Source organism: Cryptomeria japonica, chromosome 5 (genome assembly GCF_030272615.1).
Source record: "Cryptomeria japonica chromosome 5, Sugi_1.0, whole genome shotgun sequence".
NCBI lineage: Eukaryota > Viridiplantae > Streptophyta > Pinopsida > Cupressales > Cupressaceae > Cryptomeria > Cryptomeria japonica.
Window position 1 is genome coordinate 176,010,365 of NC_081409.1, and position 72,089 is coordinate 176,082,453.

At 36.4% G+C, this 72,089-nt stretch overlaps 1 protein-coding gene across 1 annotated transcript; it reads right to left on the reverse strand.

The window, feature by feature from the left end:
• Positions 1 to 21,465: 21,465 nt before the first annotated feature.
• On the reverse strand, positions 21,466 to 26,986 carry LOC131043441 (F-box/WD-40 repeat-containing protein At5g21040). Its single transcript, XM_057976637.2, has 2 exons — positions 25,418 to 26,986; positions 21,466 to 22,389 (listed from the first exon to the last, which is right to left on the reverse strand). Exons 1-2 carry the CDS (start codon positions 26,584 to 26,586, stop codon positions 21,975 to 21,977), a joined length of 1,584 nt encoding a protein of 527 aa, XP_057832620.2. The 5' UTR covers positions 26,587 to 26,986; the 3' UTR covers positions 21,466 to 21,974.
• Between the last annotated feature and the right edge of the window lie 45,103 nt (positions 26,987 to 72,089).

A 72,089-nucleotide genomic window follows, 5' to 3' on the forward strand; every position in this document is an offset into this window, starting at 1 on the left:
GGAACATAGTTGGCAATGGTGTAAACTTTATTGTTTATTTTTATCAGCTTAGATGATATACCAATAATCATTATGGAAATCCCAATGGTTGATGTTTGTTGATTATGATATTTGAGTTTTGAAATGTTCAAATACCAATGGTTAGTTACCAAGATAAAATCTTGATGGGTGGTTGCCGGTTGAGTTCTTCAAATAACAAACTTTTCAATTGCTCAATGAAGGTTTAAAAAGTGATGAAATCTTTCTCAATAGAGGTTAGTTGGAGTATGCATAGAATGTGAGAATAATTCTTCTGCAGACTGTATTTATGATAATAACATAGTGATGCTTTCTCTATAGATTGTGTAGAATGTTTTTATTGGGTGCAAAAAAGGAGACCATAAGAGTTTCAATGATCTTGACTAAAAAACCTAATGGAGGAACAATCTGATATGATAGGAGTGCAAATGATAGAGTTGTGTTATTTGTTACCAATGAATGCACAAATATATTGTTTATGTTTTATTTACTGCTACAGATTAAGAACAATAAAAATGGTGTTATGTAATGAAACAAAGTAATTCTTTGTAACTTGTTTATCTTTCTTCATAATTACCAGTGAGGCTTGAAGATTGTAACTAGTGAGGTTTCCAATGAAGCTTGCAAATTGTAACTAGTGAGGTTGCAAGTGAGGCATAATAAAGTTCTTATTCAAAGTGTTTTTTTCACCCTTTTAATGATTTTCCATTCATATATCTTTGTGTTATGGTGTACATGTGTAATTCAATTGGTTTATGGATTGACATATACTTCTATGTTGATTGAGCATTATGCAATGCTCAAATATATGTTTATTTTTATTACTTAATAAGCTTGTGCTTGCTATAGTACCTCCCCCCCCCCCCCCCCCCACTCCCTTAGTGGTTTGAGTATTCCAATAGACTAGGGGTATTTTCCTACCTCATTTGATCTTCTTAACATGCAATTTTCAAATGACACCACATTATTTTGGAGCTTAATGAAGAAAATGTTGGATTCCTTATGCAGAAATTAAACATATTATGTGCTGCTTTTGAAGAAAATATTTCTAATTCAAAATCCATTATGGTAGGATGGGATGAATCCCTTCCGAAGTGGCTTATTAAGTATTATTTTCAATGGGGTTCCCTCCAAGATAGCTAGATATCTTGGGATTCTATTTGCAATTATTCCAAATTTAGAAAATATGCGGTTATGGATCAAAAGTAAAATGGAGTGAAAGCTTGATAAATGAAATAAGAAATATTTATCTTTGGCTAGGAGGATTCAGATTTGTCAGAATATCCTATCCTCTTATAAGCTCTACTATTCTTATGTATGTCTTTTCAACAACTATCAACAACTATGTATGGTGCAGGAGCACCCTAGGGGCCTATGTATGGCCAACATGGTCAAAAATTGAAATTTTTGTTTGTTTTGTGTTATTTCATGTTAATAAGGCCATTTTGGGCCATTATGATGTATTTGGACCTATTTGTGCAAATTTGGGGTCCATTGGTCAAAATATGCAAAAGTTGTAAAAAGTTGTCTTTATTGTCATGACAACTTTTCTTGTCGTGTAGCAACTTTTTCAAAAGTTGGTTAAAGGCTATTATAGGAAGTTGTAGGATGGTAGAACAACATCATGGTATGGAAAAAATATATCTATATGTGTCTCCAAATCGAATGAGGGGCTGGTTGTGTATGGAAGACAACAAATTTTAAATGAAAACCTTGAATTTCTTGTAAATTACACATTCTACCTTATTCTTTCATTCAGTATGGCCTGTACGGATTTATTCATGACTTGAGACCCCTTGGATTTGTTAGGCACTTTAATCTACTTAATATTTCTTTTGGTCTCACTCGATTTCATTGTGTATTTTAAAATTTAAAGCCAATTTTCTAAAACTGGTCTGAAATCCTAGTTAAGGGTAGCCAGTGACCTTCAAAAAATGTATAAGTCTCCATTCCACAAATTGGAAATGCTAAAAAATCAGTGGAATGGTAGAATTTTGTATATAATTTCATATCCCTTGCTTGCAGGTGTGTAGAGTTTGGTTTGCACATGCAAACAAAGGATTGTGTGCCTAATATCCTCATGTATCAGGCTTAATGGTGGACAAAGGGCTGAATTTGTGAAGATTGTTGAATGAAGTGGACCCCATGAGGTTGGAAAGTTCTTGGGAAGGATGTGTAAGTGCCATATTGACTAAATTCCAACAAGTATTGGAGAAAACAACAAGTTTTTGGGCCAAGGTTTATGAATGCACTATTAGGACATAATTGGTAGTTCTAGTGAACCCGAGAACAATAATGGTTATTTATGTTTGGAGACTCCTTGAAACCTCCTTGATGTGTTTGGTTGTGAGTTAGGAGTGTTCCTAGGCCTGCATTGGGTGAAAAGACCTTTAGTTAGGGTGTCACATTGCTCAAGCATTGAAAACCCTCATACTCACTTAGTCTAAATAGTGCAGTCCTAAAAGTTTGAAATTTGGCATTGTAAGCCAATACATGGGAATGCCACATGGTTCTATAGATCATAGCACAAGCCCCTCTCAGACCTTCCCTTTGTCCAATCTCTATGTGTGAAGATCCAAGCCTTGTTTAATGGCCCATGGTGGGAACTAGTAAATGCGCCCAAATGAGTGGTTTTGAGTAATGTGTTGTAGAAGCCCTATAAGTTGTGATTGTCATTTTTGAGTCTAACCCCCGTGTTTGCATCAAGGTCCCTCCAAGATAGCTAGATATATTGGGATTCTATTTGTATTTATTCCAAATTTGGAAAATATGTGGTTATGGATCAAAAGTTAAATTGAGTGCAAGCTTGATAAATGGAATAAGAAATATTTATCTCTAGTTAAGAGGATTCAAATTTGTCAGAAGATCGTATCCTCTTACAGTCTCTACTATTCTTATGTATGGCTTTTCAACAACTATCAAGTTAATGAGATTCAAAAAAGGATTAGAAATTTTTTGTGGTTTGATGGCAAGGGGAAGAGAGAAACATTCAATTAAATGGGAGTATAGTTGTTTGGATAAGATTTATAGAGGTTTGGATTTGAAATGCCTAAAGCTTAATGGAATAGCACTTGTTGCTAAATGGATTGTTAAGGCCATTGAAAGAAATGAGCCATGAAAGGTGCTAGTTAAGAATAATATTTAGCTTCCTATCCCCTAGCTAGAAAAGTCCTAAAAGTTGCTCCCTTTCTATGACTTGATTATTGACAACTTCCCAATTGTTCCTACAAGGTCCATTATGTTTACAAGTATTTGGAAAACTTGGGAGTGTGTGAAATGTTATGTTATTAACAATGGTGTTTGGGAAGGCAACAATAAAATTCACTCTTATAGATCCATTTGGTGGAATCTTGAACATAGGAGTAAACCCTTAGCCTTGCTTCAAGGATGTTTTGCTAATGTATGGTCCTCTAAATGGATTAGATGTTTTTAGCATATTTTGGCTGAAGGACGACTAAAATATTGGGCTTCCTTAAGCTATGAATGTACACTTCCTCCATCAAATTGGAGAACTTATTCCATGATTAGGGAAACATGTAGAGTTCTTCAATTACCTAAGGCTTATATTTAGGATAAAAATAATGATAATAAGTTAAAATGGTTTGGTGGCACTAATATTCAAAAAATAACTACTGAGTTAATTTCTAGAACTTTATGTATCAAGGTTTCAATAATAGATTGCCTTAATTTAACATGGAACTTGTGTTTAAATGAAAATCAATAGAAAATTATATTCAAATAGCTTTGGTCTAATAGTCTAGAGCCTAAGAAAGAACACTTTAAATGGTTATTTATTCTTCAAAAGCTACCATATAAAGTTAATCACTTTGACAGTGAAATTTGTACAATCTACAAACAACCTGAAACTAAAGGACATATATTTTTTAATTGTTTATATGCAAAGGAAATTTGGAATCTATTTTGTTTTGATCTTAAAGGTTGGGAGTGCAAGATTAAATGGACTAAAATATTATTTGGTATGGTCCATGATTTGAACAAATAATGTAATATGTTTTGGTTAATTGTTTCTACTGAAATTTTGTGGACAATATGAATTGAAAGGAATGAGGAAAAGTTTCAAGGCATAAGGAGGTCACTTACTGAGTCTTGTAAAAGACCCAGGTTTTACAATGTGGCATTGCAAGTGATAGTGACTTTGGAGATCTCCAAACTCAAGTTCTTGAAGTTGTTGAAGGATGGCACGATCAAAATGAACAAAACTGAAATAAGATATGGGTTTACATGGCCCTTCATCAAAATTAAGAATTTCATTCTCAAGGGCCTTCCTAGAATTTCAAAATAACTACAATGACAAAGAACCTCCTCCAAAGCAGAGGAAAGGAGATGAAGAAAAAAAAAGCTATATTCCACATCAGTAAAACTAAAGACCTTGTTATTGAGGTGGTAAGATCCAATATTGAAGTGTTGAATGTAAATCCTGAGCAGGTTGGATGGGACTTGATCAATACAATGAAAGCAAAAGTGTATAAGCAGTTTATGTTGGCAACAACAATGAGGGAAAACTGAGGGGGGGGGGGGGGGTGAATCAGTTTTCACTGAATCTACAAACTTAATCACAAAACAGATTTGATAAACTACAACAATAACAAAAATAAGAAAGATGATAACACAAAACACAACACCAAGATTTTGACGTGGAAAACCCGGTTAAGGGAAAAACCACGGTGGGAACCTACCCACAATAAGATGATACCCTGTAGTAGTATGTGAAAATATCACAATGGGGAATGCACATGCATTCAGGCTCACTGCTCAAATACAATGACCCGGAAGGCTACAACCCTCAGGGAAGTCTCACTAACTTACAACAAGATTCGGACTACAATCCGGAAGGAATGAACTGCAATAATAGCATCTCCAAATGCCTGATGACAATTCCGATTAAGCACAATGACTTCTTTGCAACACCAAACTCGGCTCAATCATAATGTTGAAGGATGAATCACTCAAATCGCACATACACCACTCTCTGATAATGCAGACACAACCATGATACCTAAATTACATGACAATATCACTTATTTATACAATTCATCAACCTTGACAACAAGGTCGGCTAAACCCTCAACTCACAATCACAAAATTACATCACACGATACAAAGATCGACCATCAGACTAATATAACGATATACATGACATAGCATGGACCTAAACCAAATTACCAAACACACAATGACACCAGAAATCATGCCAAGATCAACCGCAACACGCTACACCACCAGGAAAACTGCATAACACGAAGAACATCACCGGTTCAATAAATTCATGAAAAACTCGCACAACGATCAATGCAGATCGTCAAGGCAAATAGGAAATGCTTAGGAAACACCAACAAGCACATTAGAATCATCAACAACAACTACACCAACACCACTTATTAAATCTTCATCGATCAACATTTGAACCTCAAGAATACAACCAATCAACAACTATCATGAAGAAAGATAACGTGCGGAGCACCAAGTCACAAACCATCTGAAGTGAAGATACACAAGACCATGCCAAAAACCCAAATCTTGAGTTGATCACACCAGAATATACTGAAGGAAATACTAAACTCTGCAAAGCATTGATCAGATAAACAAACTACAAAACTGAATCATCTGATATGATCGATTAAGCTTCCCGGATCACCAAGACCAATACCGAAGAATATGGTGATACAAGAAATCTCCATGCAACAAACCATAATCCCAAAGAACCAATCTACAATCACCGAAGCAAGAATATGTTGACACCAATGACAACAACATATCCTAGGAGCAACAATGTCTAGCAATTTAGACTTGTTGCAAAGTATTATTTTTTGTTGCTCTTATTAGTTACAGTTATGTCTAGATCTACTAAAAGATACCATATGTTTTATGCTATGTTTACACCTAGAAGACAATGTTTTTCTCTGGATAGCAACTATACCTTTTTGTAATATGTTATGTAACAACAATACCATTTTTAGTTAAGATATAGTCATGTAAGCCAGAATAGTTAAATCCTTAGATAAGGAAGCCTATGACCCCATGTGGTCCTCATATAGGCAAGTCTATTAGATTCAATTATCTGATCTAAAGCTTGAACTTTGATTTACTTAAATGGTTATTAGATACTATCATTGATATAAAAAAATTAAAGTTTTACTCCTAGTTTATGACATATTTTAAAATAGGACTTGATAAATACATTACTCTAAATATATACTTTGTTCCTTTAGTTGTATGCTTTATTTGGTGTTTTCTCTTTAGAGCATCCTACAATCATGACAAATTTATGGATTCAAAATTAGTCACTTTAAATCTAAATCAAATAAATTTAATCCATAAACCCAAGCCTTATTAAATAATGACATGATTGGAGGTTGGTAATGAAACTGAAAAGTATTTAGGCTAAAATTACGCATATGTAATCATGAGACATGATTCTATTGGTCCAATTCTTAGTGCTGAATTGTTCACTTCATAAACTTAAATGGGATTTGCACTTTACTGAATTAGAAGATAAACTAGATGCAAAGCATAGATGACAAAATCATCTCCTATAAAGGGAGTTCTAAGAGTTTAGTAGAGATAATAATGGAAGCAATATCCTTAGATCAAACTAAAGAAATAGTTAAAATGGAAGGAATGTCATTGAGGCCTATTAAGAGCCATGATAAAATTTGCAAATCCATGGATTTTAATAGTTACCTTTGAAATTTATATACTAAGTACTTCCTTAGAGAGACATAATCATATAAATTATAATTTTTTTTAGTATAACATAACAATTTAGAGATCTTGATTAATTGTCAAGGGGAAACATAAAGCCACTAAAACTAATAAATTAGCTCTCTATTATTAATTGTTGATACACAACTCTCCAATACATAGTTATATAACTAAATTCCCTTGATGAGAATTATATGGGCATTGGGCCATATAGTTCATAAAAATACATAAGCCTTTTAGTTAGACTTAAATGCAATTTTAATGATCTGAATAACTTTATGTCAAATAAAATAACAATCATATATAACACTGATGAATTTCTTAAAAACATAGATTGAATGAATGCAAGTACAACCAAATATTGAGGTATGATTCACCAAAAACTAAATGTGTGGGTGTAGATGGGAACATGGATTTTAATAGGGTCATAAAATTATATGATAGGCTAATGCTACTACTAGGTTAGTTAGAGTGCAAAGAAAAATAATCTAGTTAAGCAAAAGAAGCTCACTAAATTTTATCTACTTGAGAAAATAGGCATACACATATTAATGCAAAATTAAATATATAACATTCTACATTATATAACTAATGAGACAATCTAGGAACAAGTCTATATAACATGGTTAACATCAAGAGTTATTTCCTAACTTTTGGATTCCTCTCTAGATGGCTTACATTGGAGCTCATTCTAAGAATTACAAACTTTTGTAGAAAGTATTAGATGAAGAGTACTTACATAATTTACTAGACCTTAGGTTGTTCATAGTCATGTATGTTTGGCCTTACTTAGGTAGTCCATCATAAATATATGTGCATGTTCATGCAAATTTACATTTAGAACAATTTTTATTTTTGTGCAACACTGATATGGGTGGGCTTTGGACACATGGATACAAAGATTCATAGATTGAGATAGATGAGCCTTTGACCACTGGGGTGTATAAAACCAATTGTGAGATGATTTTATAGAGTTTAGTTCAAATTAGACATTAATTAGGAGACATCCATTTTATGTTGAGACTTTAGTAGCCATACTTGCCCAAATGTAGGAACAAGTTTTTGGTGATCTTCCTTTGAGTGAAGTCCAACTACAAGTGTCAAAACAAACTATCAAAATAGAATGTTTTCACTGTTATGCCCCCAAAACTTAGGTGAGGGCATATCAAGTGACTAGGTGTGTATCCCTAGGGTGGCCCCATTAACTTATCCTAAATTTCTTGTTGCACATAGTTATTATCCAAATAATGACCAAATTCCTTTATATTTTGTGCAACAATTATATGTTGAGGTTCATTAGGCCTCAAGGTGGACTATTTGGATTTAGCACCTTATTTGGGGCAAGGGCATGGTATGGTTTGCAATAGGGATTCTTACCGTTGTGCATATTGTCATTGCTCCTCCTTCCCTAAACCCTATTGGTGGTCAGGTTGTCATTGCTTCCTGATGGGAAGCAATTGTCAAAATTGTTGAGATTGCAATGGTGGTTTAGATGATATTTTTAAATCATGTGGGGTGATACTTGATTAAGCATCAGCACGGGTCACCTATTTAGTCAGATCCATATGTCATGGTAGGCATTGTGTCTCCCAATGATATAGACAACATTACAAGTGATGGCCAAATTTATCGAACAACATGTTTTTTGTATAAGGACCTGATGAGAGCATACCATGTGATTTCATCACAAGTGGCAATCCCCTTTAGTTCATATGTGGGTCATATCCGTGAAGATTTAAGGAGTCTTGTAACTCACTCGCAGTTCATTTTGATATAGAATGTGCAACTAGGTCCTCTAGTTGCATCCACATACTGATCATTCTACCATAATTGTATAAGCACGTCCATCTACCATCCATTTCGTCACTACACAAGCACATCCACCTACCAATCATTTTGTCACTGCACATTCTCAAACATCTAGTGATTCACTAGACCAAGTTGTAGGGGATATAGGTTTTATAAAGATGTTATCCTCAAGTTTGATGTCATCTTGCTTGCATAATCCACTACACACATAATTGTTATGGCTATTCAAGGGTAGAACTATAGACAAGTTTGTGGATTCCATCATTGCAGGAGATGCACCGGACATTTAGGATGGTGGTACTACATTATACACCAACTCATTTCTAGTTCTACCCTCAAATAGAAACTCATAGGTAGTTCCACCCTTAAATAACCATAGCAATGATGTATGTAGTGGATTGTGCAAGTGAGATTGCATTGACCTTAAAGATCTCATCTTCATAAAACCTAGATTTCTTGTAGCCTATTCAAGTGAATCCCTAAGTGTCTAAGCACATGTAGCAGTAAAATGATCAGTAGGTGGATGCACCTATGTAGCGCCAAAATGATCGGTAGGTAGATGCACATGTGCAACAATAGAATGATCAATAAATGGGTGTGTTAGAAAATATGCAACCATACAATGACAATTTTCAAATAATCCATAAGAGAAATATATGCAAATAAATAGTCTCAATCCATATGCAAAAGAATAAACAACATACCCATCAAAGATGACACAAGATATACCCAAAGAATACCCTCATGAAGTAAAAAACTGGCCTCCAAAAGCATCTATCCACCATGTATTGTTCAACAATGCAACATTACAATACATTTATGAACACCTTTGAATCACAAGCCCTCTAAAAGAACTCCATGTGAACAAGCATGTAACCACACATCCCATGCCATGCTTCAACCCTTATAAATGCAACAAGAGATGCTCTCAACCCCTTAGCTAAATTAGCCAACCTTAAACAACTACCCCTGTGGTTGATTTTATAGAAATAAGCTCCCACAAAACCACCAAGTGGTATTACATAAAACCATGTCACTAATACCATGGGATTACAAACCATTGGCCCCACATTTAATATTGTGTACTAAGTTTTCACTTTGTTTATTTACTTTCCCCAATATTAAATAAATATAATTACATGTGACATACAAGAGTGGCCCCAAGAATGTCAACTCCTAGTAGTACATGTCCATCTAGGTTCCCCTAAGTGCACCACAAGCATAATAATAAATAATATGTTAAAATATTGTGTAAGGTGTACAACACCTAATTCCAAACATTCTCCCACTTGTTGTATACATTGCATGAGGGGCAATACATAACCTCAAATGTGAACAAGGGAACAATCCCTCTAGCCACATATACCATCAAGGTATCATAGTGCCCCCATGTGTTCCATCAAAATACCTATAACAAGAAACAAAGTGACCAGCATCCCATAACATGAATGCTCTCATCCTCCATCATGCCATTGCCACTGCATAAAAATAAGAAGCTATACAAAGAGAAGCCACAAAGTCTGTCACAATAAAGCATAAGTATTGCCTCAACTAATATCCCAAACACAATCACTCAATCCAAAGGTATCAATATGAACCACTAGCTATCAAGAAACAATATCCATAGTTGAAATAGCACCGACAACAAGTGATAACACATCCAACCAACCATACCTCATGGGTATACAAATCATATCAAGAGTATATCATGTCGTCAACATATACAACCCATAACATGCAACCATAACCTTGAAGTGCCATACCTATCACATATAATAGAAACTCCCATTGCATAGGTAATGTCAAATCTGAAAATGATAAATACATCCAAGGATCCACCAATAGCATCATATAGAAAGTGTAAACATCATCATGTAGTACCGAGGAACATCCACAACAATATTCATAATTTGTAAACCAATAGCCTGCACATACAACACTCACCACTAGCCTCCATAGCTCTCCCAAATTCTCCACACCCCAAAAAAGAAAGAGATAAAGAAAACTCCATCTCATCTCACACATGACAATACATTACCACAAAATAGTGATCGTACAAACCTCAAGTCCAATGTAATGCGAAACCAAACATCTAAGAAGATAACCAAGACCAAAGAGAGAAACTCTGCAAATCAAAGTTGTAGCATCAATAACACCTCTAAGTGCTAATTGTGTCAAGTATGATCTCCTCCATAAAACACCCTAAATTAAGTAACACCAATAACACCCATCCATTCAATCCCATAAGATCAAATAAACCATATATATCATGTAATCAACATGGATGTAAGCCTCTTTAATCAAGAAGATCAAACCAAATATCCATTCTCAATCCAAGGGAATAAGCCCAATAACATCTCCTAAACTCAACATCAATGAATATAACTCACAATGCTTAAGGAGATAAACATGACATACACACTCCTCAAATGAACCATCCAAAACCAAACAAGTGCATCTCAAGATCCATATGCATGATAAGACAAATCATAAATCATAATACACTTGAAAGTAACAATGGACAATATGTTGAACACAATGTACCGTTGAGAGGGGGGTGAATCAGTGGTTCCCGATATTCTAAACCTTCTAAACAGAACTCATGGTACAGGTTAGCAAATTAGACACAAGAAGGATATACTGGTGAGATAAGGAAAGTGATAAAATGCAAACACACAAAGATACACAACACATAACACCAGATATATGAGGAAAACCCAATATGGGAAAAACCTCAGTGAGAAATGTTGCTTGAGTCTACTGCTCCAATCCAGCCTCACAATAAACACAGTTACAATATTTAGGGCACCAACCCAAGGAGCACCAACACCTACACCGAGCTCCAACTCAGTGATTACAAAAACATATATAAAAACAATAGTAATAACCTTGTTACAAATGAGTTTTGTAACGCTTGCAATCAAAATACTTCATTGGTTTAACTCCTCTACCAGTTCTCCTCTGCTCAGTTCTCTGCCAGTTCACTGACCTTTTTTTATACCCTTTTTGCCCTGATTCTGTCTTGCATAATCTCCACCAGTACACTCTCTTTTCTCCTTCACCTTCAACATCTTTCTTCCTAAATCTCCCTTGTCGGTTCACACATTTTTTATCCTTTTTGGCAGCTTGCCGGTTGCTCTAACCTTACTGGTAAAACCTCTTATAAACCCTCTTACCGGTTCAACTTTTTTGTTAGTCAGCTCCAACACTTAGATTCTTTTGATCTTCTCTCTAATCACTCTCTTCTCTCACAGTTACTCTGTCTTTTCCATCATCTAGCATCAAGATCTTTCATCTTCGGTCTACATATTTATACTTGGCTTTCCTGCTAAGACCAAAGTTCAAACGGTGGCACGCTAGGGCTTTTGTCCACCAACTCAATCCGTATCAAATTTGATCGGATCTCATCTCCTCGATTGATGATCTGTAGTAGATCAAACATCACCACCATTTCTGATGACATCTGTACAAGATTTTTATATTTAGCAACTTGCAACTTGTTTTTCAGCCTTGCTCTCTCAATCGCCATTAATGCCTCAGTTGTTTCCTTCGACCAACGAGCACGAAGATCGGATTGTCCTGCTTGATTTACATCACCATAAAGCTTCTGCATCTTGATTTGCCTCGAGCCACACTTCTTCTGTCATTGACCCATGATTTACGGGTTCCTTATTTAAAGTCGGCCTGCTCATCACCTACCACATCGATGGACACTTCATCGACCTTTGGATGCTTGCCACCTTGTATCCACATGTCATCCTTGTTGACATCCACCTCTGTTCAGTCCACTAAGTCAGTTTAGATTCATTCACCGACCAAGACATACTACCGGTGCTTGCTCACCGGTTCACTAACCCTCCCTGTACATGTCACCTTACCAATTATCCTTCATGCCTTCTTTCCTATGTTATGTCGGTGGGTCAACCTGACTTGTCATCAAACACGCCAATTCATCCACTAAGCCTATTTACCGGTGATATTTCACCTGCCTTCATACCGGTATTATCCTTGAGTAAAACATGTTATTAAAGCACATCCTATTAATCATGCCTACCGGTGGATTACCCTCTTCTCTGTTGTCTTTTGCTTGCTTACCGGTGGTCACATTTACTTACCGCTAAACATCCATGCCGGTAACATCTCCTTCTTGCATCCTGCATTCACCTTGCATACTAGTAACCATCCATATCGGTGACATGCTATACTTACCAGTTGAAATCAATGTCAATATACAACGCCAACACAATACCTCTCAAGTGATAAACCATCAAGTAGACCATGAGTGGGGAATGAGAATGCTCCTCCAAGACACCCAAGTCATCATGACTCATTTAAGAACAAACTCCTCATAGGTCCATGAACTCACATCCAACCAAAGTGTAGGCTCCTCAGACTTTCCTATCGAAACCTCATCAAGAGTATCCATTCCAACAACATGTATCTAATCATAAGGGAACTCGAAGCCTCACTTATGTCTCCAAGTATCCATGAGCACCTATAACCAGTGAATCCATGCCAAACTACAAAATGTGACATAGCACCATCATGAAGTAATCAAGCAAATGATCATGTACTCAATACCAAGAGAACCCACCAAGATCAATGTCAAAGCTCCAATCATGAATCGAGAACACAAACATGACAACATGATCTCACATCTCCATAAAAGAAGAACATATGCTCTAATCAACATAACAAAAACTTGTGTCATGCCATAACTCTAAATGGACGTCAAGAGTAAACCATGACACAATGGGAACATCTTGTCAAACAAGAATAACATGTCAAGTGACAAAGCATAAACCAAGCCTCAACCAAAGACTCAAAAATTCTTCCATGGCTCCAAGATATCAACACCTTGAATCATCATGAAGATAACCATCTCCTACCAGTGAACTTGCAAATTTGAAAGACCCTTTTTTAGCAACAAGATCTAAGGACTCCTCCAAACATCTGCAACACTAAAGACGATCATCCACCATCAAATGGTGAATACACATCACTACCAACAACTCCCATTGAACCGTGACATCGAGTCACACATGGTATCACGATAACCATCTCCTAAATGAATATCATCTAGATCTACACACATACAACTAAAATGTCAATAGCATCAAGTGAAACCAAGATCTCTAAGCCAAGAAGATACAAGACCGCCAACCATCAATGTGACTAGCTCCCACTAAAATGTGTAAACAAGATATCCATGACATCATGATAAACCATCCTCTACATGATAATCAACCAAGGCCCTCACATAGTCAAAGAACTCAAAATGCATACCATGAGCTCCCAAAAGCCAAAGTAAAACCATAATCCTCAAACAAGAAGATACATTGCCATAACTTTGAATGAATCCATAACCATCACCACCAACAAAGCGCTCACAAATACAATAATGTCATGCCAAAGTCCCTATGCACAAGGAACATCCATTATACCATGATCACCTCCAACTGAACAAGCATCTTGTTGGCAATATGGATGAATTGATTATATGTTGCATTGATGTTTTGTCATTGATGTTAACACTATCTTTTATGGTTGGTTACTAATAGACAAGTTTTGGTTACTGGTAGAAGATCTAGTGTTACCGACAGAATGGACTATCTGTTGGACACTTCCGACATGTTTGGATCAATGGAGTATGTTTGGTTTTATGTGTTGTATGCTTCTGGAGCATGTTTTGGTCAGTTGATATTGACTTGGTGATCGGATGCTATCATACACTCTTGTAAACCCTTACCAGCATGGGTTTAAGGTTTAACCGACAGAGCTTTCATTGAGAAACCTTAACATAATGCTAAGTGGTGTTGGTGCAACTTCTAAATGGAATTAAGGATGCAGAAAGTGATCCTTGATCGTGCTTCAACTGATTGAAGACATTGCTTTGGCATGGTGGACCCAAATTATGTTTGGTACCTATCTAGGTTATGGACCGGTATCATGTTAACGTGTTCTCTACATGTTACCGGGATGATTTATGAATCGGTTATTGTTGTTTTGGTCTAAAGCCGACATGACATATCATTGTAATATGGATGTATGTAATGATCTTATTGTAATATCTTTTAGGTGGCCGACCTAATTGGTTTAGGCCTTAGGGTTTGTATAAATTGATGTAAGATCTCATTGTAGATCATGGAATGGTATGGTATGGGAATGAAATAAGTGTGTCGTGGTCGTGGAATGCAATATCATATGCGAAGGAGATTTGGTTGATCATAGGTGATCGAATTGGGTTTAAGTAAGAGGTCAAAGGCCTCCGGTATTGAGCTTAACCGAGACTGTAATTAGGCATGGTAGATGCTATCTCTGGCATTTCATTATTATGGATTGTTGCCCAATTATCTTGAGGTGGTTATAACCTCTTTGTAGTCAGTGCGACTCTTTTGTAATGAGCAGTACGCTCTAGGCAGTGTGCCTTCTTGCATGTGCAGGCCCCTCATTGTATCACATACTTTTTGCAGAAGTATCGTCTGACTGTGGGTAGGCTTCCCACCGTGGTTTTTCCCTTTACCGGGTTTTCCACATACAAATCATGGTGTTATGTGGTATGGTTGCATTATGTTAATTCTTTGTTTCATTCTTAAGTTTTATTGCTTACTGGTATATGTTTCTACTATTTCGGTACTCAATGTTTATGTAATCCGGTTAAAGGTTATTAAGTGGTTTGATTGATATAATCTGTTAACAACTGATTCACCCTCCCCCCCCCCCTCTCAGTTGTTCACCCGATTATCCTAACACATCTAACTCTCAATGTGTCACACCTATACGCATCACATAGTCAACAACATAGGTCCTCCATCATGACTGTACCTGGTAACACCATCTCTCCTCAAACATGACAACCAAATCAACAAACCAAGTGATTAAACCAAGCCAAGGTCTATGGGTACAAACAACCCACATCCAAGCCATATATGCAATATGTAAGTCTAGTCTGCCTACAACATTGCAAAACTTGTCGACCAAACAATGCAACATACAAATTCAAACCAAATACCAATAACCATATCAAAATGAGAGTACTTTTGAGATATATAACTGAGTATACAATGACACAAGCTCCAAATCTCTAAGATTTAACTTTTCATAAACTCATAAAGTCACCATAGTCAAAATAACCCATAAACAACTTAGATTAGAATAATAGAAAATAAATCATGTCAAAACAACTCCAAACCTGATCCAATTTACAATGCTCTAACCAAGCTTTATGTCGACTGTTCAAAGTCCAAAATCTGACTCAGTTTGTTCAAGTTATGACCTCTCAAAGTCAAAAGGGAACATTTGACTTCTAACAAACATTTCATTATCCAAACAACAAAATCTCAAAAAGAAAAAACCAAACCACTACATAGTGCTCCGAGTCACCTTTCTAACAACTATAAGAAGTCGAGAATTCAACATCATAAGATCGATTTATGCTTCGTTGAAGAAAAATAACTTATTAGGCTATATGCAACTCAAGTAGTAAACACATACTCCAAAAAATTATTCAATCCAACTTCATTTGAAATTTTTCATTAAAAAAAAAGAGTTATTATAAGGGGGTCGGCCTGAACCCAACCCCACATTAAAATCCAATTTAATAAAAGTGGTTGGCATTTTAATTTCTATTGGGCGAAAATTTAGTTTTTTTTTTGTTTTATATATTTTTTTTCACCCATCGTAGTGGGGGTGGGACCCTGTAGTATCGTTGACATTAGAACTGCAGAGTACACACTGTCTACAGGTACTTGTGAGCACACAAGGGTGGGCCAAGTTTGTAGACCCCTCCAAAATCCCCCTTTTTAAAACTCTTTTATCTTTCAATCATTAATAAAAAATGTGGATGGGTTTTTGAACAAGATTTTTATTTTTATTTTTTTCTCTAACGACGCTTCTTGTAGGTTGTATGGCCATATGACCATACAACTAGGTAGGAAGGAAAAGGATTTTGCAATTCTTTCAACTTCACTAAAATGGGTCAAATTTTATGTCTCAATTTGTCTCTCGAGCTATCTGGATCCAACGATGAGGTCAATTTTGCCCAGGGGGTCATTTGTGAAACATCCCCCCAAAAACCCTCATTATGATCATCCAAAAGAAACCCTTTTCCAAAAAACAAATCATAAACCTAGATCTACAAAAAAATGCCCACAAATCTACAACCCCAAATCTGTAAAGAACAACTTGCACAAAACCATCATATCTTGCCATGTCTTCATTCTATCATGCAAGCCATAGATTCAACTTTAACACACGATTTATTTAACCTAGGGTTATACAACCACAACCATGACTCTAATACCAAATGTTGGAAAATATGCATCCATACAATGACAATTTCCACATAACCCATAAGAGAAATCTATGTAAACAAGTACTCAGAATCCATATGCAAATGAATAAACAACATACCTATCAAAGATGACACAAGATATGCCTTGAGAAAACCCTCACGAGGAAAAAACCTAGACTCTAAAAACATCCGTCCACCGTGTATTATTTAGCAATGCAACATTACAATACATCCATGAACAACTCTTAATCAAAATCTCTCTACAAGCAACCTATGTAAACAAGCACGTAACCACACATCCCATGCCATACTTCAAACCCTCACAAATACAATAAGAAATGCTCTCAACCCCTTAACCAAATTAGCCACCCTTAAAAAGCTACCCTTGTGGTTGCTCTTATAGAAACAAGCTCCCACAAACCACCAAGTGGTATTTCATAAAGCCATGTCACTAATACCATGGGATTACAAACCATTGACCCCACATTTAATATTGGGTACTAAGTTTTCACTTTATTAATTTACTTTCTCCAATATTTAAAAAATACAATTACATGTGACAAACAACACATAAAGTGGCCCCAAGAATGTTAACTCCTAGTGATGCACGCTCGTGTAGGTTCCCCTAGGTGCATCGCACACATAATAATAAAAAAATGCATTAAAACGTTATGCAAAGTGTACAACACCTAATTCCCAACAGGATGTGCCTATGTAGCTGCGACAAAATGATCAATATGTGGCTCATGCGCCCCACTAGAGGATCTAGTTGTATAATTTGCATTAGAATAATGTGAGTGAGCTATATGACTCTTTAAATAATCTCCATGTGTGACCCACATATGAACTAACATCTGCTAAAGGGATCCCTAGTTGTGATGAAATCACATGGTATGCTATCATCAGGTCCTCAGACAAAAAATCATGCTACCCTCTAAAATTGACCATGCTTATAATGCAGTCTATATCGTTAGAAGACTAGATGTCTGTTACTTCATAGGGATTGAATAGGTGGCCTACACTAATGCCTCAACAAGTATCACCCCACACAATTTGTAGATATCCCCTTAGCCCACACTGCAATCTCAGTAATACTATCAATTGCTTCCCATTGGGAAGCAATGACAACCTAATCATCAATAGGGCTTAGGGATGGAGAGCAAGCATCCTCTCCCCAACCAAGGTCCTAAAATTTGGAGATTGTCGATCTGTATAACGCTAAGTGCCCATGTCTAAATGAACCTCAACATACAATTGAAACATAAAATATAATGAAATTTGGTCACTATTTGGATAACAACTATGTGTAACGAGAAATCAAGGATAAATGAATGGGGCCATCCAAGGGCACCTTAGTTTTGGGGGCATGCTCCAAGAAAACAATCTATTTTGATAGTATCTTTTGAACCTTGTAGTTGGTCTACACTCAAAGGAACATCACCAAAAACATGTTCTTGCATCCGAGAAAGAAAGGTTGCTAAAGTATCATCAAAATATGAATGGATGTCCCCTAATGAACGTCTAATCCAAACTAAACTCTCCTCACAATTGGTTCTATACACCCTAATGGTAAAATGATCATTTAAAATTAATCTCAATCTATGAATCTTTGTATATGTATGTGTCCAAAGCCCACCCATATTAGTGTCACACAAAAATAAAAAATTAAGTTATAATTTATATTTGCATGGATATGCACATATATTCAAGATGAGCTACGTAGGTAAGGCCAAACATTCATGAGAATGAACAACTTAAGGTGTAGTAAATTGTGAAAGTACTCTTAATTTAATACTTTATGGGCAAATGTAATTAATATTGACATGTGATGGAAATATGCTTATAATTTGGTACCAAATACTTTTTCTAATCCATAATGAACTCTTGGAAATTAGAAGCAAAGGCTAAAGTCAAGACAAATCTACAAGAGATTCTAATTCTCAGATTGAGCTCCGATGTAAGCCCTCTAGATAAAAATCTAAAAGTTAGGAAATAGCTCACTATGCTATCCATGTTCTATAAACTTATTCCTAGGTTGTCTCATTAGTTTTATAATGTAGCATGTTTATATTTTTAATCTTGATTAATACATGTATATCTATTTTTCCAAGGAAATAAAATTTGGCGAACTTCTATTGCTTGACGAATTTATTTTTCTTTGCACTATAACTAACCCAGTAGTGGCATTGACCTTGCATATAATTTCATGACCCATATTCCCATATACATCCACACATTTACTTTTTGGTAAATTAGACCTCAATGTTTGCTTGGACTTGCGATCATTTAATCCACAACTTAAAGAAGTTTGACCATAGTTATAAATGGTAGTTATTTTATTTGACCTAAAGCTATTTAGATAATCAAGGTTGCATATAAGTCTAGCAAACATGTTTATCTATTTTTATGAACTACATGACATAATGCCCCTATAATTCTCATTAAGGGAATTTAATATTATAACTATGTATCGGAGAGTTGTGTATCAACAATCAATAATGGATAGCTAATTTATTAATTTTAGTGGTTTTATGTTTCCCTTTGACAATTAATCAAAATTTCTAAACTGTTGAGTTTATACTCAAAATTACTTTTGTAATTTATGTGATTATGTCTCTGTAGGGAAGTAGTTAGTATTAACTATAAACTCATAAAGTTTATCATGGCTCTTAATAAGTGTCAATAGACTTATAAAGTTTATCATGGCTCTCAATAGACCTCAATAACATTGCTTTCATTTTAATTATTTGTTCAATTTTATCTAAGGAGAGTGCTTCCATTATTATCCTTACTCAATTCTTCGAACTCCCTTCATAAGAAATAATTTTGTCAACTATGCTTTGCATCTAGTTCATCTTCTAATTCAGTTTAAATTTATGAAGTGAACAATTGAGCACTAAGAACTGGGCCAATAGAATCATGTCTCATGATTACATCTAAGTAGCGTTCACATAAATACTTTCTAGTTCCATTACCAACCTCCAACCATGTCATGTTTTAATAAGGCTTGGGCTTATGTGATAACTAAATTATCAATTTTGGTCCTAGAGTGACTAATTTTGATCCAAAAATTTATCATGATTATAGGATGCTCTAAAGAGAAATGTTAAATAAAGCATACAACTGAAGGAACAAATTATATATTTATAGTAGTGAATTTATCGAAGTCCTATTTTAACGTGTTATAAGGACATGTCAATTTGGAGGTCTTCTGCATTCTCAGCTTCTTGTTGAGACTATTGTTTGTTGTCCACCCAATCACAATCAACAAAATGAAGTGAAGATGAATTTTTTTTGCTTTGTATACCTAAAAAAAAAAAATCAAGCTAAGATTACCTTTGCTAAAAGGTATTATTTTACTGATTAAAAACAGCAAAATAAGACCATCTAGTGAAGATTACCTTTACTCAAAGGTGAACCTTTGCTAGAAGATGTTTTCACAAAAATCTTCGAGCAAAGGACCTTAGTTCAGAACAAAAAGATATTTTGAAAAAAATTACATCCACTTTCAAAAATTTGATATCCCAAATTTGGGACTAAGTATTGTGGAAATATGTATTTCAATGTTGTATGGATAAACAAAGAATACATCAAAATTAATAGGTAGGCATTAGTCTCGAGGCTTTCCTTACTGTAGAAAGATTGGTTTCCCTTCTCTATGCGATCAATGCTTACTGCCTATTTTACAACACTATTTTGTAGTCTTATAATATTTTACAATATGATAAACAAAGAATACACAAATATTAACAACTACCCATTACACTCTGAAGCATTCCTTCCTTTTTATTATTCTATCATTTCCATACTCCTAGTTGATCAGAGATTCGGAACCCCAATTTGTCTATAATTTGACTTTGATAATATTGTTCTTCAATTCTCTGCTTTGTTCCATTCACATTTTGTGTAGAGGACGATGATATCCACATTTTAGCCCCAAATCCCTATAAAAATCATTTGAAATAGGATGATGAGAGAAATTTTAGATTCTTATCATGAATTGCCATATTGTTGTCTCTGTCAGACTCTAAAATGACACCATTGTCTAGATTGCACTTAATACTGCAGGAAGGTTGTAAGGCTGTGTCATCGGGAATTTCCTCGCACTAATTCGTAAGTCATCTCAAAAGCTCTTATTAAGAAAACTGTCGCCAAAACGGGAAGCCTTGACAAGTCTAGTCTTAAAATGCAGTCAAGAAGCTGCACACTATTCGTTGTGAAATATCAAACATAAATAATTTCATGCAACTCTTATGGATGGCATTATCTGTCTTTTTCTGTTTTGGATCTCGACTTTTCACATTATGTTCATGGAGAATTGAACGCAGGACACCATTGTTGTCTCACTCCACCAGTCTAGCCTGCTGGACCGAGAGCATCAGGTTTTTTAAATTTTATAAATTTATGTTTATATTGGTGAATAAGACACTTGAAATGCAAATAATGTTAAGTTCATTTCCATTATATTTACAACTCTTTTCATGTCAATTTGAGCAATTTATTTCATCTGTGCTGCTACATTGTCAAGAAGCAACGCTGAAGTGCTTTGCATATAAATCGAATCATACAAGCCTTTTCAGTGTAGCCAACTTAATAAATGCAAAGGGAGTAGAACAAAGTCATTGCAGGGAATTGTAGCAATATAAATATATGCATTCATAGAACACATCTACAGGTACTGTACATGACTCATAATTTTAACTTCTTGCCAAATGTAGTATCTCAAGTTCATTGAAGCAATAAAGGCATCACTGAATTCTCATCGAAGCTATCTTTACAAGGATCTATCTAGTTATTTAAACCAACAAATCCCAATGCTCTGCTATGTGGCTGTTACTCCGTTATACAATCTATCTGTCTTAACATTCATATCTTTGCACATTGTCCCATTATTTATTCAATATTTCGCCAAATCAAGAAGCGTGAAATCTCTTTCAAGCTCCTTTTATTACAAGCATTCTAGAATAGAAGTGCTCATATGCTTGCTGGAACAAAAGTTGCATTATCTAGTTTTCCTTCTTTGTTTTAATGAAAAAGTAGAAGGATGAAATTCGGTTGAGTTGCTTGTTCAGTAACCATAAGAATTCCACAATGTATGGGAATGGATAAAGTTGATCTGAGGTGCCAAATTTCATGAGTATTGACTCTCAATAGTCTCCATTTTAACTTTGTTTCTATGATTGCCCTTTTGCCAGACTCGACTTCCAGCCACATATTTATTGTTTCTATTGGCTAATATGTTACAAGCTTCTGGCTGCTTTCCTTTGTAGGGAGAAGCACCTTGCTTTTTCTTCCTCTTTGAATTATCAAATTGGATGATTCTTGAGGCCTGCACTCTCCTTTCTATCTCAAGTGCCTGTGAGAAATCCCATATCTTCACAAATTTCTCCTCTCCTCCACAAACAATTCTCTCCGCACCAATGTCTACTGAGTACAAATTTCTGTGGAACCCATGGAACATACGCTGTGGGGATTCTATATGCTGCAGTTTATTTTCTGACGTTTGCTTTGACAGGAGGTGAAATTTTTTCTCCATATTTGCCTCACTGAAATGAAACGTAATGTTATCACAGCAGACCATACTTTTAGGTCAGCTATCCAACAAGGTGGCGTACCACACAAGAAATAGTTATGGGAATTGCTACCTGATACATTAATTGAAATTACCAGAAAATACAAGTGGCTTTTGCCAACACCAATAAAATGTTCGTCAAAACAGATGGACAGAATGTAAACTAAGACAGCTTAACAGGAACTACATAACATAATTTCAAATGAAAAATGGCTCAAAGAAAATTTCAGAAATCATACAGACAGCTTTATTCACAGAGGCAAAGTAGGTAAGAGAAACATAAATGATAACAGTTTATAGATATAAAGATACTTCTACAGAAAAGTCAGCATACAAGTGATGAACATCAGAGATAACAGAAAAGAAATTGATATTTCTAGCGTCAAAATTTTATAGCCTGGAATATGGTAGAGAATCCTGCCCACCACCCAGAATTCAATTGGGGTGTTAACTCAGTGGTAGCCATTACAGTAATTCTGTCTAGTTTTAAATTCCTTAAATTTCCAGCTTATTATTCCAAGCAAATATAATGACTTCTCAGATGAGAATGATAAGATAATTGAATGCCTTTATGCCTTGTAGGAGGAACATGTTTTAATGAGCAGGGAGTAAAATTCCAGGTTTTCTTACAGAAAAAAAGGTAGCTGAAATTTGCAGATTTGACAATAAAGAAAAATGACATGGTATATACACAGAAAATCATAAGGATTATATAATCTCTTAATATAAATAAGTTAAACTAAAAATATGTTTGTGGAAACATTGAAAGAGATTAATTTTTTTTCAAAAATAAAGATAAACTGTCAACTAATAAATATGAAAGAAAAGGAAATCGATGTTCAGAAACTTGATGATCCGGGGAAATAAACGAGACAGCTTTAAGTTCCAAACAAAAGGCAAGAAATAATGTGTATACGAGAGGTTAGTTAACAAAGCAAGAATAAAATATAGTTCCCTCAATAAAGGAAAGGGTACAGATGGATAGTTGCCCTCGAAGACATTTGGAAGCCTCTTCAAATTTTGTGAGAAAAGTTTTTATGGGTTTTCAAGGAAAAGTCCTGGGCAAGCAGGAGAAGTAGGTATTGTTTGAGATCATTACATCAGGTTCTTATTGGTTTCATTTGGACCTGGATGTAGGAATAAACAACTATGTGATTTGTAAGTTATGGAAAAGTTTGAATATAGAAGGTAATTCCAAGATAATCTTACATATGATGAGAAACGAGAACTAGAGTGAGTACTGGGCACCAAATGCAATTGTAGAGAAAGGTTTGGATCTTATAGAAAGGCTCTCCTACATCTCCTTTACTCATATTAGCAGTGGGAATCAAGCAAGTCATCATATAGCCGATCAAAGTATTGGCATTAGGGACAGCACAGAAGGTTGATGAATTTTGACTCCCAAAACATGAACCTTGATTACAAAGTATATAGGGATTAAATACAGATGGTAAGGGATAAAAGTAGATTTGTGATGACAAATTATTAATAATGATCTTGGAGAGAACCGGGCTTATAGCAGTTCCTAGACAGCATTATCAAAGCATTTTTCTCTTCATTATGTGGAATTAAGGAGGCACAACTTCATTACTCTGCGAGAAAATGGAAGAATTCAAAGACTTTCTAAGCTAGAGTAATCATCCTGAGGAAGGTTGGATTTGAGTTCAATATTCAAAGGGTATTTTAGAATAAGATGTGAATTTCTCCGCGGGGTCTAGATTCTGTTGAAAATCCTCCTAACCCAGCATTATCCTAGCCTAAAGACCACTCTCTTTTTTGGCGAGGAGATATTTACCTTTCTGACAGATATTGTAAGGCATTTTTTGGCACGTCAAATTGTAACCTTATGTATGCACAGTGCTGGGCTTGTGGTTGGAAAATGGGCTGATTTTGGATAGTCTTCAACAAACTTGGTTTTCTATCAACAGTGAAAAGTTTGGGAGTTTAGAGGAAATTTGTCACCAGGATTTCATTTTTTTGTATCAGGGCCTTCTGGCTCTAATTGGAAAGCTTGTATGTCTTTCTTTCGTATCTTTAGACGACCTTGTTTTTTCAGGGAAAGCAAAAAGTTTTGACTACCATCTTTAGTTTATCTGCTAGTCTGTTGTAGAAAGGGGCTTTTCAGAGTTGCTAATTGTGATGGCAATTTCAGCCTTCACACCAGTTCCTACTGCAGGTTAAAAAAGGTACGAGAACACCTTATTGTTGTTCAGGACAGTGTGACAAATCAAGTTCAAGGTAGAAAATCAAGCTAATGAAACTCTACTTTAGAATTTGAGTAGTTTCAGCCGTTCCTCTTTATTGCATTCTAATAATAGACCCATTGGTTGTAAATTCAGGGAGTTCTCAGTTTGCTTGGCTTGTAAGTCTGAAGATGTTAAAGGTTTATTCATTTCCCCTTCTTCAGTTACTACCTTAACTACTGCCTTAGGTGGGAAAAGAAAGACTACCAGTGAAAAAAACAAAGAAGGTTTTGATTGGCTTGAGCTTCCTGAGGAATGAGGGTTTCTGGGAAGAAGGAAGTCAAGGATAATTGCTTAGGGTAAAAAACAAGTGAACTAATTCCTCCAACATTAAAGGTAAAAGAGGCGGTTCTGCAGGTTAAAGAATAAGTGGGAAGCGTAAGGCAGGGAGTTCCAACAGAAGCAAGGAAACTAAAATACTAGGGGACATGCTGGAGGAGTTTCCTCAGGAGTTGGCATCCAGAATTCAATTAATTCTGGGAGAAAATAGGTTAATAAGATACCAGTTTTCTGTTTCATACAGTCCTTTACGTCAATGATAAAGGATTGTTCTCTCTGTTAATATGTAAATTGTTAATAGTCAAGTCTAGCTATCCAAATGTGTATATGCAAGAGAATATAAAGAGGCTTAGAACCATGAAAAAAGAATAAATCATTGACAAGGAAAAGAAATACAAATTTGCCCAATGGATGTACACTATAGTAAAACCCAAACTCAAAGGAAGAAGATTGTCAAGAGTCAAGAAACACAAAACCCACCTGCAATCTGCAGTTGATATGGCATGTTTCCTGACATCCATCACAGCTAATTTGCCATCTCCAGATGCAGAAACAAGCCATGGATCCTCAAATGCAAGAGCATAAATAGGGCCGGAATGAGGAACCCAAGAGGCCACAGGTGCCTTTTCTTCTTGTCCTCCTGAGTTTCCAGAACGTTCATCAAACATATGAATAACCCCATCCTCCCCTCCAGTGAACAAAAACTCACCTGATTGACTACATTGCACAGAATAAGCCTGACCCAAATGGACCCTACACCTTACCCTCATCTGTTCCCCACTCTCCACATCCCAAGTATAGACATCACTCCCGGAAGCGCTAAAAACCCTGGGACCCCTAACAACCAATGACCACACCCAATCCATATGCATCAATACCTTAACACACTTCATAGACTCTCTATCCCACACCCTAATGCTCATGTCCCAAGATCCACTATATATTCTTTGACCATCCAGCCCAAGGCAAATAACAGGCCCAGTGTGTCCCCACAAGCAAATTTCACAGCTTTCCTTACAAATATCAAAAACATTATTCATCGAAATTCCCTCTGTTGCAGCTCTCCAGCATCTTATAGATGAGTCATCACCACCAACTACAAGAATACTCACATCTGCTTCAATGTCTCTGATTGTGCAATCAAGAGGCCTTGAGCTCATAATTGGCAGGGCTTCCTCCAGGTTCCAAATTTTCACTATCCTATCATAGCCTCCTGTAATTATTAGATTAAGGCATGGAACTATGCGCACAGTTTTGACTCCTCCTTCCATGTGACCATAGAGGCTGTCTATTGTGTAGCTCCCCATGAAAGCTTTGCTGCCAGTATGTCTGTCCATGTAGAGTTCCCTCCATGTTTTCGTTTGTGGGTGAGTAAAGTGGGGCAACTGCCATCTGTGGCAGTAAAAGTCCTTCCATGAGAGGCAATCCAATGAGAGCTTGAAGAATAGAGTACAAACACAGGATACTTGGGATAATTCTTTAGGACCTAGATGCTTAAAAATCTCTGAGATTATTACTGGGGGGAGATCCAGGAAATTGGGACATAGTTTTACTATATTTTGATCTTCAGATTCCATAAAAACTAGGATATTTGTGATGGGTAATGTTATAACACCCTCATTCGCAGTACCTAAATAACTGAGATTCATTCGAAGTAAGATAAAAAAAAATTAAAAAAGAGAGATTATGTATTCTGGGTTTTTAAGATTCAAGTGGAAAATAAATACAAGAGTGACTGCAGATTTTTGAGGGGAATTTGCATTAATACAAACAAAATTCTTGAGGATCGTGTAGATACACGAGGACTCGAAATGTATATAAATATTAGCGGAGATTTTCTATAGGACTTTCAAGCACGCAGCCTTAGGGTAATTTGCTCTTAATAGCTGAGAGACTACTTAGCTAGTTGCACAGCGGGGGTCGGGCGGGAGATACAGACGGTACAACCATACAATGGTTGTAGTTCTTTTTTTTATTCATCAAAGCTGAAAAAATAGAATTATTACAATGGAAATAAATAGCAGTCCGAAAATGACTGCAGATGAAAATTAAAAACTCCGAGGTTATTAAGAACGTCACATAACTAGCAAGATTAGCATATTACAATACAAAGTATGAGCAACAATCTAGTTACTAAGACTGTCATATACCACCAAGTGAAACAACCCAGCTATAAAATATGGAAGTTGGAAACTCAATACAAAACAAAAACTACAGCTGGAATAACAATTTATAAGCATAAGGATAATTTTATTTGGAATCTTTTCCAAAAAATAAAGAGACCCTCTATTTTTTAGCTTGTAAATTTGAGCAGGTGAAAATGGGGAAGGTTAGAAATTGATCCACCAACTTAGAGATGTTATCTGCCACTTGTCAAACATCTAAGTTATTATGCACATAGTATAGAAGATAGAGATAAAATGGATTATTTTTACTTGTTTTTATTACAGAGATATTATATTCATGAGACCACCAGCTTCCTTAAATTTTGGAGCTTAAATTTTTACGTTGAACTACACTACACTACAAAACTCATGGGACCAACAACTTTAAAATTTTCCTAAAAAATCTCAGTAGCTCTAGCTCTATTGTTTAGGAAGCCCCCCTCCATGAGACCCCATCATAAGAGACTACCAGTTGCAACCACCCAACACATGAACTCTTGAGTGGAATGACACATTGAATCTCTCCTTCATGCTGCAAAAATTGATGTTTAATCTCTTCTTGTTGAGTTTAGCCTTATCTTTATGACATTTTTGGAGTCCTGAGCACAAAAAAAGAATTGAAACATGATGTCATAGTAAAACTTTCGCATATCTATTTATTGATGCAAAATCTGGGTAGAGAATATTGCTAAACATCTACTTTTCCATAAATGCAATCATAGAATCAACAATCACATTTTATGAAATCTCATGCCCAACAAAGCTTCTTTATAGCTTAGCACATGGTCAAAGTTGTCAAGAAAATGATCAAATATAGTTGTCCATTTCCTTTTAGCTCTAAATAAGTCCTAGAAGATGTGTTTTAAACTTTCACTATGTTGGCACAAAGAGCACTTGGCTGGTATTATTTTCAACACTCTTATTTTATCCCCAATGGGAAGCTTATGATGAAGGATTTTCCAACCTAAAATTTGTGCATTTGCTTTAGCTTTGGACTTCCAGATTTGAGCACTTATCTTTTTCCATTTTCTTTCTTGAAATCTACAATTCCATTTGTTGTTAAGTCTAGGATTCAACTTCAAAGTTGCAAGAAGCATAAGATAGATCTTCTTCAAGGGAAAATAAAAAAAGGGATACTTGTTCAGCCACCACCAATCCTTGAAGAAATTGCATTGTAGGGGAGTGCAAAGCTTCATAAAGAGTTCTATAGGAACCAATGATTTCACGAAACACATAACCGCCAATCCTTGAAGAAGTTGCATTGTAGGGGAGTGCAAAGCTTCATAAGGAGTTCTATAGGAACCAATGATTTCACAAAACACATAAAACCCTTCATCTTGTCATTTAAGTTGAAAGAAATTTTGGAGTTTTGCTAGCTGACCTAGTGAAGGGAATTGAAGTCCCAAATGTCACCAAACTACTTAACCCCTTTTAAAAAAAATAAAGACAATGTTTAGGAAAGATGGCAGCAAGTGGTTGTCCATGATATTGAACAAGCTTGTTCCACCAAATAGAGGAATTAGCAAATCTAAAGCCACGTTGAAGAGAATCCTTTCTTCAATTTAATAAATTACAACCTTTTTGCCAGGCCTTCTAGATAAATTGCAATGGAAAAGAAGCCTTAACCCGGAAAAAGGGAGCACACAAAATTTTATCTAGCCATTCCACATGTTGCCACTTGTTATTTACAACATCAAGAAATATATGATGACGAACTAGGATCTTCCATTGTTCTTCTCTAGAAATAGCTCTTATGTCTACTTTGTTGATAAGAAAATCCCTTGAGTTCTAGGGTCCAAAAGACCCAATCCACCCCTATTTCTTGGTTGTATACAATGAAGCCATGGGGAGGATTTTAAACTAGCTTTTCCATCCCAATTGGACCATAGAAATTGACGAATGAGCCCATTCAAATCTTCATAGCCTTATTTAGAGGGCATCCAACAAGAGGAGTAATAAACATGGGAAGCCAGAAAAATATGATTTATCACTTGTATTTTATGAGCTAATGATAAAAACTTATTTCCCCAATTGAAGATTTTGTTTTTCAATTTTGTCATAAACAAATTTCGCATGTCATGGAGAGAAACCCCCAAACTAAAATGAATGCCAAGGTATCACGTAATCTGCACATGTTTGATTTGCTTCTGCTCTTTTGGAATCCATTGAGGAGCCATATCAGAGCTGGTCATTATAAATTTAGTTTTGTGAGGAGCCAATTTAGACCCTAAGATTGAACAATATAGATCTAACATCTCCAAAACATGTCTGATTTATGATTCAAAATTTTGAATAAATAGCAAACTATCATCAACTAAGTGGGAGTTTATCACTACTAAATTGTTAGGAATAGAAATCCCCTTGATCAAGTTCATTTGATTATATTTTTGTAACAGATAGCCAAGTGCATCAACAACAAGAATATAAAGGAAAGGCAATAAGGGACAACCCTACCTAATAGAACGTTGTAGAGGAAATGATTTGGATAAAGAATTATTAATCATCAATTGAGCATTAGCATCATTGAAAAGCATTTGGAAATGCTTGCATATTTTGGGCCCAAACCCCAACTATTGCAACATTTTAATAATAAAGCTCCATCTCATCCTATCACGCTCTTTGTCAAAATCAAACTTCACCAATAAGGCATTTTGTCTTGATTGTTGAGCCCATTCACTTGTTTCCCAAGCCAATATTAAGTCATCCAATATAAATCTGTCACCAAGGAAACTAGTTTGTTTAGGTCTAACAATCATTTTAGTCACCAATTTGATCCTATTTGCAAGGACCTTAGCAATAATCATATAGGAAGTGTTAAACAATGTGATTGGCCTCCATCCAGAAATGTAGTCAAAAAATTTCCCTTTTGAAAGAAATTTGATCAAACCTCTATTAATATCTGACCCCAACAACCCTTGATGAACAACTTCCAAATACAAAAGATAAAAATCTTCTTTGATATGCTGCCATAAGTTTGGTAAAATTCAATTGATAAACCATCAATACCAGAACTTTTATTAGGTGCCATAGAAAAGACAACCAGTTCCAAGTCCTCAATAGAAAGGTCTCGATCAATAAAACAACTATACTCTTGATCCACCTTCCTAGGTATGACATCTTCTATAATATCTTCAAGAATCAGTTGAACATCTTGCCAATGAAAATCTTCCTTAAAAGTTATTCATAAAAGACCTGAAATATTTCTTTGATTCCCTCAAAATTTGTATGAAGCTTACCATCCTCATCATATATGGCACCAATATGCTCTTTTTTATGTTTATATTTTAGATAATTGAAGAAATACTTGGAACCTTTATTACCTTCCTTAAACCAATGCAATCTTGCCTTGATTTTGACTCCTTGCCCCTATAAACATACAAATTTTGGAGTTGAGTTTCAATAGAAGCAAAGGAAGTCTGAATATTAATATTGTCTAGGTTAAGCATTTTCTATTCATATCTAGCTTCCTTGTAAGATTTTCTTTACATCCTCATTGCCATGAAGCTTTACAAATCTTTTTCGACTTATATTTCTCTAGTTGAAGTGGGATAGATAGGTTCTTATTTTTTATTGAAGTAAGCAGCAAAATAAGGGTGTTGGGTTTTTATACAACAGTCAGTAGGCGGCAAAAGAAAGGCAACAAAACAAGGGTACTAAGGATGGGGTCCCATGGAGGAGAGCTTCCTAAAAAATAGAGTAGGAGCTGCTGAATTTTTTTAGGAATATTTTAAAGTTGGCGGTCCCATGAATTTTGTATTGCACTTTAGCTTAAAAATTTAAGCTCCTAAATTTAAAGATGTTGGCAGTCTCATCTTAAGTTTAAACTCTTAAATTTAAGAAAGTTGGTTGTAAATAAATTTAGTTTTCCCTCTAAATTCAGATGATTGACAAGTGGCATAAAATATTCCTAAGCTAGTGGGGCAATTTCTAGCCCCACCCCATTTTCACCTGCTTAAAATTACATGTCTAAAAAGTAGGGGCTCCTATTTTTTAGGAATAGATTCCAAATAATCCCGTAGTAGAAAAAAATTCTTCATGAGACCACCTCTTCCTTAAAAATAGAGCTTAAGCCCCCTCCATGGGACCACTGCCTAACCCAAAATAAAATAAGGTTGGATATGCCTTTAACAATAAGCCAGAAGTCCACTATTAGAAGCTTGCCAAACCACCAACAACCCAAAACCCAATTCAAGAGTGGAGAGACACACCCAAAACTTGAAACAAAGGGGTTGGGGGTGGCGCGGAGGAGGACTTCCCCTTCCACTAGCAAAAACCAACAATTTATGCAATACTACTATTAGGGACATCAAAAAAAGAATCAAGCGAGGAGGTCCTTGTAGAGTTTTTGTCCATAACAATAGAAGATTGCTATATAACAACATCTAGAGCAGAATCACTAGAAGTGGATTGACGTTGCAGAACAAGAGCAATAAGTGTAGGAGCCTCAAGGATAGAGGAGGCCACATGAGTAGTAACGAGGGGGTCAACAAAAGGTTCAATAGCAGTAAGAGGCACATCCTGTCAACCTCATCCTAGGAGGAGTCATCCTCCTGTGAGGGGTCATCGAAATCAGAGTCAACAACATTGATAGTCAAGTGACCAACAGTAGTGTCCTTCCACCAAGTAGTAGCACCTTTGTGGTGAGAGAGAGAACAATTTGAAGCTAAGTGACCCATTGAGAATCATCTCTGACAGCGAAAGGGGAGGCCCTCATTATCCAATTTTTGAGTCCATAGCCTATCCCCAACCATAAGAACCACATCCCCAGGGAGAGGTGTAGAGATGCCAATATCGATCAAAATGCAGGCAAACGTAGAATGACCCATGGAAGACATGAAATCATCAACCTTCAAAAATCGACCAGTAGAGTTACTAATGGCCTCATAACAAGAGTGCTCCTAGAAATGAAGGGGAAGATTAAGAAGGTGACCCATACCAAATGCACATTAAGTGGTTCAATAAGGGGGTTAAAGGAAGTTTTCCAGGGTTTGATAAAGAGAGAGTGAACACCCCAAGTCCACAACTTGCCCAATACCAAATCACGATCTTGAGGAAAAAAAAAGAAAGCAATGAAAAAGCTTTTAGCACAAGGGAAAAGCTCAATGCTATGAGCAACTAAAGGCTTCCAAGAATCACTCACCCATCGATGGAGGTCCGGGAGAGAAGGTCAAAACCTAGCAAATTTGCATACCAATGCATAGTGTTGGTAAAAATCAATATTTTCTACAACCTCTTGGCCATAGACCACCACAAGGGAGGTCTTGGTACAAGGAAGAGGATGAATCCCCTTGGAGGGATGAGTAGTAGATCTAGCCACATGAGAAAAGATTTGCCCACCAGCAAAAGAAAGAGGTCTGGGAGGGACCTTAGCACCCATAACAGGATCACCGTTGGCAACAAAGGTAACAACATCAAAAGGAGTAGCCACAACTCCTACACCCACAACATCATTACCAACTACCACAACAAAATGTTTCAAACTAGAGGCAACACCCATAGCACTGACACCCAAGACATCAAGTAGGGGGGGGACCCAATCCACCCTCAGCCAAAGGAGCTAGTGTAGCAGCAGGAGACACAATAACAAGCATAGAGTGCACAGGGGTAGCGACATCCACACTAGAAATAGGAGTGTTCAAACTTGGTAGGGTGGGAGAGATGACATTCAAACCTAGCAGGGCAGGAGAGTCGTCATAGGTTCTTGTTCTTATCTTGTTTACATTTGTGTTTATATTTGTACAATACATGAGATTAATTGGTAGGTCATTTAATGAATGATGTTTGTGTAACAAGAATCTCAATGGAGAATTGATAGTTTGAAATCAACTAAACATCCTTTTATACAATCAAAATATGACAAACAAAATATTGAATGGGGAAGGTAATCAGACTCCATTACCAATAGGGCCATTTTATTTTTGCAATAGAATGAGAGAGGAGAGGAGAGATAGTTGAGGAAAGAGCAAGAAAAAGAGGACTAAGGAGATAGAGGAAAAATAAAGTGAGATATAAAGAACAAAGATAGATACACATATTGAGAGACATGGAGACAAAGAGATATAATGAGATGCAAAGAGATAGATAGACCAAGAGGTAGAGGGAGAGAGATAAGAGAGATAAAGAGAAAGAGATATGAAAGAATAGAGATTAATAGTTGAAATTGCATCTTTAACATCTAACAAAATCCTCTTTCATGATGTTATGATAAATGCCATAGCTTATTATAGAGCTCTTATTTTGGCACAATTAAGGAGAAGATAAGCAATAGCTTTTGGGATGACTTTATACATGTTAATTGCATTTGCTTGAAAGTTTTCATGGACTTTTCAACAAATTTATTTTGTGCATATTTTACGATCATAGAAATCTATGACAAGACATCTTTAGGGAATTCCACCAAACAATTTTCTCCCACATAATTTGATCACTTTAACTAAAACATAGTTTATTTCTCTAATTATAAAATAATATTAAATTAATTTATAAATTATAATATAATATTAAGTAAAATTAGTTTGAGTGATTTCTTCGATTTTATTTCTCTTCGTTGCATTTTTTGGGAGTGGAATAGGGTGGCAAATTGTTTGGCTAAATGGGATTTTGAGCAAATGAATAGGTGGAATGTGGGTGACAAGGGACAATTGTCCACAAATTATTCTCAAAATTTAAAGAAATTAGTTATGGTGGACAAGAAAAGTTGTTTGGTGATCCTACTTGGGGTTTCTTTTGGTGGGTGGTTTCTCAGTTTGTTGGTAGTTTTCTATTGGACTTGATAGCCTTCTTGATTAATAAACTTTTACCCCTTTCTCAAAAAAGAAAAAGAAAATTAACACCTTTTTTCATATTAAAGAAGGAAAAATTAGCACCATACTAATGTGTGTGTTTACTAATGCAGTACATATTTATAAGGTTGTACTTGTAGTAGTTGATGAATATTTCTATGTGAATCAAGACAAATTAATATTACCATGCAAGATGGGTGGATTTTGCATGCAAAATATCATTAAACCCTACACAAAGAAAAAGCTAGCAAAGAATGAAGCCAAAACGAAATAAAAAACTGACAAAAAATGATCGACAACTACAAATGTTTTAATCATCTTGCACATCTATCTATGAACGTGAATCATTGATTTTGGAAGTTTGCTAATCCATCTCATATAATGAAACACCTTTGACATAAGATAAAAATCAAAGAGTTGTTTCATGTTCAAAATTTTGTCTCACATCAAAAAATATTATTGATTTGTTAGAATTGTGGAAAAGATTTAAATTTACTTTTATGATAGATATACAAGGCTTTTTGTTTCTTTATTGATTATGGAGGATGCTTTATGTCTTCTTAAAAACATGGAAAATTATTATGGTACATAGAATGTGTTGACATTCAATTTCATACTATTCAAATTGTGCTTGAATTTTAGCCCCCTTATGCATTTTCACCTTGTTATATCCATCATAGATAATTGATCTAAGATAATTCCAAATGGGTCAACATTGGTCTAAGTTTTCACAATAATTCTCTCTGCATTCCCACATGTCTACTCATATGTCTGATGTGGCAAAGGTTTCAAATTTTCTTAGTGTAGAGGTTTTATTGTTCATATTTCTAAGAACCATGCTTTTGGCAAGGTTTTGGATCTCACTATCTTTGTATGCCTTCTTTCCCAACACCATCTTTCCCTGTACTTATATTAGGGTGTCACATTTTCCTATCCCAATGCACCTTTTGTTAGTTCCCCAATTTTGTTCCCTTTCCTTATTAGAACTTCAAAATTTTACTTTGTGGCATCACTTTCATCCATTCCCCACTCTTTTCTCTTACCTTTATTATAGTTTTGAACTTTCTCTTCCTAGTATGCTTTTCACCAAAACTCAAACTCCAAAATCCTTTACACTAAGTTACCTTTTGAAGTTATAATTTCAACCATCCCTTTGCCCAATTACAATTTCCTTGGTATCTTCAATTCACATCTTCTAAAATTTCCTTCTATATGTTTTTATAAGAGTCAAAGATGTGAAAATACTTTTATTGTGGTACAAACTATGAACTTATTAAGATTAAGATGTCATCTACCTTGTAAATATAATGTCATGTTCCATGGTTCCAACATCCATGGAAAGTATCCCTAAGCACATAGGGTGCATTTGGAAAATAATTTATAATAGTTTATTCTCACTATTGTTTGCAATACATTCACAAGGGATGAAGGGTTCTATTAGTAGTGATAAAGATGACTTGTGGACATAAATTTTTAATTAATGTTTTCCCAAATGTGGACACCTAGAAAGGGATGATAAAAGAAAAGTGAAGAGGACAAAAAAGTGATTGTTGGGTTCCTCCAAGTGAGCAATTGGAAATTGGCAACAAATGTCTTGATATTCCTTTGTTTGTGGCATTTAATATAATGTTTCATTTCCAATTTTGGGTAACTAAGTTTGAGGGAAAGTTTTCGGAGCCAAAAATATGTCCTTACACATTCTAGGAAGGAAATCAAAGGTTGGGATGTTTGGAATGAAGTGTTATCTTTGGGCACAATTTTGGTGCATAAGACGTCTTTAAAACTCTATACAATCAGCTCCTTGAATTTTTATGGAAATTTAAATTATCATAAGGTGGTGATGTTAAACATGTTATGTTCGTCGATTTCTAGCATCTTAAAGAGATGGATTTAATCATGATAATTCCACATTAAGGTTACTTAATTTAAATTTCCATAAATTTTTTAAATTTTCATATTGTAGTAGTCCAATCCTTGTATCTCGTCAATTGATATCATAAATTGAGAATAATTTTTAATGTTAATTCATTGTTAGAGATTGTAATTTCCCAATAAGTGGTATTAGAGCTAGTTTGGTGTAAGAGGCATTGAACTAGTAAGACGAGGGGTTTGTTACCTTCCCTAAAATGTTGGAGGCTTGTGGGTAGTAGTGAATATCCTTTAAGTTAACTTTTTTTTATGGATCTTTGAGATTGGAAACTATGAATATTGTCAATATGATCTATGTTGGGCATTGGAAGCTCGTGTAGTGGATCTTCATGGAGTTGCTCATATCCTCTTGTTGGTTTCTTTGTTTCTTTAACTTGTGGTCATGTGTAGTGAAAATGTGTTCTTGTTGGACGAGTACTTTTGACATCTTGTTGATATGTAGAAACATCATCTATTTATATAGTAAAATGGAGCATGGTGGTAGCCCTTGGTTACATGAATTAGTAGAGGATAAGCCATTGATCTCTTTGTGGATCATAGATTTAGTATATGTTTCATATGTTATAAGCTCCTAGACAACTTTGTTCTTTAATAGATTTTGTAGTTTTTCTTATGTTTCATATGTTATAACATTAATTGAGCATATATGTTATTAATTTTATACACCTTTAAGGTTTTGCAAAAAACCATGCTACTTAAAACACATGTATGTAATGGCCAATGTGTAGATTGGATACTACATCATAGTAGATACGAAGTTCATGCCTATAGCTCCCACTATATTCTTGAATAGGTTGCAACCATGTATGAAAATAAAAGCTAAAATTGTCACCAAAAAACAACACAAAATGTTGCAATAGAAACACAAATCCTTCCAAATAGGCTAGATAGGTTAATATTTCTAAAATTCTATTCAAAACAATAGATGAGTAGAGGGTAGATTGGCCCTCTGTTGGTAACAAAGTTGGTTTGGTGCAAATGGGTGTATCATACCAAATTTGGACATATAATACTTGTCTAGTGGCTAAGGGATTTTCTCATGTTGAGGGTATTGACTATTCCTAATAATCTTTTTCCTATAGCAAGATGGATTCCATTCGTCTTGTACTTTCTATTTTTGCATCTAAGGGTTGGTCAGTGTATTAGATGGATGTGAAAAGTTCTTTCCTACATGGTGGTCTTTAGGAGGAGATCTATGTGGAGCAACCATCAAGATTTTTGCAGGACCCTTCACTTGTTTTCAAGGTTCAACGTTCATTGTATAGTCTCAAAAAAGCTCCTAGAGCTTGGTATGAGAAGATGGATAGTTTTTTGCTTGCTTCAAGATTCACTAGATGCCACTTTGATCCTACAATTTACATTCAGAGGCATGGGGGGGATCTTCTCATTCTTGTTCTTTATGTGGATGACTTGATTCTCACAAGGAGCTCTCTCTCCATGATTGAGGATACTCAAGAAGCTTTGATGGAGTGTTTCGATATGACAAACCTTGGTTCACTGCATTACTTCCTTGGTCTCGAAGTCAATCAGTCTTCTACCATCATTTCTATCTTTTAGTAGAAATATACTCTTAAATTTGCTTAGGAAATTCAGGATGACTGATTGCAAGCCATTCCCTACTCCTTTTCAGTTAGGTGTTGTGTTGTCTACCAATTACACTACTCCATTAGTTGATGCTACCTTGTATCGGCACTTGGTTGGAAGCCTTTTGTACTTGGCACATAGTCATCCTAATATTTCCTTTGCAGTTGGTCTTGCCTCCCGGTTCTCTAAAGATCCTCATGAGATTCATTGGAAGACAGTTAAGCATATATTGTGGCATATTCAGGGCATTGCATAGTTTGGCATTCACTACACATCAAGTGATGTTGAGATTGTGGGCTTTACTAACTCAGATTAAGCTGGTGATGTTGATGATCGAAGGTCTACCTCTGGCTTTATTTTTTGTCTTGGTTCTAATCGGGTTGCTTGGTATTGGAAGAATCAAACTGTTATTGCATTATCATCAACTGAGGCTGAGTATTGAGGAGTCATCTTAGATAGTCAGGAGCTTCTTTGGCTTCTACAGTTGATGGTTGAGTTTAAATTTCCTATTGATCGTGTCCCACTACTCTTTGGTGTGATAATCATAACGCCTACACATTTCTCACAACCCTGTAGAGCATCAACACACTAAGCACATTTAAATCCACACACACTTTGTTTGGAAACTCATTCAAGATGGTGTTCTTTCATTCAAGTATTTTCTAATGGAGCAGCAAGTTGTGATAATCTTCACCAAACCTTTGGAATCTCCTCACTATCTTTAATTGCAATCATGTTAGGGGTGAAGGAAGTAGTCCTTGGGGGGTCTTGAAGAGTCCCCCTTCCTTTCATATTTTATTTTCAACATTATATGTTCTCTCTTTTGGAGAGGAGTTTTCTCCCATAGGGGTTTTCTCCCTTTCTCTGGTTAAGAGAGATTACATTTCATTGCATTATAGTTGTATATGGATCCATAACATGGTGGTTTTTCCAAGACCCATAATGCATCTCTTAAAACATTTTCATATGTTGATTGCATCTCTTTTATTTTTGTCCCTAAGTTGTACTTAAGGAGGGGTGTTGGTGTAAATGTTTATATCATGCCCAACTACTTAAGAAAAATTCGGTCAAAATATTTAATATTTAGCTGTCGGTAGCCACTTCAGTCAATCCCCTGTGGATCCCATGTTGATCTCGTGCTCATTCCTGTTATAAATATAGGATGTTGTCTGAGTTGTATTCATCTCATCTCATTCATCATCAATGTAATTCATTGACTAATAGTTTTTAGAGTTTCTCTTGTGAAGGCATGGTACGCAAGTCAGGCTCTTGGAAACATTCACATCCTCTACTAAAAAAAAATCAACTTCTCGTACAATAGTGAAAAATTTACAAAAATTACCAAAATTGATGTTCAAGTGAAAGGTATTTCTTCATTTTTGATCCTTCAAAATACAACAGTGGTGAATTTCTATGAGACTTCGATGGCATGACTATATGCGACAATAACGTTGATGCAAGAAGGAACTTGCAATCATGGCTTTGATACCATGTTGAATAAATCCAAAATCTAAAAGCATGAAAATAGAACTTCCACTACTGAAAAAAAATAATGCATAAGAGAATGTCTATCATATATGAAAAAGAGTGTAAATTTTTTAATAATAGACCTTCAATATATGGGTAAGGATGAGGAGGTGAGAAGGTGGGAGTGAAATTTTGCATACTGCTCCAAAGATAAAACACTTGTAAGCTCACTTGACAAGAGTGTGAGCAAGTGCCAAACACGAATGCAATAGGTGTCTCAAGTGATGAGTACTTGTCTTATTTATATTGTCTTCTACATCTCAACTTCTCTTTCTCTTATTATTATATATTTTATAGATTCAACTTTTTAATATATATTGTGTTTCATCTCCCTAGGGTTTCTCCCTATTTTCCTATTGATCTATCAACTCCTAGGACCTTCATTTAATCTATCTTCTACTTTACGTTATCCTCAAACCTCTCAATGTCAGTTACCCTACTCAACCATGTTTATCCCAACAACCATCCTCTTTTCTCTTTTTCATACCCTTACTTCTTCAAGATATATGGTCTCAACAATTCTCTAAGTAAATGTGATTTCCCTTTATTTTCACTACCTATCCTATTCCTTCTCTCTCTTCTATTTCTCTTTTACTTTTATTCACTATATATGTAAAGACTAGAAGTTTTCAAAACATAATTTCCATTATTTTCTCCAAATAAATTAATAATTGAAGATAACAGATAATGCTCATCTCAATACATTTGTACATGGTTCATCTTTGCATAAAGATGTTACAATAATTGATTTCACACAAGTTCCTCCACTTAACTATTTCTCGTGACCTAGGCATTAAGCCCATCTCATCACATCAAGTATAGAATGATATAATAAGATACTAGAGTCTCTGGTTGCCACAAACTCTCCTTCACCTACAACCCTATGAATCAAGAACATAATTCAGGCATTGTTTTTTCCCAACCATGAAGCATAACCTTCCCTTGAATTATTTTAATCTAGAAGATTACTTGACCTTGCACAAGGTGCCTAGCAATCCAGAAGTAACGAGTAGGATGGAATCTAGTGTAGCTGGATGCATCTAACATACAATTTCACACACTTAGAAAAACATATGCATCTAGCATCATGATATGGTAGAGAGGAAAATAAACACAATCATTCACAAGATGATTTCAATAATCTTTGGCCAAAGCATCTTTTAAGTTGACTACTGGCAGGTAGATCTAAAGTAGAGACCTACCCTTCTCTAGTTACCCATATTTGCTACCCATCCATAAAACAACAATATAAGTCATTTCCAATGCAAAGAATAGTACCATTGAACGAAGAAGAAAACTACCTTTCTTGATAAACACTAGTATCCTAGGGAGGTGGTTGGTTATGATATCTATCATATATAAAATATTACTTTGATTTCTAGTGCAATTTTATGGAAAGTCAAACTTACACATAAGAACAATTTAATAGATTAACTATAATAATTGGTTGATCAAACATGCCTCACAGGAAGACTCATATAATTGTTTAACATAAACAATATCCAAAGATCACACTAAATAATTTTTCATAAAAAAAATGATACCTTTGAATAAAAAAGAACTACCCTCTTGATAAGTATTTAGAGAAAAAAATAACTACCTATAAATATATTAAGTCATATGTTAGTATTGGTCTACACATTTGGTTTGAAGCAAGTCAATTTTATTTTTTTCAATACTAATAAACTCCAACATTAGTAAACAAAAAGTGAATGTTAGCAGACATGACATATTGGGGAGGGGATTCGAACTTGCATCTTGTGGTTTTAAATTATAAAGGCTTGACCATTCTACCAAAAACTTTCACATGTTAGAAAAAGGCAAGGCAATCTTTATGAACTTGTGCTAGCTATGAAATGATTTAGTATAAAGCTCATTGCTCCTTAGCACGATCTGAAAACATATACATGCGTATTTCTACATATTGATTTAGCATAAACAAAGGAGAAGATTTTAATGGTGTGGCCAACTCTAATATAATAGGTAGAGATATATATATATATATATATATTTTATTTGTTGATGAATGCATCGAGATTCATCACTATGAAAGTGGCAATTAACTTATGGCTAGGCAATACATTTCATAGTTACATAACTCTAGAATGTAATTATTGTCAACAACTCATTTTCTCAACCAAAATAAAACTTATAAAATGAAGCATTAGTGTGTTTTTTTTCATAAATGAGGCCAGCTTGTGGTGGAGAACAAAGGTACTATATATCAACACAAAATAGAGTATTAATAGGGATGCATAAGAGATAAGTGAAGATGAGAAAATGGTTAGAGTGATCACATGCATGCATTAATCATAAAAACACAAATAAAATTACAAATATGCAAATGACACTTTATACCTTCTTCTCCTCCCTTGGATTGAGCCTTAGGTGAAGTGAATCTAATGCGCCTCTTCTCCACTTGATCGGATTGGCTCTTTGATAGGATTTTTGATTTCTCTCCACTACACAATAAGATAGGATTTGATTCAAAGACTAAGCATGATAGATAATGGATTGCATTATGAAAAAAAGGTTTTGGCATTATGATGGCATGCTGGATGATTTTGGATCTCAAATGAACAACATAAGATTAGATGAAAAGTGGATCTAGGAATAGAATAGTAGCATAAGAATGCAATGGAAGTGGATGATTTGTGAGGATACAAGACTCCAATTATAGATTGGAGGAGGCCAAAATGGAGGGCCAATATTGATTTGGGAATGAAGGGTTAGGATTGAAAGAAAGACTGAGAGAGGATTGAGAAGACAAGGTGTGGAGACCAAGAGATATTCCATAAAGACATTTCTTGTCTTCACCCCTCAAGGTACATGGGTAAGAGTTCCCCAAGTACATTAGGAAGAGAAAAAGAATATAAAATTCCTTGGGGGAAGGGAGGAGGAATTAAAAATTCTAAAATAAGAGGTGTGTGGGAAGACTAAATGAGAAAAGGAATTAAAAATTCCTTGGGAAGAGGATGCATGTGGAGATTCACAAAATTTGAATTTCCTTTAAAGGATCAAAGTGGGTAGCACTTAAGGTTGGAGGATGAGATGGAAAAGCCATTTATGGCAAAAAGTTGACTCATCTGTAATCAAGGTGATTAGGGATGGGAAAATGATTAAGAAGATTGATTAGGTGGATTAATGAGGAATTAGAGTGCAAGTGGGAAAGTTAGAAGGATGTGACATGAGGAAAGAGAATGAGTGGAGGAATTTAAAATTGGAGGATAATGATAAGCATGATTATGGAAGAATTAATTAGGCTAAGTGAGGATTAATAAAAGTGATTTGTAGGAATCACATGATTAGCTTAGTTAATTGACATTAATTAGCTAAGAAGGGTTTAGAAGAAATAAAATGATTTTAAAAGAAAAGGGGGACAATCAATTTTGATAAATTGATTATAAGGTTGCAATGATAAATTAATTTTAAGAGGAAGAGGACTAACACCATTAATTGAATTAATTATGTGGAAAGACTTAAATTAATTAAATATTAATTTAATTAATTTTAGGCGTCTACAATAAGATGCTTTTAAACACAAGATTTCTAAAGAATTCAAACACCACAAGCATGCTCCAGGTCAGGTGGGGGAATAATACAAAATCCAACACTCATGCTACATAAGTGTAAATTAACCATCATCTTAAGCACATAGTAGAAAATAGTTAAACAAGAAAATCCTCATCAAAATAATAATGAATTTATCTTTGTGTATTGAAAGTATAGCATTTAAGCAAATTCAAAATTTATGAACTTACCTGGATCTTAGCTCTAGTTCAACTATGTTATTTTTCCTCCTAAAACATCCACTTTTCCTTCTCTTCCTGTAACCTGCAATGGTATTTGCTCCTTTGAGCTCCTCAATTTCCCAAATGATACCCCCAACACAAAATAGATGCAAGAGCAATGTGCAGAGCCTTCTATTTTTGATGCAGGAGCATCCCCGGTCGATGAGCAATCTTGCATTAACCAAAAATATTTCCTTTTATTTTTGTTCTTGTCTAGTTCTTTATGCAGTTTTTTGTGTTATTATCGGTTGGTACTGGTAGTTGCTTGTTTTTCATGAAAGATTTTATTTTTAGTTTCCAAATGATTTCATGTGCTTAATTTCATATTTCTAGTTCATTTGGGTTCTTTTCCGGTCAGTTATCGCTCATGGTTGACTGTTTCTGGGTTTCGAGACAGTTCTTGTGCTTACGGGTTGGTTTTCCTTCATTACTGGCGTGATTCTTAGCATGTGGATCTATCTTAGGTCTTGTCTGATATTCTTTGGTGTGTGGTTGACCTTCCCACTGAACCACATCTCTTGGTTGTTATTTTTTGGAAATATTTCTTTAATTCTTAGGGTTCACCTAGTTACACATTTCATTTTCCTGCATTGGTAAATGTAATCTTATGAGGCCGACCCAAATATGTTCTGGTGGGTATAAATATGTTATTATGTAATCATTTGTAGGGGAAAAGGAAGTAGAATTGAGAATAAGGATTGAGATTCGCATTTTGTGATCCGCTTGATTCTTAGAGTCCCGGATTGGATTGTATCTGGCTGATAGCATGCATGTAACCAGTTAACTACTAGATGTTCTTTGATGATTATATGATGATAGCCGAATGATTGCCGAAAGTTCTAAATCAACAATATGATCTATTTATGTAATCTTGTTATATTTTCTTGTTGCTTTCATTGAGTTACTCTTGCTGCATAAGCCGATTGACTCTCTTTGAGGGTTTTATCGGTTATGGTTGCATCAAGTGGTATAAGAGCTAGCTATGGACTACCTGGCGGAAGAGTTGTTTGCAAAAATTGAGGCATTCCTTTGGGTGGACAGATCATCGATTGGAGGTAGGCTGCACGTCTGTTCAGTAAATCATCGAGGGGAGGCAATTAACCAGTAGTCAAATCGCTGAGTTGAGGCAGTTCACCAGAGTGGAAGAGGAGATGTAACCTAGATGGAAAAACCCTCGAAGGATAGAGCAGATGATGGAAGACTTAAAGAATGAAGTGAGGAATGAAATCCAAAATGTTTTGGCTAGTTTGCGAAGAAACCCTAATTCTTACGATGAATATGAAGAAGTCAGTGAAGAGCTTGAGGAAGTTGAAGGACCGAAAGATGAAAGAGAGGAAAGATTCTTGAGAGCAGTGGCGCAAGCGAGTAAAGTTCATAAAGTTGAAGTTTCCAACTTTTATGGAACGTTGAACCCAAAGGATCTTATCAATTGGATTGGAGAGTTGGAGGATTACTTCGAGTTTGAGGATGTCGAGGACCCACAGAGAGTCTTGTTGGCACATACTAAGTTGAAAGGGCATGTTGCCTGGAGGTGGAAAGAATTGTATAAAGATAGAGTGGAGAATGGTGAATTGAAGATCACCCAATGGAGACAAATGGTTGCAAGATTGAAGGCCAAGTTCATACCGGGACTATGAATTGTAATTGTTCAAGAAGTTACAGAACCTGAAATAGAGAAACATGATTGTGAAGGAATATACTGAGGAATTCTACAAGGTGGTGATTAGATCTGGACATAAAGAGATGGACAAAGAAAGGCGAGGTACATAAATGGACTTGCTTTTAACATTTAGGATGAAATGTGTATGTTGAGGGTTTCCACAGTTGAAGAAGCTTACCAGTATGCTTTGAAGGCTGAAGAGAAGATGAGAAGAAGACAAATGAATAGAGGGAAGGAGAAATTCAAAGGGATAGATGAGTGACAGTATGAAAAAACTGGTTGAGGAAGATGAATCAAAACCTAAGTGGAGTAAAGAATCAGAGCAAAAAACACATAGGAAAGGCACTGGTAGTACTGGTAGAGAATTTCCTAGCAAATGTTACAAGTGTGGAGAAATCGGACATAGATTCTATGAATGTAAACATGGAATGGCAAGAAGTTGTGTGGCAAATGAGGAATGAGAAGGTGATGGTACCAGACCTGATTGTGCATCGGAGCAAGGAGAATCCATTATGTTCAGAAGAAAGGATACCGGATCTACTCAGAGGAAGAGTCTTTTCTGGACTGTGTGTAAATCAGGTGGTAAGTGTTGCAAGGTTATTGTAAATAGTGGAAGTACTGACAATTTGGTATCTGAGGAGATGGTTGTAAAGCTTGGATTGAAGAGGCTTGACCATTCTTGTCCTTATGAGGTGATTTGGTTACAAGATGATCAAAAGATAGAGATAAAGGAACAATGTTTGATGAGTTTCAACATTGGGCCTTTTAGAGATGAGGTCTTGTGTGATGTTGTATCTATGAGTGCTTGTCACGTCTTGTTGGGAAAACCTCGGTAGTTTGATAGGGGAGCTATTTATGACTGTAGAAGAAACCTAGTCACTATTGAGAAGGATGGGCATAAGTTCACATTGATTTCTTTGAAGGAGAAAGAGAAGGAGGTGAAAAATATGAGTCCTGAGAAACTGGTTGCAAAGGTTATACCGGAAGGTGACTTGAAGAAATATCTGTTGGAACTAGTTGTAGAGGTTACACCGGAAGGTGACTTGAAGAAAGATCTGATAGAACCAGTTGTAGAGGTTGACATGAGTTTGTAGAAGGATTTGATAGATGATCCTGATGGACAAATGGAACCAGATGACAAAGAGATTATGGTGAGAAACCGGATAAAGTCTTGTGGCAAAAATAAATTAGAGTTGTAGAAGAAAGAATGCAGTAAATAGAGACAATGTGAAGATCTAAAGCAAAGGAATAGAAACCAAGAGAGTCAGAGGTTAGAGAAGCCAGTTGAGGCACCGAAGGAGCTAAAGCAGAGGTTGGCAGATAAAGAAGATGTTTGGATAAAAAAATGAGCATGGGGTCTTTATTCTGAATCCTTTCAGATGTTCATGAGTTGCCTCTCATGGAACATCTTTTTCTACCTAGGTTGTCTGATGCAGGAGCATCCCTGGTTGGTGAGAAATCTTGCATCAACCAAAAATATTTCCTTTTAGTTTTGTTCTTGTCTAGTTCTTTATGCAATTTTATGTGTTCTTACCGGTTGGTACCAGTAGTTGCTTGTTTTTTGTGGCAGATCTTATTTTCGGTTTCTAGCCGGTTTTATGTGCTTAATTCCAGATTTTTTAGTTCATTTGGGTTCTTTCCCGACCAGTTATCACTTTCGGTTGACTATTTATGGGTTCCAAGACAGTTCTTGTGCTTACCAGTTAGTTTTCCTTCATTAACGACATGATTCTTGGCATGTGGATCTATCTTGGGTCTTGTCCGATGTTCTTTGGTGTGTGGCCGACCTTCCTGCTGAACCGCATCTCTTGGTTGTTATTATCCGGAAATATTTTTTTAATTCTTAGGGCCGACCTAGTTACATGTTTTATTTTCCTGCATTGGTAAATGCAATCTTATAAGACTGACCTAGATATGTTTCAGTGGGCATAAATATGTTATTATATAATCATTTGTAGGGACAGAGGAAGTATAATTGAGAATAAGTATCTTGAGATTCACATTATGTGATCCGGTTGATTCTTAGAGTCTCGGATTGGATTGTATCTAGCTGATAGCCTGTATGTAACCGGTTAACTACCAGATGTTCTTCGATGATTATATGATGATAGCCCGATGATTGTCAGAAGTTCTAAAGCAATAATATGATATATTTATGTAATCTTGTTATGTTTTCTTGTTGTTTTCATTGAGTTACTCTTGCTATATAAGCCGGTTGATTCTCTTTGATGTTTTTACCGGTAGGCATCTACAATAAGATACTTTTTAACACAAGATTTGTAAAGGATTCAAACATCACAAGCATGCTCTAGGTCAGGTCAGGGAATAATACAAAAACCAACACTCATGCTACATAAGTGTTAATTAACCATCATCTTAAGCATGAATTAGAAAATAGTTAAACAAGAAAATCCTCAGCAAAATAATAATGAATTTATCTTTGTGTATTGAAAGTATAGCATTTAAGCACATTCAAAATTTATGAACTTACTCAGATCTTAGCTCTAGTTCAACAGTGTTATTTTTCCTCCTAAAACATCACCTTTTCCCTCTCTTCCTGTAACCCGCAATAGTATTTGCTCCTTTGAGCTCCTTAATTTCCCAAATGATACCCCCAAAGCAAAATAAATGCAAGAGCAATGTGCAGAGCCTTCTCTTTTCTTCCCCAAATCTTCCCCCTAATGCAAAAATAAAATCCCCGATGCTAGTGTAATGTGTAGCCCCTTATGAAAAAATTTAATTACATAAATAGAGGGAAAAAACTTCCTGATGCAAGAATGGTGTGATTCTCAATTCATTTTGCATTCGTTTTGTATTTCTGAACTCCCCATTTTGACATACCACATGGTTTGTGTGTGTCATCAACCCACTTATTATGCTCATGCATTTTTGTTTTGAAGGTCCGAATTCGAATTCTTATGCAAGTGGCTAGTTTAAGAATATCATGTCACTAATATTTATTTAGTATATATATATTGAAACTAGAGAAAATAAAAATTAATACACACACACACACGCATGTACATACATATACATATACATATACATATACATATACATATACATATACATATTGTCGTGCATGTGAAGTGTTATAGCTGCAATTGCAACACAAACACTCAATAGATCATTACAAGCATTCTTAGCAAATAATAAGCAGATAAGGATGAACCATGGCAAAGTGACCTATCGCCTCCTAAGAGATGCAAGTATGGATTTGCTCTCAGATCTGGATAAGCAATCTAAGTGACTTGACTAGACCTAGATGGAGGATTTGAAATGATAATAATATGTAAAGATGAGATTGATTATGCTAAATTGATCCAAGAGACTAATTAAGCTAATTATATGCATGATTAAGCTATGATGATGATGCAATAAATCTAAAGAGATTGATTAAGCTACATGATTCAACAATTATCCTAGAAAATGATCAAATTAAGCTAATGCAATTGCCTACAACAATAATACTCAAATGATATGCCTATAGTAACAATGCCTAAATTGATAATGAGATGGGATCCTTATTGCTCCAAAATGGGGGATATTTATAGGATTTCCAAGGCCAGGGGTGAGGTGGCAGGAGTCAACGGTCAAGATTGAATCTAAAGATATCAAGGGTGAAATTGGAGGAGGTTGGAGAAGAGGTTGGAGGAAGGGACACTTGTAATTTCTATGGTGAAAAGTGTCAAGGAGCCTTGCTCATAAAAGGGCAAGTGTCCAAGAGAGGAGACATGTGGCCAAAGTGCCATGTGTCTTAAGAATAAAATATCCACACCATAGGAGGTTAGGATAAAGAGGTTAGAATGTGCAAGATAGGATAGGGTTAGTTAAACCCAAGGTTAAGTTGAATGGGTTAGGTTAGAGGGATGGTTAGGTTAGGTGGTTAGAAGTTAGGAGGCATGTGGGTAATTTGAATTTAAAAATTCAAATAATATGAAAAGACTAATTAATTCTCAACAACTCATAAATTGATTTGTTTTAATTAATTAGAGGATTGAAAAAATTGATTGAAATGGGGGGGGGAATTGATTAATTTGAATTAATTAATCAAAGGGGACTATGGAAATGAACCAATTAAATAAATCTTAATATTTATTAATAAGTAGATGAAAGGGAGAATTTAATCAAATTGCCTAATGAATTCAATTAAATTAGGTAGGGGGATTAATTAAATAATTTCTTATTTAATTAATTATCTTCAGACCATTTTTAGGTGTATACACATACACATATGTATGTACACACACACACACACACATCTTTGTGTGTGTGTGTGCGTGTGTGTGTATCTGTGTATGTGTGTATGTTTATATATGTATATGTGTGTACGTGTGTGTGTGTAGATATGTATGTATGTATGTATATGTATTTATGTGTTTGTGTGTACATACACACACACATGCATATACATACACATATATCATTATGTATATACATGTATATGTATATGTGTGTGTGTGTGTACATGTGTGCGTGTGTATACACACACATATATGTGTATGTATACATACATACATACATAAATATATACATACATATACATATACACATACACATGTACATGTACATGTACATATACATATACATATACATATAAATATACATATACATATACATATACATATACATATACATATATTGTTTGCCTCAATTATAATAACAAATTAAAATCAAGAAATATAATATTTTGATATATTTTATTTTCCCATCAGAAATTAAAACAACAAATAATTATATTGGATCAAGTTCATAAAATTTAAGTGAAAAATCAAGTCTAATTATTCTAACAATATATCAAGTCAGTTTAATTTATTTATTTTTTCAAATATTTTAAGAACATAATATTTTTGTATTAATCAACCAAATAACTATATCTCACCATTTCATCATCAACTTAACCAAGCAAGAAATAAAATTCACAATGAAATCGATATTTGGTTAGCCATTTCAATTGAAAACATGCATTCATATGAAACTACATACATGTGTGTGTGTGTGTGTGTGTGTGTGTGTGTGTGTGTGTGTGAATGTATTCCATCATACCAACCACTGCTAGAGGCTAGCCAACCTTTACCTCAACCATGTTCTCGGCTTCACATCTATCATCAACTCATGAAACTCAATTATACATTTGCATATGTGTATACAAAATCAATATTCATCATAAAAAGTTTCATGTATTTGTAAATAAACATAATGAGTAATTGATCCATAATCCAAATTCAGAGTAAAAATAAAGTCAGCAGTAAATATATTAATTACTATTCTAATTATGTCATCTTATTTCCAAAATATTAATAACAATTATGTATGATAAAATTCAAGGTATGACAACTTTCCCCACTAGGAAGAGACAACATCCCAATGTCATATAAAACACACACATCAAAGTATATTTATATATATAGAAGGGTATATGATATCAAATGTGGGAAATATTTCTTAATGTCCTCAACTTTCTCCCATGTGGCACTATCCATAGAATATTGGTCTAGTTGGACCTTATACTGCACAATATTTCTATTACGCAATCTAATTATGTGCCTATCAATAACTCAAGTGGGATCCACTAGCACCTCCATTGCATGTTGCACCTGCAAAGCATGCCAATTAAGTATGTGAGAAGTATTAGGCTGATATAGCTTAAGTAAAGAAACATGAAATGCATTGTGGATTTAGGTGAAAGAAGGTGATAGAACAAGTCTATAGGCTACCAGATTGATTACTTCTAGTATGTCAAAGGGCCCCACATATCTAGGTGCAAGATTGGAAGACTTGCCAAAAGAGATTGAACTCTTATGAGGTTTGACCCTCAAGAATACCTCCCATTGAAAATTGTGTAAATGACCCATTTTTGTCTACATAGCTCTTTTGCCTATCTACAACTTCCTTCAACATCTCCGTAATCAACTTCATTTTCTCTTCCATTTATTTAAGCATATCGGGTCCAACAACAACTCTATCTTCCACCCTATCCTACCTGATAGGTGTACGCCACTTCTTTCCATAAAGTGCCTCAGAAGGTGCCATTGTCAAGGATGCATGGAAGCAATTATAATATGAGAACTCCACTAAGGGAAGGAGATCATTCCACTTAAATTGTTGGTCCATACAATACATCCTAATTAAGTTCTCCAATACCTAACTCACTCGCTTTGTTTGTCCATCTGTCTATGGATGATAGGTTGTGCTAAAATTCAACCTCATTCCAAATGCAACAATTGAGTATGTCCAAAACCTAGAAGTCACCCTCGTGTCTCTATTTGAAATGATCATTTGAGGTGTGCTCCATGTAGCCCAAAGATCTCCTAGAGATTTTTTTTTGCTAGGGTCAAGGAACCATCCTTAAGATTCCCTGGAATAAAATGTGCTACCTTGTTGAGATTATTTACAACTACCAATATAACATCGTGTCTATTCTAAGACATAGATAATCCCTGGATGAAATCTATGATAATAAATTTTCATTTGCAATTTGGTATCCTATGTGAATACAATAGCCCTGTTGGATGAATATGCTTAGCCTTGACTCACTGGCATTCATAACATTGGGTCACATATGCTATCACATCCTTTTTAAGTCCTGGCCAAAAGTATAATGGCCTTAAGTCCACTACCATTTTTTTCACACCAAGGTGGCCTGAATATGGTGTATTATGCATTTCCTCCAAGATTAACTTCTTCAACCCTTCTTGGTTTAGAGCATACACCCTTCCCTGGTACCTCAGGATTCCTCCATGCTCAAAAGTATACTCGTCAAAATGGTAATAAGATGGATCCTCATCTAGAGATGTCTTGACCAAAAAATAATGGTCATCTCATTGAAGATTTTGCAACATTTGTTGACTCAAATTTATCTTTGTTGTAGCTATGACTCTCAAATGTTTCCTCCTGTCAAGGGCATCAACTACCCTATTTTCCTTACACTTAATGCACTCAATACCAAAAGTCATACTCACCAAGAAATTCAAACCATCCCCTTTGTCAGGCATTAAGGTTTGGTTGTGTGTTTATATATTTGAGTCCTAAATGATCTATCTTCAACTCAAAGGGTTCCCCCAATAGGTGATGCCTCCACATCCACAAAACATGTACTATGGCAACCAACTCTAAATTATGTGGTGCATAATTGAGCTCATACTACTTTAGTTTCCTAGACTCATAGGCTACCACTTACCCATTTTGCATCAACACTCCCCCTACTCCTTCCCCCGATGCATCAATTATCACTGTAAAAGATCCATTTAGATCAGGGATAGTTAGGATAGGAGCTAAAGTCAATTTCTATTTTACAAGCTTGAAGGCTTGTTCACATTTTTTTGTCCATTCAAATTTCTTTCCCTTTCTCTAGAGTGAGGTGATTGGAGCGACAATCTTTAAAGAGAATCCCTCAACAAATTTCCTATAATCACCGACAAGTCCCATGTAGTTGTGAACCTCTATAACATTATGAGATTTTGACCATTCTACAATCGCCTTAATCTTATTTGGATCAGCTGTGAGTCCTTCTATGGAAATAATATTGCCAAAATAATGTACCTTCCTTTAGTAAAAAGTGCACTTGGATAGATTACCATATAATTTGTGCTCTCTTAGGTGCTACAAAAATATCCTTAAGTGATTCTTGTTCTCTTCTAAAGACTTGGAATAAATCAAGATATCATCAATAAATATTAGCATGAAATCATCTAGACAGTCTCAAAACACACTATTCATCAAATTCATAAAAGTTGCTAGTGCATTGGTTAACCCAAAAGGTAGCACAACAAACTCATAATGACCATATCGAGTTCTGAAAGCAGTTTTTGAAACATCTTCCTCCTTGATTCTAAGTTAATGATATCTAGATCTTAAATCAATCTTTGAAAATATGATAGCCCCCTTAATTTGATCAAGAAGTTCGTCTATCCTAGGAAGAGGATACTTGTTTTTAATTGTTGCCTTATTTAGCATCCTATAATCGATACATAAATGAAAAGTGTCATCCTTCTTAACAAAAATCACTGGAGCTCCCCATGGTGACACACTTGGTCTAATGAATCCCTTATCTAAAAGTTCCTATAGTTGAATCTTCAACTCATATATTTTTCTTGTTGCTATTTAGTATGGAGCCTTGGACCAAGGCTTAGTTCCAGGAAGCAAGTCTATGGAGAAGTAAAATTCTCATTTGGGTGGCAATTCATACAATTCTTTTGGAAACACATCTTAAAACTCCTTCAGAATAGGATAATTTTCAATTGTCGGATCTATATCCTCAAGATCTCTAACATGAATGGCATAGATTATGCACCCATTCCTTTGTGTTTTTTTCAATTGCATGGCTGAAATTTGCATAAGCTCAATTGGCCTTTGAACACCATGTACTTCAATAATATTTTCTATATCATCAAGACAACTCACAATCTTATCTTGATAATTGACTATGGCCTTGTGTTATATCAACCAATTAATCCATGCAATTACATCATATGAACCTAGAGGGACCACTTATAAATTTCCTATAGTTTTGAAACTCGAAAGTTCCAACTCATTACATACTACACACTAGTCTACCCTTCTCTCTACCTAGTTTTCATATTGTACTATCCATGATTTATACATATAACCAACTCTAATAGGTAACTTAGATACCACTTTAGGATCAATGAAATTTTTTGTAGCACATGTATCAACTAAAATAGAAACTTGTTGACCATAGAGCTTACCAGAAACCTAGATTGGTGAAGCTTGGAAATCTGCTTTCCTGTTGTCAACAATTGTATGAATATGATGTTGAATCTTATTTTGTCGGTTCTTCCCATTCCTTCTAGATTATTGTTGGGTACAAGTATTGGTATAATGGTTCCCATTACAAATCTAACACCCATTTCATGGTCCTCTTTGTTCCTTAGGCTTATTCCTCTTGAATTCATTCAAGTTGTTGTTATAGTTGTTGGGATTGGGCTTTCTGGTGTTCCCACTAAAATTCCTTAAACCTTGCCCTTGTGCATCCTTATTCCTATCAAGGGTTCGAATCTGATGAAAGTTTCCTCTCTGTTGGTTATTGCCCTAAAACTTCCTCTTTCCATATCTTGATGAAGTATGCACTTTCTAGCTTTTACGAAAGTTGGCTATTTGTAGAAGCTTATGTTCCTATTTTGTTGTCTTTTCAAACACTTCATTCATAGTTGTGGTTTTGTATATCCACCTTAGATCCAATCTGAGTTTTAGTCCCAAAGTGAACTCACAAATTCTGAAATTTTCATTAATCTGGTATTCAAGTACATATTTCAATAGATGAGAAATTTTTTCCCAATACTATATTACTGACATATAGCCTTGGGTCAAGTTTTTAAACTCTATCATCTTCTTATCAAAGAAACACTAAGGTAGCCACCTTTTCCTAAAAAGATAAAGGAATAATTTCCATGTTACCTCTCCTGGTGGCAAATTCTTCTCTACCCTCTTATTATCCCACAAAGTGGTTATCTCTCTAGAAAGATGATATGCACCCCACATAGCTCAAGACTCATTGGATAGGTTACAAAGTTCAAAGTATTTCTCCATTTCCACTATCCAGGCCTCGGTTCCATCTCCAATAGTCTTTTTAATGGAGGAAATTTGCTACCTCAAGGATGATGGATCCTAGAGAACAAATCGATCCTCTAATACCTCACTCGAACTGGTGCTAAGGGTGAGCTAGGGGATATAAGACAACAAACTAAGCAAATTACAGACCAGACGAGTTTCCAAATGGCTTAGGCAAGTCTCTATGAACATGACAAATGTGTGTGGAAGGGACTTTAGCACATCATGTTGATGTCCCATCCGGACAAAAAGCAAAGAGTCGTATATAAAGACTTTGATGTTCATGCACATTTCCAAAAGTTAAAACTAACTAAGAAATGGTTATTACGTGAATACCAACAACAAAATAAGATGAAAGAACAAGGTAAAAGGTGAGAAATAAACACACAAAAGGTCCAAGCTATGAAGCCTCCAGCTAGTCGAGCTCCTCATGATCAACAACCTGCACACACAGAAGAGAGAAAATGTTGGGGGTTGTGTTTTGGAGCCTGCCTAAGTCAAACCCCTGTTTCGGTGTTTCCACCTCCATGAACAACCCAGATAGAAGCCATGAGGAAATGAAAGATAAAGGAAATGAAGCTAAGAAACAACCAATGCAATAAATTCAAGGAGAAGATACAAATGAGAAGAGAAATCAAAAGAGTGAAGGAAGAGAAAGACTCCCCTATGGACTCCAAGATTACCCTCCAAATGATATGATGTGAATGTTGTAAAATGCTCCAAGGTTGCAACAATGGATGCCTTGTGAAAAAACTATAAATAATGCTCAAATTGATTGCCAAGAGCTCTTACTTCCAAAGAGTGATCAAAGATCCCAAAAATGAGTTCAAATGAAGGAGATATACGTCCTAGAAGGATAATCGACGTTGGTGGCCACATGCAAAGCATTGTGATTCCTTTCAAGAGTAGGCGTAATGCTCAAATGACCACCTATGGACTATCAGATTTGTGGGACATTAGCACGCCCCGTGGACATCTCTGTGTTGCGCCTTAGTCTTGAAGGTGATGGGTCAACAAAGTTGGTGGAATACTAGCTTGAAGCTGACAAAGTGATCCTGAGTGGACAAAAAAAAAGATAGCAGTACACGACCTCTGATGATGTGGAGGAAGGTGCCATTTATTGTGATGAATTGCACAAGATGTGATTTTTGATATTACATTTTTCCCCCACTTTAACGAGCATGTCTTTATCGAGAGATGTGAAGCTAAAGTAGAGGAAGATAAAGAAGAGAGTCGCGACAGTGAGGCAGATTTTTGTTGATCAGATGAGGTTGCTTCCAATGGGATGAAGCTGAAATTTGGTATAAATATTATTGTTTGATGCATCACAAACATGCTAGTTGCAAATTAGCATGTCAGATGATAAGATAAAGGATAGAGATAAGTGATAGAGCATAACAAAAATAAACCTCACTTTGGAGGAAATCCCCTTTTTATGAAAAGATACAAGATAAGTGGTTGTTGTGATATGAGATATGCTAGTATGGATAGAAAAGTGCTTTATGCTAGATAGCCATATGATAGGGAAATGATATATGGGTATGGATAACCATGATAGGGTGATGAGATATGTTGGTATGGATAGCCATATGATAGGGCAATAAGATAGATAGATTTTACTGACATGGGTAGCGGTACACTAGATAGCCATGTGATTGGGTGATCAAAGACAAATTTGGTAAGTAGATTGGCCCCTACAAAGGTAAAATGAGATAAAGAAAAAGATTAAGTGGTTTGGCTTCCACCTAGGCGAACCTGATAAAGAAAATGATCAGAACATGAAAAAGCGATGAATAAAAATAAATGCAAGAAGCTAAATGACAAATGCAGATTATGCAGATATGATGGCCCCCCCTTAGAATGATATGCATGAAAGACATGCCACTCTAAGGAGAAGAGCAGTTGTTGCACATCAACATAGTGATATGTTTCCATGTAATGCCACTAGTAGCAAGTGGTACATAAATGTCCACAACATCGATAATGAAATGCATGAGGACAGAGGCATCCGATAGTTCGACATCAGAACCCATAATAGTGTGAAAAGATATGTGATACAACTGCGAGATGGGTATATCATCATGGCACCAAAGTTCTCAAATCTGAAGAAGAGCACATGAAGACAAAGATAAAATAAAAAGTTGGGTCAACATGGAAGAAGGCCAGAAATGCTCCCAACGCTTTGCATCATCCCTGAGAATCAAAAAAGAAAGATATGACACATAGAAGAAATAGAGAGACAAACAAAAGAATATGTACAATAGAAAATCCCCTGTATCCAAGTACCTATAGAGTAAATCGGGTCCTCCAGGAGAGCACAATGGATAAAGACAGTCAACCTCTTGTATCCAAGTACCTATGGAGTAACCTGGGTCCTCCGGGAGGGAACACATAGATAAAGCAAGAACAAGGGAACACAGTCAAGCGCACACATAAAAAGATGGAGAATAAAAAGTTAAATAGTCTAAGGGTCATCCCTTAGGATATCATCGTCTTCCCAATCAAGAACATAGGGAGAGGGAGGACGAGATCAAAGTGGGACAATAGAAAGAATGACACCAGACACCTCACTAGCAGTGAAGGTAAGGGATGAAGCAACATCAACATCTATGTGCACAGGCTCATAGGAGGCAAGGGTCAATGATCACGTGAAGATCTTAGACATGACTGCGATATCCTCTAAGGAGTTGAACAAGCATGCCTCCATAGAGGAAGCAGGTGACTCGCTCGGAGATAATGAAACAACAAAAGGACTGTCGGCCTCTAGGAGAGGGATAGTGACGAACTCAAGAGAAGTGGTCTCCTATGAACCGTGGTAGGCTGAAGGATTCCAAGAAAGATCTAATTTTGGAAGGGTTGTGAAACAGAGGAAGTAGATAAAGCTGCACTAGACACCACCTGCGTATGCAATATGTGAATGGGCCAAGACAACGGAGGTATGTCTTGCAAGTAGGTGATGAGGGGCGGCTCCAATGAAGGAGCAATGAAAACCTACACCCTCTTAGGGGGAGGCTCATCAACAGGCCCTAAAGCAATGGGAAGTGTTGTCATAAAAGTTGGACCCACTTGATGAACAATCGTGATCATCAACCTTGTGCAACATGGAAACAACCTCCTAAGTGTGGGACTTGTAGAAGTGAGGTTGAATCTTTGCAAAAGGTCAACTTCCTATCAATTTGAGTGCAAGTGTTGGACCAACCCAACATTGATAAATCCTAAACTAGTGATTTTTAGAGGGAAAAAGGGAGAAAGAAGGGATACTTGAAAGAGGGGAAATAAGGTTTGCACCTAGATTGAAAGTGATCTCCCCTACCTGTAGTTGCACGAAACACAAATAAAACCACCCAAGGAATGCACAAGATTACATTCCAGTTAGCTTCCAAAATGTAGAGTGAAGGTTGGAATTTGCAAGATAGCAGGATGAACTCATCCAGTTCATAGATGATCCACAAGGGATTAACGCACTCGCCTATGCTAAGGAAACCAAATAAAATGCATTCAGACAAAAAGATAAAACATTATGTATGATTTGAAAAAATTGATGAAGGCAAAACAAGCGAATTATATTCATGCACATGCAAAGTAAAATTTACAAGTGCAGAGAAACATAAGTTTTTTGCAAAAGAAAGAAAGAAGATCCCTAAATAGGGCTACAAAATTGCCTTTAAAGCTCAGGGATAACTCATAAAGAAACCTTAGCTAGAAACCATAACCCCACCTAGGATTAGGTTACAAAATATCAAAAGGAAGATCATATCAAATAATGATTCGATGGTATGTGAATGCAGTCTAAGAAAAGTCCATCATCTTAGAGAAAAGAAAAATATTCCTATAGAAAGTGGAAATCTCTGCGAATGATGCGTCTGAGATGGCATCTATAGGCCAAGAAATTCTTCATTTTGCATTGAATAAGAATGGGTGGCATCCAAAATCAGTCTACAAAGTCACCTCTGGATTTATGACGGAGTCCTATGGCAGTTGGGATGAAATCAGATTTGATTTGGGACATTGATTGAGCAAGAAAAACGTCTTGACCATCATATCGATAACCACTCTGCACAGAAGATTTAAATGCTAACGACCCCTGCAAATTTTAAAATTGGTCGTTGATTAGAGAGATTCGCATGAAGATGGATGTGTGAGATCTCTCCACATAGTGCTCGAAAGGGCTCAATCGAGCTTTAAAACATGGTCGTTCAATCGGCCCTTAAGTGAAAATACATAGCCAAGATCACACCATGCATCGAGCCGGGTCCACCCTTGCTATTGTTGGCCCAAGATGATCGAATGGTGAGCGTTCCTTAGTGGGGTGATCGACTATCAGAGAAAAGGAGGCCACGAAGCCATGATAGCCGTCAATCAGGAAGGTAAACCCCACAAGGTCTGACAGGATCTAACTTAGCAACCAAGTCAATGGACACATCATCTCCAAAAGATCTCAGCCCTGGGATACACAGGAAAGAACACTCGACTGAGCCCTGAGAACTAGCCCAAAAGGCCATGCCACCCATAAGCTAATGAAAGGGATGTCGACATGTCGACCAATTCATGGTCACTTGGCCCTTGGGCAAATAGAAAAGCACACTCGATCGAGGCTCGAGAAGATCCACCATGACGACCATGTCAGACCACATATCCACCTGGAAGAGCTCGACACTTGCCCAAGCACAAAATATCCCCTTGTCGAGTCCCAAGTAAAAGGCCGAAGACCACCACGTCACTCGGGCCCCACCACATCCTTCATGTTGTCACAATGCAAATAACATGAGGTGAGACTAACATGCGTGTTAGTCACGCCAATGTTGGTGTACCTGTTGGCTTTGATCACTAACCCTTGTGTTATGCACCTTCACATAACCTTCATGTTCTGCATTATTTGAAAAATAAAGAAGTAGCTAATTATGTTGAGTATGATAACATGATGTATTAGTCGCATTGACTAACACGACATGTTAGCCACACTGAAATCTCATAACTGATCTCTGCAATGATTAGCACAAAAATTGCCAACATTTTGGTGACTCAGAGGGGGCTCTAAGACTTCTTAGGGAAAGACCAAATTTCTTAGGAAATTCATTGGGTGCAGAGTCAAGGAAGAGGAAAAATGAATAATTTTCTACCCCAACTTGGACTACATCAAATAATTTATGTTATCCCAAAAACGCAAAGTGTGCACATGCACTTATTAGAAAGCTAGAAAAAATTGAAAAAGAACCTACACTAACTATATACATTGCTTCTCAATTAATGGTTTAAACAAAGCTATTGACTGTATTGTCAAAGTAGCTACCTTTCCTGACTCATTTCTGATGCTCTTCATGCTTGCTGAAAACTAACCTGAAAAAGAAGGTTGACAAGCATCCAACAAACTGTTGGAATGCCTCACAAAACTTGAGAGCAAATAAACTCACCCATGTTTGAATTTTATACTCCTGAGGTGGATGGGTGAAAAAAAATTTCTCTCCTTCATGATGCTCAACTTCATTCTCAAAAATAAGCATGATAAGGGGTGAATTGCAGGTTTGAGCCAAATGTCTGATAGGGCATCCTCTTGAAGGAGATAGATTGAAGCCATCACTGTTGGTCTCCTCCTTGCTCTGTTGATTTGGTGACAAAACAAGCACCTCTAAGATAGGCCCCTACTCTTTAAAATTTATTGCCTCTTCTTGTAATATAAGATCTTCCTCTTGCCCCTCTTTACTCAACTAATAGGAAGATGTCAACTCGATGTCAAAACTTGAGAAAACCCTCAAGATCATCCCAAAAAGAATAATCCTCCAACTCCCCTTCACTTGTTAAAGATAAGATGGGCTCTCCAATGGTGTCATACATGGGTTGGGGAGAGACCACATGCATCTTAGATTTTTTATCATTAAGGACAAGATTGTCCTTATTCCCCCTCTACCCTTTATTCGATCTCATGTTGCAACTCAGATGTAGGGACATCCTCTTCCTTAAAGAAGGAAGGAAGCTCATCAAAAAATGAGAAAAAAATCTCCTCTTGCACCACTAGGGCCTGATTGTATTGATTACTCTAATTTTTCCCTTCAACAAAATTACCCTATGCTGGAATTAATGCTCTTAAGGTGCCTACAATTGCAGGGTTCAAGCTATTCAAGGGCCCTTGTCACTGATAATTTTGATTTTGAATCTGGTAAGGCTTGTTGCTTTGAGATTTCCACCTCTCTATGGATGGTGGAGGAGAAGCTAGTGTGAGTAGCCGACCTACTGATGCTATTGGTATGGGTGCCAAAGTAGGTTGTTGTGTGGAAGCCTCTAGGAACAAGGGCATTGAAGGCCTAGGAGCTAACTTTCTGATATGTATTAAACACCTTTCTGCCTCAATGACAATATCATAAGCTCTTGGAAGGTTATTCCCCCCCACTGATTGTATCATCACCGCTATGTCACTGTTTAGAACCTCGAGGAAGTTGAGAAAGGCACAATTGGTAGATGGCTTAACCAAGGCAAGGATTCTATCCCAAGTCTTTTGAAACCTATAATTAAAATCTGATGTAAACTCATATGGTGCTCTTTTTATGATTGTTAGTTGTTCAACCAGTGACAAAGGATCAATCTTATCCTCAAAATTCTTGCATAATTTTTCTCCCAATTCATCCCAGTTATGAATGGAGTTAGAGAGAAGACCCCTATACCACTGTAGGGCTTTTCCTTTGAAGGATGAAGCTAGGAGCCTCACTGCAACATTATCTTCTGTGATGTAAAAAATAGAGCAGATGATAGCCACATCCTGAATATGCTCATTAGGGGTGATAGAGGTTTCCCCAGTAAAAAATGGTATGGCCTTTAGGGTTGTAATGGGATGTCATTCTTTTGGGTTAGAGCTAAGGGGATGCCACCAATAAAGTTGACAGAAGGATGCATTCTAGGGATTGCCATGAGAAACAACAACTCCCTCTTCTTCTAGAACTAGAATATGAAAGCTCATAGTATTGAAAAATACCTCTAGAAGATGATCTTCTTGAAAACTTGATGTGAAATGGTAGCTGATCCTGAAAAAGAGCCTGGGTTTGTCTTTAGGGTTTGCCTCCAAAGATTGAATTGCTAGGAGAAGCACTGAACCCCTAGCAAAATATAGAATTGTTTGTCCCACTGGGTGTGCCAAAAAATGTGGTATGGCCAGTGGCTTGAAATGGAATTGCCTAATGCATGAATTTATTTTGAATGCTTTAAGCTAGTCCAACCAGGCGTGCCAAAAACTGTTGTCACAAAAGTTAAACCCGCATGATGAACAACCTTGATCATCAACCTTGTGAAAGATGGAAACAACCTCCCAAGTGTGGGACTTGCAAAAGTGAGGTTGAATCTCTAGAGAAGACCGACTTCCTATCAATCTGAGTGCAAGTGTTGGACCAACCCAACACTGATAAATCCTAAACTACTAATTTTGAGAGGGAAAAAAGGGAGAAAGAAGGGATGCTTGAAAGAGGGGAAATAAGGTTTGCATCTAGACTAAAAGTGATCTCCCTTGCCTATAGTTGCACAAAACACAATTAAAACCACCCAAGGCATGCACAAGATTCTATTTTAGTTAGCTTCCAAAATGCAGAGTGAAGGTTGGAATTTGTAAGATAGTAGGAGGAAGTGATCCAGTTCATAGATGATATCCACAAGGGATCAACACACTCACCTATGCTAAAGAAACCAACAAAAATTCATTCAAACAAAAAGGTAAAAACATTACACAAGTTGAAAGAACTAAATGAAGGCAAAACATGTGAATTCTATTCATGCAAAGGAAAAGAAAAATTTACAAGTGCAAAGAAACATAAGTTTTATGCAAAAGAAAGAAAGAAGATCCCTAAACAGGGCTACAAAATTGCCTTTAAAGCTTAGGCATAACTTAGAAAGAAACCTTAGTTGGACACCCTAACCCCACCTAGGGTTAGGTTACAAAATATCAAAAGGAAGATCAGTTCAGAGAATGATCTGGTGGCATGCGAGTACAGTCTCCAAAAAGTCCATCATCCCGAAGAAAAGCAAAATATCTCTGCAGAAAGGGGAAATCTCCATGAATAATGTATCTGAGATGATGTTTGTAGGCCAAGAAAGTCTTCATTTTGCATTGATTAAGTATGGGTGGTGTCCAAAATAGGTCCAAAGACTCATCTTTGGAGTTATGATGAAGTCCTCTGGCAGTTGGGATGAAATCGGATTTGATTTGGGGCGTCGATTGAGCAAGAAAAGAATCTCGACCATTGGGTCGACAACCACCCTGCACAAAAGATTTAAATGCTAATGACCCTTGCAAATTTGAAAATTGGCCATTGATTAGAGAAATTCATGTGAAGATGGATGTATGAGATATCTCCACATACCGCCCCAAAGTGCTCAATCAAGCTTTAAAACATGGCCATTCGATCGACCCTTAAGTGAAAATACACAACCAAGATCGCACCATGCATCAGGTCGGGTCCACCCTTTCTATTGCTGGACCAAGATGATCGAACAATGAGTGTGACTCAGTGGGATGATCGACTGTCAGAGAAAAGGAGGCCACAGAGCCACGATAGTTGTCAATCAGGAAGGCGGACCCCACAAGGTCTAACAGGCTACGACGTAGCAGCCAAGTCAATGGGCACATCACCTCCAAAATAACTTGACTCTCAACCAGACAGGAAAGCACACTTGGTCGAGCCTCAACCATTGGCCCAAAAGGCCACACCACCCACAAGCCGATGAAAGGGATGTCGACATGTTGACCAAGTCATGGTCAGTCAGCCCTCGGGTAGACAAAAAAACACACTCAATCAAGGCCCAAGAAGATCCACCGTGAGGGCCATGTTAGACCGCATGTCCATCTAGAAGAGCTTAGTCTTCGACCAGGCACAAAATTTCCCCTTTCTGAGCCTCGAGTAAAAGGCTGAAGACCACCACGTCACCCGGGCCCCACCACATCCTTCGCACCCACTGCAGCTGAATAACACACAATGTGAAAAATCACGAGGCACGACTAACACACATCTTAGTCACACTGATGCTAGTGTAACTTTGGGCTCTGATCACTAACCCTCGTGTTATGCACCTTCACATAACCTTCATGTTATGCATTTTTTGAAAAATAAAGAAGAAACTAATTCTTCTAAGTATCATAACACGATGTGTTAGTCGAATTGACTACCACGACGTGTTAGTCTAACTGACTAACACAACATGTTAGCCACACTGAAATCTCAGAATTGAGCTATGCAAGGGTTGGCACAAAAATTGCCCATAGGAAGAAAAATCGAAGATTATGCAGAAATAGGAGTAGCAAACGAAACAGGATCTAATGCAATAGAGATGGGCATTGAAGATGCACCAATAGATTGCAAGGCAACCTTGTGCTTGTGAGCCATGGCTTGTTGATAGCATTTACGCTCGCATGTACATTGATTACAACGGAGATGAGGACCATCGAATGAAGCTTGAGAGGACTCAGGAGCATCATTCTCCATAGGAGAAGCCTCTAGAACTGTGGTAGGGGTAAGAGAAGGCCCAACTGATGGAACAAGAGGTGCATTCGAGATAGGAACTACATTCACAACAAGAGGAACCCTACCTCATTTTACTGGAGGAGAAACAAGAGGAACTGAGGGTGTTGATGCGGGCTATGAAGCAGGAGCAAGCGGTAATGAATGAACATGGGAAGATCGCCTCCCTCTCTCATATCTAGAGGGTTGAGGGATATTAGTCATGATCGAGAGCTCAAAGGGAGGGCAGACCACAAACTTTGACAGTATAGGTGCCTTTTCCTTATCTACAACTATGGTAACAGAGGACACCACTGGAGGTTGTGCAGTCTTAGGCAAACGGGAGATCTATTTAGAGGAGCAAGATTAACTTCAACCCTTGATGATGAGGAGACATGAGGCACCACCCACTCCAAGAATGGAATAGATGGAGCAGAGGTCGATGCAAGAAAAGGCAATAAAAATATAAGCTACGTCGATTGAGGAGCCCAACTCCTCCATCTTATACTAATAGTATGCACGATACATCAAATCACCATGAGGAAGCATAGGCCACACTAGAGCAAGCCAAAAATGGTCTTGGCAAAAAGTCCCCATGGGCTACTAGGGGTCGATATCTAGTATCCTAGATGACATGCACTGAACCTTCATGGGGAAACTTGAGACATTTATGAATTACTGAAGGGACCACCTCAATGGTAATCAACCAGGGAGTTCCTAGCTTAGCTCGGAATAGGTTCGATTTAGGTATGATTAAAAATATAGAAGATACACCCTTAGGTCCCATGAGGACCGTCAAGGTGATACTACCCAAAGGAGCGATAGAGAAACCATCATGCATCCTCAGGGTCGCTCAACATTCATCATACGTAGGCCTATGCCAACCATTCACAAATAGAGTCTCCTCTGTAATGACATCAACTTTGCATGATGGAATAACTATCACACCCGTGATAGTTTGACCATTGAATTTAGCAGAGTTGTATAGAGGAGAAAGCTCTCCACAATATGGGGCATCCAGAGGGGTGAATGATAGAGATACATCAGACACCTTGCCCTTCTAGATAGGAGGTGAGAAAATAGGAGTGATGGTAACCATGTTCACAAATGGACCATCATCCAAAGAAGGATCTGATGCAGAGATGAAATTTGTTGCATGCGGGGGAAAGGGATCGGTATAGATTTGCAAATCACTGTTGGTTTTGTTAATGGACTTGTTTGACTTGTGTTTTCTCGCATAAACTTTGATTGCACCACTATCGATGTGGTCATGGACAATGTGTCGAAGATAATAATATCACTCAGTGTCATGACCAGGCACACAATGCTAATGACAAAATTTGGATCCATCATACCAACACAAATAGGGCCTACTATCAGATAACGGTTCAATCTAGGGAAGGGTGATAAGATTGTCTTTCAACAATCGTTGCATTATGCTTAAGTAAGAGTCATTCAATTTAGTGAAGATTCTATTTTGCTGCCACAATGGTGTAGCAGCCACTGGAGGAATAGTCACAACCTTATCTACGAATTTATTCTTCTGAGACCCTTTCGTGGGCGTGCCTACGAAGGACCCATCGTGAGTGTTTGAAGTGGAATCTCTGAACTACAATATGGTATGCCGATAGTTCGTGAGTGTGGAACACATATTGGCAAAGCTCTGATACTAGTTAAGAGATAGTTTCTCCCTCAATGTCGGCTACAGATTAGTGATGAAAACTTTGCAGATCACTATCTGGCAGGGCAAAGGGGATCCTAGCAGAGATTGATTGATACCTTGAGATAAAATATGTGATCTTTTTATTGGGTTTCTGTTTATAGTGAACAAGGTCAGCGATAGTGACCTTGTTGTCAATGTTAGCCCAAAACCATCTAAGAAATAGATCCATGAGCTGATCAAAGGTGCAAATGGAGTGATCTGGTAAGGAGATATACCATTCTAATGCATCGCAGTTCCTTTAAGGGATCATGAGAATAGATTAAGTAGAACGAAGTCTAGGTTATGGTAATTGCTACACATGGTCATAAAAAATTGATGTGCACATTAGGGTCCCCATTGCCATTGAACCTATCGAACTTCAATGATTCAATGGTGTTAGGAAGGATAATGTTCATTATGGTGATATCAAGGGGACTCTTTCTATAATATGCAGACATAGATGACTGACAAGAAGTGGAGGCCAGGTTGGTAAGTTGTAACTGCAACTGGCCCATGTTCTGTAAGATGGTGTTCTAAACAGGATTAATAGGCGGAGGTGGGCCAGATGCACCAAAACCTCCACCAACACCTCCAATAGAAATAGAGATACCAACAGATGTAATGATAGTGTTGATAGTAGAGCTTTGAGTTGTAGTAGAGGCAAAGGTCAAGCTACCCAAAAACATACCCGTGTAACCCAAGGGAGTAGATGAAGCAAGAATACTAGGGATAGTCCAGGGTCAACCATGTGTATTGTCGAACCAGGGATGGTCGCACCAAGCTAAGACCCACAAATCTTGGACTAGCCATCCTGAGGAGAGGCATCAACTAAAGAAACATGGCTCTTGAAAATCATAGATAATTTCCTCAACATCTCCAGGCCTCTTCTATCTGAGATCAACATATCTCTCAAAGTGCTTACAACATTTCTAGCTTGGGGGAGGACATTCTCTCAATTCAAGAAACCCTAAAAGTCTCTCAGATTCTTCTCTAGCATGTTAAATTGTTCAAAATCAATAGTGACAGCATAATCATGATCGATGACATGAGGGGAAGGTGGAGAGGAATCCCTTAGAGAGTTTCTCTGAGAGTTGTATTGTGAACTAGGTGGAGAAGGGCCTCCTGTCAAAATGGATTTCAGAGGGTAACAAACCAGGAATTCATTCAGGTCGGGAAGTTGATCGTTATATATCATGTCGGGTAGAGGACTATAGCGATTGGGAGGAAAGCTTTGCCTAGATAACCTCCTGATTATGACTCTTGTGGCAGTCTAGGTTGTAAATATCATAGACAAGCCTTACGACACTAAGACTACACTACAGGGACACAAAGGATTTATCTTCTACTAAATCTTACTAATCAAAAAGATGAAGAGGCCAATGCAAATGCTATAACAATGATGCAAACTATGTTTTTGTTTTTTTGGTGTTTTCAGATTTTAAATTTTTAGGTTTATGTGATAAACTAGATGATAAATGTATGATGCAAAAAGAAAGTTGTTTCACATCAGGTTCGCCAAAATGTAATAGTGGAAATTTGATATCTCAAGGATGATGGATCCTAGAGAACAAATGATCCTCTGACACGTCACTCAAATTGGCGATAAGGGTGAGCTAGGGGATACCAGACAACAAACTAAGCAAATTACAGACCGGACAAGTTTCCAAATGGCTCAAACAAGTCTCTATAAATATGACGAACGCATGCAAAAGGGACTTCAATGCATTGTGCTGACATTCTGTTTGGACAGAAAGAAGAGAGCCATACAAAAAAACTTTGACGTTCATGCAACTATCCATAAGTTAAAAGTAACTAAGAAACGGTTATTACATGAATACCAACAACAAAATAAGATGAAAGAACAAGGTAAAAGGTAAGAAATAGACACACAAAAGGTCCAAGATATGAAGTCTCCAGCTAGTCGAGCTCCTCACGATCAACAAGTTGCACACAAGTAAGAGAGGAAATGTTGGGCATTGTGTTTTGAAGCCTACCTAAGTCAGACCTCCGTTCCGACATTTCTACCTCCACAGACAACCCAAATAGAAGCCACGAGGAAATGCAAGATAAAGGAAATTAAGATAAGAAACAAATAGTGCAATAAATTCAAGGAGAAGATACGAATGAGAAGAGAAATAAAAAGAGTGAAGGAAGAGAAAGACTCCCCTACAGACTCCAAGATTACCCTCCAAATGATATGATGTGAAGGCTGTAAAATGCTCCAAGGTTGCAACAATGGAAGCCTTGCAAAGAACTTGTAAATAATGCTCAAATGGATTGCCAAGAGCTCTTGCTTCCAGAGAGTGATCAAAGATCCCAAAAATGAGTTCAAATGAAGGAGATATAGGTCCTAAAAGGAAAATCAACGTCAGTGGCTGCATGTAAGAGCATTACAATTCCTTGCGGGTGCAGGCCTAATGCTCAAATGATCACCTACGGACTATCAGATTCACAGGATGTTAGTGTGTCCCATAGAAGTCCCCACACCACGCCTTAGTCCTGAAGGTGACAGTTCAACAAATTTGGTGGAATACCAGCTTGAAGATGACAAAATGATTTCGAGTGGACAAAAGGACAAAAATGGTAGTACAAGACCTTTGATGACGTGAAGGAAGGTGTAGTTTGTTGCAATGAATAGCACAAGATGTGTTTTTTGATATTACAGTCTTGCCATCAACTTTAGGTGGCATGACCTTTTTGAGGTCCTTACTTAGTTCTTCGGTAATCTTGCCTTGATTTTCCCCCATATCTTCATTTTAAAAATTTTTTTCTCCTCATTCATCTGATCCTCATTTCTAGGGTTCTCATTCTAACCTCCATGGATTACCATAACCTCCTACTCGAGATTATCCATCATAGCTCCTTGCCAAGTCAAGAGGTTAAGGATTTGGTCCATCTTATCGGGTTGCTCATTACTTGGTCCACCATGATCATTATTCTTGGTTTGCAACATGATGCCTCACCAGATAACCTACAAACCAAGAAGTCACATCTTCGTATAGTAAACACAAGGCCCTAGAGTTTAACCTAGGGGCTCTGATACCAAATGTAACGACTAGAAATTTTCAAAATATAATTTCCATAATTTTCTTCAAATAAATAAAAATGTAAGATAATAGATAATGCTCATCTCAACACATTTACATAGTTGATCTTTGCACACAAATGTCAATATAATTGAGTTCACAAACGTTCATCCAGTTAACTATTTCTTGTAATCTAGGAATTAAGCCCATCTCATCACATCAAGTAACCAAAATGATACAATAAGATAATAGAGTCTCTGGTTGCCACAAACCCTCCTTCACTTGCAACCTTGTGACTCGAGAACATGATTTAGGCGTTGTTTCTACCCAACCATGAAGCATCAGATTACTCAAAATTCTTCTCATTTAAGAAGGTCTGACCCTACACGAGGTACCTAACAATTTGGCACCGACAGGAGGGATGGAATTTGGTGCAACATGATGCATCTAACATACAATTTCACACACATTAAAAGATATGCATCTAACATCATGATATGGCAAAGAGAAAATGAATCACAATCATTCAAAAGATCATTTCAATAAGCTTTGGCCAAAGCATCTTTTAAGTTGACTACCGACAGTTAGATCTAAAGTAGAGACCTACCCTTCTTTGGTTACCCATATTCGACACTCGTCCATGAAAAACCATTATAAGTCATTTCCAACGCAAAGAATAGTACCATTGAATGAAGAAGAAAACTATCTTTCCAGGTAATCACTAATTCTCTAGGGAGGTGGTTGTTTATGATATCTATCACATAGGAAATATTACTTTGATTTCTAAAGAAATTATATGGAAAGTCAAACTTGCACGTAAGAACAATTTAATGGATCGACTATAATAAGTGGTTAATCAAGCATGGCTCATAAGAAGACTCATATAATTGGTTGACATAAACAAAATCCAAAAATCGCACTAAATCATTTTTGACACAAAAATAATACCACTGAATAAAATGAACTACCCTCTTGGTAAGTATATAGATATAGATATAGATATATTTTAGTATTGGTCTAGACATTTGATTTGTTCAAACAATTCAATATATATTTTTCAATACTAATAAACTCCAACATTATCCTTCATTGTTCATCAAGACAATGTAATAAACTTTTTAAAGAAAACTTAATAAATACTATATGTAACTAAGGCATTATAGTATCACTAGAATGTAATTTTCTAATAAGGAAAGGCGAAATATTCTCTACATGAATTAACTAAGAGAAATTATATTTATTACCCAATAATTATAGTTGTCAAAATTTTCATAAAATCAAAGCGTAAAAGAAAGGAGTCACTAAGTAGATATAAAACTGAAGTTCTTTCCCTTAAAACAGTCTATTTATTTCATCTCTCAGTTACTATTTAAGAGTGAATTTTATACACATAAATTTCATATACAAAATGAAATAATAAAATTTAATATTAATTTTCTTAGGAATAGGTCTTCCTAACATAGGTATGTATTCTTTAAATGATTTTTATTTTATTTCTCATGTTGCACTCATTCTACAAAAGTGTAACAAAAAGTGAATGTTACCAAATAGGCCAGATTGGGGAGGGGATTTAAACCTGTTGATGAGAGCTATTTGTGTCTCATTTTATGCCATACTTTATGCCTTTTTATACACCTTCATAATCATTTCCACATTCCATTTCCATTCCATCTTCATAACATTCTACCATTTACGTTGCATATGATTAAATATAGTTTTGGAAAAATATATGGAAACTAATTATTGGTTTTCTTTACTAACAAGCATCATGATTTCAAGCCTTGGAAAATATAGCTTGTAGCATAAGGACCTTCCTATCACTTTTTGGTCAAATTTTTTTATTCATCATAGTTGTTGGAGGAGAAAACCTTAAGCAATTGTTTGTGGTAAAAGACATGCTTGCTAGCTGGAGAAAACAACAAATATTCCCATCTCTATTTCTGCTCAAACTATTATTAATTCATGAATTCTCCCAATAGTCACCTTGGCATTCAATGTCATTAAATGACACATCTTACTGTTTTAGCCACTTCATCACTGATGTTGTTTGGAAGCTCATGGTGGAGGATGCACTTGTTGGACAAAACCAAAATATCTCTATTTCCTATTTTCAGTTGCTAGGATAGTTTTTAATTTGTTGCCAATATTATAGTTTGTTTTCTATGTGCCAAAATAAACATTCTATTCATGTATGCGTTTGTTAGAAACTGCATATATATGAGTAGCATAAGGCAAGCTTGAAAGGGGATATGCATTTATGTATTATCTTGGAGGAATAAAATAACATTCTGCTGATCAGACCTGTGAACTAGAAATTTTGTCTCACCACCCATCGGACTAAGGAGGCGGCCCACTTCTTGGGATGTCTGGTTTATTTTTTTCAACTTTCATAGTTACAATAATGTGTGTTTGATTTTCACAACATAGTGTTTTATTCCTGTAGTGTCATAAAATTGCGCCTCCTGCAATTTTAACCATATTTTAGGTCCTCACCTCGGCGAGATGTCCATGGTTTCTCTCTTGATCGCCTTTCTTCTCATGGATCACCAAAGTGTGTATTCATGTCCTCTCTCTTCTTCCTCTCATGAACCCATAGTTTTGCTATTGCTGGTTCATGGATGATGTCAGCTTTTCTCTTTTATGTGATCGCTTGTGTTTATGTGATGGCATTGGTCTTTGTGTCCTAATTATTTGTTGAGACATTTGAGTATCGAGGTCTCTTCAGCTAGTTGTTTTGTTGTCTTGTGTTTCTTTTGCACTTTGTTTTTTTTTTGTGCATCTTGTGCCTTTTTGTTTTTTTGTGTGCTCTTGCATATGTTTGAGTGAGTTAAGATCCTAACATTGGGGGCTTGATTCCTCGAGATTAGTGACATCTTATACTCCTTGTAGTATTTCTCTGCATCTATCATCTTCATCTCTCTCTTTCTTCTACTTTACCTGTAGTAGTGGCATAAGCCATACTCTCGCTAAAGTGGGGGCTAAATGTAGTGTTATAAAATTGTGCCTCCTGCAATTTTAACCACATTTTAGGTCCTCACCTCGGCAACGACATCCTCCTTCCGAATCGAGACCTCTTTCTGCATTTTCACCCCTTGACCCCTTCATGTTTGAGCCCTGAGATAGCCTCAGGACCCTATCTGGGCTTTAAGATAAGGAAGGACAGGGGTGTGGTGCCCTTGTCCCACCCTCTTAGGGTGGCCCCAAGATAGGTCCCTCCGTCCCCATTTGCACTTCGGGATCCTAAATCTCCCTGATGTCAGTCTTTTATGAGATGAATTAACCTTTGAGAGGCATGTATAAAAGGGAGTTGGTTTTATCATTTGCATAAGGAGAGATGGGAGGCGAATTTCAAGTGAAGTGGATCATAAGCAAGCATAGGCCAAGATATACATCATCAAGCATTCAAGCATTCAAGTCTTCTTAATTCATCCATTGGAGCAACATTACAACATTCATTTGCAAGCATGTATGTGTGTTAGGATTTTGCCATGTTACATGTCATTTCATGCAACACTTGTGATTACATTCAAAAAGAAAAGCAATCATCTTCAACAAATTGTAGATCTACAAGGTATACATTTCCATTGTTTACATTCAAGCATTTGCAATTACTTTCTTTCAAGGTTGATTCCTCAACCGAGGTTTGACTGATGAAAATCCCTATCCACAACCCCTTTTCCTCTCTTTTGTGTGTAGGTTGCAAGTTCACAACTGTAATTGCAGGTTTGGGCTTTATTTACAGAGACAGAAGAACCCTTTTCATTTCATAGATTTTGTGGAGGACCATGTACATTCCCGCCATGGTCCCGATGAATTTTCTCCAAATTTGCAGGGAAGATCCGTATCAGTCTAATTAGCTTAGATCCAAAGTTACAACGTGATCCCAAACTGGTAGCTCTTCATTTCACTCATTTTCTCTCTCTTTTCCACATAGTCAACAAGT

Excerpts from the sequence above, each read along its gene's own strand:
- LOC131043441 (XM_057976637.2), bottom strand. The coding sequence starts at position 26,586 with ATGAATCTCAGTTATTTAGGTACTGCGAATGAGGGTGTTATAACATTA. Across the intron at positions 22,390-25,417 it reads ATATCAACTGCAGATTGCAG|TGAGGCAAATATGGAGAAAA; the intron begins GTGGGTTTTGTG and ends GTTTCATTTCAG.